At 42.7% G+C, this 60,948-nt stretch overlaps 2 protein-coding genes and 1 long non-coding RNA gene across 7 annotated transcripts; 1 reads left to right on the top strand and 2 right to left on the bottom strand.

Annotated features, from left to right (window-relative positions):
* The first annotated feature begins 1,011 nt into the window (after positions 1–1,011).
* LOC137603865 (androgen-dependent TFPI-regulating protein) lies at positions 1,012–13,441 on the top strand. Its single transcript, XM_068327684.1, has 5 exons — positions 1,012–1,205; positions 2,342–2,467; positions 3,042–3,143; positions 3,233–3,348; positions 13,198–13,441. The coding sequence occupies exons 1-5, from the start codon at positions 1,053–1,055 to the stop codon at positions 13,439–13,441; spliced, it is 741 nt and encodes a 246-aa protein (XP_068183785.1). The 5' UTR covers positions 1,012–1,052.
* A 770-nt stretch (positions 13,442–14,211) lies between these two features.
* LOC137603866 (uncharacterized) lies at positions 14,212–15,109 on the bottom strand. Its single transcript, XR_011037334.1, has 4 exons — positions 14,814–15,109; positions 14,633–14,686; positions 14,428–14,481; positions 14,212–14,350 (listed from the first exon to the last, which is right to left on the bottom strand). It is a non-coding gene; the product is annotated as an uncharacterized lncRNA (long non-coding RNA).
* A 2,335-nt stretch (positions 15,110–17,444) lies between these two features.
* mrpl2 (mitochondrial ribosomal protein L2) lies at positions 17,445–32,286 on the bottom strand. Of its 5 annotated transcripts, none has more exons than XM_068327403.1 (8): positions 31,832–32,286; positions 27,036–27,130; positions 26,716–26,884; positions 26,242–26,383; positions 24,306–24,421; positions 24,099–24,209; positions 17,864–17,937; positions 17,445–17,787 (listed from the first exon to the last, which is right to left on the bottom strand). In XM_068327403.1, exons 2-8 carry the CDS (start codon positions 27,108–27,110, stop codon positions 17,578–17,580), a joined length of 897 nt encoding a protein of 298 aa, XP_068183504.1. In that variant the 5' UTR covers positions 27,111–27,130; positions 31,832–32,286; the 3' UTR covers positions 17,445–17,577. The 5 variants fall into 5 exon arrangements, with proteins under 5 accessions (XP_068183504.1, XP_068183502.1, XP_068183506.1 ...); XM_068327401.1 differs by lacking the exon at positions 31,832–32,286 and adding an exon at positions 31,119–31,727; XM_068327405.1 differs by lacking the exon at positions 31,832–32,286 and adding an exon at positions 31,119–31,218 and having other exon boundaries at positions 27,036–27,082.
* Positions 32,287–60,948: the final 28,662 nt, after the last annotated feature.

Raw genomic sequence — 60,948 nt, 5'->3', positions numbered from 1 at the left:
TTCCAAAGGTACACAGAAATGAGGTGTCAGGAAGGATTGTGCCTAGAATGTTACAGAAACGGAGCCCCGTTTTAAATTAAGTCAACTGGACTTAATTGGAAGATTAGCTGGAAGATTTTTCATCTCCCAACCAAAAGGCTTCTTCAGTTCATGATGTGAAGTCAATAGATGCCTTTATTCAATATAGAAATGCACCATGACCTGGATGACTGAGAACCTTCACAGATAAAGTAACAACTTTGATAAGTCATTATCACATGTTCGTTTTGCTTACTTAACATCAAAAATAGACTGAATATGATTTACAAGATGACGTGCAAATGACTTGTCCCTTTCTTTGTGCTTTTTCTGTGTTTTGTGTACTCACTGTGCTGTATGTAGTGCAACAGAGAAATCAATTTCCCTGATGGAACCTCCCTAAGGGATCAATAAAGTTATACTCTACTCTCTACTCTGTCTACGTAGAAGTGTTTTAAAAAACACCTGGTAACAACATCAATCACTGATATTGACTGATTTCCTGATTAGTCGCTGTTTTGTTAAAAACAAACAAACCCCCAGCTGATTTCCATTTTAAATAGAATTTGAGCAGCCATTTTTTCAAGTTTATTTTGATTTTACTCATTCACCATTTAAAGTCATTTGTTGAATTTCTGGTAAATTTGTCGACTCTGAATTGTACGTAGGTGTGTGCGTCAGTGGCTGTTCGTCTTTCATGTGACTTTGCGATGCGCTGGCAATTACATAGACTTCAGTTGATATAATTAAGTAATGGTTGGAGCTTCTATTGCAAAATACTATGAAAATGTTACCCAGTCACATGTTATAAAATGATTACTCATATCCTTATTTAGAAATAGTAAGCCTTTTGTTTGCAACTTTGTCTCCACTGTTCATAAATGTCCTAATCTTGGGCTGCATTACGATAATCTTTAAAGAACCTTTACTGCTTTAAATATCTCAAGTTTGGAGGGTGAAGTGGGACTCAGAGTAGTTTCAGATGGTGTTTAACTTCTGAAGTTCATTTGGGATCAGTATAAGTTTACATTAAGATGACTTCAACCCTGAAGTCGGTGTACCACCTTACATCCTTCAGCTGGTACGTATTGATAGTTAAGAGTCTTGCTGATAAGGATGGAGAGGAATTACCAACAGGAATCTTTGTTTATGGAGGACCTTGGAAGTACCTTACTTTTTTGAATTTGGTGAGTAACATGGCCATACTCACACATTTGATGTAATGTACTTGGTTCAAAAACTGAGCTTATTAGAGCAAATTTTATTGGCAACAAAAAAAATTTTGAGCACAGAAATCAGTCAGCAGTAGCTTTATAACCATGTCTATCGACAGCATCATAAATTAAATGTCAAGTTTAGCAATGCAATTAAGTTTAGATGTGATAGAGTGATCAGTGCTACAATCTGGAAATACAGAAGAGTTTAAAATGATCACAAAATGTGTGAAAATGAACGCTGAGTGAATATGGGACAAATAAACTGGCTTATCTGAATGTGGGATGAATGTGAATTATAGAAACATGCATAAACAGTACACCAAAAGAAAAATGTAAAAGTAAAACACTGATATATTTCCATCATCATGCCATGATATAACTACTGTTATGCTAGGTTTGTTCTTGTTCTTTTTAGCCTGTAGTTAACAAGGAGTCTGTGGTAAATGAGGCTTATTATGAGGTTAAAAGCTGAGGGACATAAAACTGATCCTAACCTTGACACGATGACCCGTATCCATTCTTTTCTCATCATCTTCATCACTTTCTGTTTGTCTCCTTCAGTTGTAATTGCTGCATTCTCATTGCAGAGAGCAATGCATTGAAAGTACATTAGAGTACATTATTTCAACATGTGTAACAACTGCTAATACAAACCGAATTGAAGGAGAAGTGTTTCATTCAGTCTGACATGAGATAGATGGGTTTGTGTCAGTTTATGTCACTGAACTACCAGCAGTCAACTAGTTAATCCCTGGAGACATGCTTCACCAGAAACAGTTACAGCAGCTGCTGACGTCAAGCGGAAACCACTGCGATGAAAAGAGAGTTATTTAAAGCTCACTCCTCCCGCTAACGAACAATGATGTTATTGATCTCATATAAAAATTGTTGATGTTGGTACTGAAGACAATCAATGACTCAACCAAGTTCAAGCAGAGCCTGACTATTATAATTGTGATTATTTGAAAAAATGACCTCAATGATTAGCAAAACCACAAGTTCATTTGTTATATTTTAAGAAAAGTAGAATGTTTACACATATTAAAATATACAAAAGTTATTAAAATGTATACTGGAAAACATTAATGTTGGTTTTAATGTTTCAGTTATTACAAATGTCATTCTTTGGACTGGCAGCAGTGACTGATCTACAACCCGAGGAGAAGTCACAGAGCACTCTGCACCGATGTAAAGACCTGCTCTTTGCAGTCTTTGCTTTCCCTGTGGGCATGGTGAGCAACATGTTGTAAAATCCCTACTCTTTTTAACCCTTGTGTGGTGTTTAAAGGTTTATTAAAAGAAAAGTTATTATTTGAATTGCCGAAAAAATAATCTATTTTTATTAATTTCACACTCTTCACCCTATTATACTTGACACAAGTAATAACGGTGGACATTATAAGTACCTTCATTAAAAACAACCTAGTGTCTAACAGCAGGGGAAAGAGAAACAGTCCTTCTGCTATCTCCACACACTGTTTTTTTAAGGGCTCCTCTGTCAAATTGGCATGAGGGTGTTCATTTGGTCTTCAGTGATCCACTACAGGCCAGCTTAAGATACCAGAACAACACACTGCACTTGAGCCTTGAGTTTTAAATATGCATTATAAATTATAAATATTATATGCTGTCTACATTGTTGGTAATTGACATGGAGTTAATGTTGGTTAAGCAAATGTTTGCACCTGTATTGATTCAAGGCCCAGAAATAAGACTGAGTTAGGACCCAAACCCGACGTAAGGTTGGATATGCAGTAAGACTTGTCCCACATATTAAATCTGTATCCTGTGAATGTCTTTTGTTAGTTTGTTGTTCTACTTTTCTGGACTATCTTTGCCTACGACAGAGAATTAGTCTACCCAGCTAATATTGACACTTTCTTCCCCCCTTGGATAAACCATTCTATGGTATGTAAATAAAAATCATCTGTAACTTTATGTCATATAGATCCTCTTGACATGAACCAGAATGAGTCACTGTGATGCTGTTTCCTCAGCACACATTCGTCCTTCCAATATTACTTGGAGAGGTGTTGGTGCAGCCCCACATCTACCCCTCGACCAAACATGCACTGGCAGCATTAGGACTTGTGGGCCTGTCTTATTTGTTTTGGTGAGTGTTAATTTAACTTTGTACACAATGTAAGGTTACATAAATGAGTAGTATTTTATATCCATAAAATCCTCCTTTATGCGTCCGTCCTTCAGCTGAAGGTACCTTTCATGCTGCTAACAGCATAGCAGTAAGTGTATTGCGGTTGTACCTTGTTCAGACTAGCCCATCAAGGCAGCAGTCATTGGTTTGAATTCAAACAGCTTGAGGGGTAAATACTTAATCAAAATACTCAGTATGGTGCTGATCATTTACACTGCTGGGTCAAAAAAGTGAGACAAACTCATTCATCGCATTTTTCACAATTACTTACACGTGATATAAGCAACCGATTTGCAGTGTTTGTCTATAAAATATATTTAAGCAGCCTTTGCCTTGTATTCCTCCCACAGCTGTTTTAAAATGATTACATGAAAACATCACCGTCAGAGAATGTCTCTGAAACCATGACTGAAGTTTCTTAAATGTTTTTTCTGACTTATCTTTGTGAAATACGCTTCTAATCTTTAATTTCTTCATTTTCTTCATTCAGGAATGTTTTTGATGTGAATTCTTTTTTGTGTGAATCTCTTTTGGATTTTATGTCAACGTGATTTTCTTGGAATCTGGCTTTTATGAATAAATGTTTTTTTTTTAAATTCAAAACTTTGATTTTTAAAATCACATTCATAAAATTTAAAATACTAGATAGTCACGTTGACACAAAATAGAAAAGAGATTCATGCAAACGGGAACTCACATTTCAAAAACAAGTAATAAAATATGTAGGAACATAAGCAAAATATGTACGTGAATTAAACACTTTAATCACATTCAAACATTTTACAATTTTACATTCGATGAAAGCATTAAAGTGCTTCAGAAGAAGATTTTGTGCAAAAAAACTTCAATCACATTTAGAACAATTTACAATTTTTCATTAGATGAAACTTCAAAAACACTAAACACCAATAAACAAAAGGAAATACCATTTAAAAATTAGTGCATTATATATCAGGAAGTTTGCAAAAAGTGATGTGGTCATCAACTAAAGTGCATAGGACATTTTTGTAACACCAGATGTTCCTAAAGTTATTCAGGTCTTTTGCCATTTTATAGAAACCAAATTCTATTTTTAAGCGACATCTGATGTTACAGCAAAAAACAGTAGCTGCTTCTTGAACAGTATTGTTTTCAATTCTCCTCTTCCAGGTCACATAAATTGCGAGTTTTGCCTCTCCAGAGATAAAATTTAAAAGCTGCCACTTTCTCTGATTCGATCTATTGTACCCAGCACCGTAGATGAATTTCCTGATACTAAAATTTTCACAGAACAAATTAAAAACATTCGTTAGAAGAGTGAAGGGCACTTCAAGTCTCCCACACTCACTAAAAGCATGACTGTCTCACGAAGGGGACAGAAGGGACACTGGCTGGACACAGCAGGGTTAAAAACCGAGATAAAAGCATTAGAACCGATGGCACCATGTAAAATCCTCCACTGGAGGTCGGCTGTTTTTTTCTTGAGGGGAGGTTTGTACAGAAGTCTCCACTGTGGGTCAGGTCCATTTCCCGTCATCCTGTTGGCCCAGGTAGTGAGTGCTGTCACACAGGCTTTTCTTGTTGATTACTTTTACACATTGCACAGTATTTTTTTGTTGGCCGTGTGCAGGCTGAGTTGTCGTTCATCTCCGAGGAGAGGACCCTCCAGTTCTCCAAACAAGGGACTGATGTGTACCTCAGGGAAAGGATCTTTGCTGTCCGGCACAGTCCCTGTACTATAGTCCAGGAGGAGGCTTCTCTCCTTCCCGGAGAGTCTTTGCCTCCACAGTTGTAGCACCCTCTGAGCCACCCTGATGGACTGGATGTTCAGCAGGAAGCTCACAGCCTGGGCATCCGCCAACGCTGGCCCGGCGTTGTCCACAAGCTGCTGGAGGGTCATGGTCCTGGTTCTGCAAAGCGCTGCAGACAGCCCAGGTGTGGCTCCACTGCAGACATCCAGCCTGGCTCCATGCACTAGTGGTTCCTTCAGTAACCAGAACAGAGTCAGAGCTTTTTCCTGGGCTGCTTTTAAATAGAGCCCATGACTTAAAAACACCATGATAAAACGGAGGCAAACCATTTAACTTTAGAAACTTGGAATCCATTAAGAACAGTGCAGCATCCAGGTCCAAGTTACACACACGTTTGAATATGCAGCTGGCCACCTCTCTCCACGTCAGATCCGCTGGTCCGGTCAGAAACCGCTGGATGAACTGTAATCTGAATGTGGCTGTTCTACTAGCCAGGTGGATGAGGCCCTGTCCCCTCTCCTCTCGATAAAAACACTCCGAGGCACCCAATGTAGCCCATCCCAGAAAAAGTTTGGTCTGGATTTGGGCTAGAAACCCTGATTGAGGGTCCATACAGGCCAAGCGGTGCCACAGCTGCGAGGCCACCAGGTTATCACTAAAACTTGACCTCTGTATGACATTCTAATGTAAAATTGTAAAATGTTTGAATGTGATTAAAGTGTTTTTGCAAAAATCAAAATCTTGTTTTTAATTTGTTCAGTGAAAATGTTAGTGTCAGGAAATTCATCTACGGTGCTGGGTACAATAGATCGAATCAGAGAAAGTGGCAGCTTTTAAATTTTATTTCTCGAGAGGCAAAACTTGCAATTTATGTGACCAGGAAGAGAATTGAAAATACTGTTCAAGAAGCAGCTACTATTTTTGCTGTAACATCAGCTGTCGCTTAAAACTAGAATTTGGTTTCTATAAATTGACAAAAGACCTGAATAACTTTAGGAACATCTGGTGTTACAAAAATGTCCTATGCACTTTAGTTGATGACCACATCACTTTTGCAAACTTCCTGTTATGTACTAATTTTTATATTGTATTTCCCTTTGTTTATTGGTGTTTAGTGTTTTTGAAGTTTCATCTAATGAAAAATTGTAAAATGTTCTAAATGTGATTGAAGTTTTTTTGCAAAAAATCTAAAGCACTTTAGTGCTTCATCTAATGTAAAATTGCAAAATGTTTGAATGCGATTAATGTGTGTGGTAACTGGGGAGGCTGGCTACCTCAGTTTGACAACGCCACCTCCTGAGACTGGGCAGGAGGACCCACAAAACTTTTCCAAGTGTGGCGTGGCCGACACTATCTTCCCCGCTTAGGGACAATTGATAAGAGGCAGGTATATACAGCTGTATTCAAAATTTATTGCTGCCCCTCAGACATAGCATAAACACAGTTAAAAACATTTCCCTTAAAACATTGTTATAAAAGGCTGGTGGATTCTCCTCGGTCTAGGAAGGCCGGTCCCGCAGATGCAAGACCCCTGCTACGGAGGCCCCTAGTGAGACAAAGGTAAAAACACAGGCCCAATAACAACACAAGCATGCAATAATAAAACTCCACACTTAAATTCCAATAAAAACTAAAATATCACACCATGTTAAAATTGTTGAAAGTACACACAGAGGTCGTGTCTCACCAGTACAATCCCACTATAAGGTGCAGGCATCAGCTTAGGTCCAGCTTTGTACAACGAGTATCCTACGTCAAAGACACAGAGGAGAACCACCAACACCCCTTAAAAAAAGATAAAATTCAGGAGGGCAACACAGAAAAAAATTAAAAGTACAAATTTTCCTATAAAACAGTGGCTGGCCCAGTTCCTTTAAGAAAAGAACAACCATGTTAGATGTCAGCCTCATTAAAACAATTTAACACAAGCAACTGAACGTAACTAAAAGGTGTGGACCTACTTTTTGGTCTCCTCAGCTGTCCCACCGCATATTTGGACAGGAAAAATTGTGGTTCACGTTCTGTCTACCAAACAAACCAGCAATTTGACCAACATATCCCAATGCCTATACATAAAATATTCAATAAAAATGTGTATTTTTAGTCATTTACCCGTACAGCCTGGCAGCTCAGGACTCAGTGAAGTAAATCATTGAGAGGTCGAATTGCTGAAATCTGTGTCCTCCAAGCAATGACAATTATCCTGATAAAATGAAATGGATAGGCATTTAGAAGATCAAATGGCAGTGAGTAACATTCTACCATGAAGTACCTGCAGACAAGTGAGCGCAGCTCCCACAGCCAGCGAACCGAAAACCTCCTACCGTCAAACCTTTATCACCTCCTAATTGGACCCAAAACATGTGACCTGGCCGTTGAGTGGATGTGATGCAGCTGTGTTGTCTGCCTGCCTGTGTAGGTTCCCACGAGTGTTTTTGCAAAAATCAAAAAATCTTCTTCTTCTTCTTCAGGCTAAGACGCAGAACCTTTAACATTATTAACTATAATGGATATTGTGCCTTGCCATAGTGCAGTGACGTGCGGTCGTGGGAGGCACGGCCTCACCTGCCATCATGAAAGTTTGAATGTTTATATTTATCCAGTGATGTGTATTATAAAGTTATTTTCCGTTTAACGTCACCAATTTTATTTTCACATTTATTGCTGAAATACTGAGAAGAGACCTGAGGTGAGGCAGCAGCCAGCCGAGCCTCACCGTGGATTGTGCAATGGCTCACCTAGCTTTGCTGGTTACTAAACAGTGAGACCGTAATGTTATCTCTCTATATGTCGCTATAATGTTCAAATATGCTACATGAACGCAATTTCCATAGTTTAGCTAATGTATATAATGAAGTGTTCTTTTGTCAACAACTTTTTGTGTGTCAAGTCTTACTTGAGTTGAGCGATCCTAAAACTGTTGGGAAGTGGCACTAGGTGGGGCACACAGTTCTCCTGCCTCATGGTAGCCCCTACCAGCTGGTGATCCCAGGGATTCTTCTTGGGACTCCTCGGCTGCAAAATAAGTGACAGCAAGCTCCAATCTATAGTCATTCATTTGTTAATTCCACTCGCCTTGCCTGAATATAAAAATTGAGGATTCCATATCTCAACTCAAAATGCTTTTGTTCAGAAGGAGCTGCATATGGACTTCATTTCTAAGTATACATAATATATAAACAAACATGTAGGTAACAATGTAATGTTTTTAATTAAATGTGCTCATTTGTGTTTTACAGTTTTTATGTGTAAATAATTCTGCTATGAGACGTTAAACATAACCCACTCACTGTTACTAATTAAATGGGGGCGGCAGTGGCTCAGTGGTAGAGTGGGCAGTAGAGTGGGCAGTAGAGTGGGACGTCCAATGTTCCAAGATTCCACCTCCGCCCTAAAAAAAACCCGAAGTGTGAGTTGAAAGTGGGAGGTGTCAGCTCACCTCCGGGGCACTGCCAAGGCACCCTTGAGCAAGGCGTCGTCCCCCTTACAAGTTGCTCATTTGGGCTCACCACGAGGGAGTTACCTCTCTGTCTCTCTCTCTCTCTCTCTCTCTCTCTCTCTCTCTCTCTCTCTCTCTCTCTCTCTCTCTCTCTCTCTCTCTCTATATATATATATATATATATATATATATATATATAAATGTCCCTCTCACCCTTGTGGGGTGGTATCTGTGTGTCATCCTCAAGCTCGGGTCCTCTACCAGAGGCCTGGGAGTCTGAGGGTTCTGCGCAGTATCTTAGCTGTTCCTAGGACTGCGCTCTTCTGGACTGAGGCTTCAGATGTTGTTCCAGGAATCTGCTGGAGCCACTCTTCCAGTTTGGGGGTCACTGCCCCAAGTGCTCCTACTACCACGGGGACCACATTAACCTTAACCTTCCACATCTGTTCCAGCTGTTCTTTCAACCCTTGATATTTCTCAATCTTTTCGTGTTCCTTCTTCCTGATGTTGGCATCAGCTGGAATCGCCACATCTATCACCACTGCTCTCTTCTGCTCTTTGTCCATCACCACAATGTCCGGTTTGTTAGCCAGTAGCTGTTTGTCGGTCTGGAAGCTGAAGTCCCACAGGATCTTAGCCTTGCTGTTCTCAACCACCTTCGGTGGTATGTCCCATTGGGATTTGGGTACTTCTAGTCCATACCGGGTACAGATGTTCCTGTACACTATCACAGCTACTTGGTTGTGCCTTTCCATGTATGCTGAGCTGGCGAGCATCTTACACCCTGCTACCACATGCTGGACTGACTCTGGGGCTTCTTTACATAGCCTGCACCTTGGGTCAGATCTACTGTGGTAGATATTGGCCTCTATTGCCCTTGTACTTAGGGCCTGTTCTTGTGCTGCCATGATCAGTGCCTCTGTGCTGTCTGTCAGTCCAGCTTTATTCAGCCATTGGTAGGTCTTCTTGATATCAGCCACTTCCTCTATCTGACAGTGGTACATGCCGTGTAGGGGCTTGTCCCTCCATGTTGTCTCCTCCTCCTCCTCCTCTTCCTCCTCAGGTTTCTGCTGTCCAAGGCATTCACTGAGCAGTTCATCTGTTGGGGCCATCTTCCTGATGTACTCTTGGATTTTTGATGTCTCATCCTGGACAGTGGCCCTGATGCTCACTAGTCCTCGGCCTCCCTCTTTTCGCTTAGTGTACAGCCTCAGGATGCTGGACTTGGGGTGAAACCCTCCATGCATGGTGAGGAGCTTTCTAGTCTTGATATCTGTGGCTTCTATCTCCTCCTTTGGCCAGCTTATGATCCCAGCGGGGTATCTGATGACTGGCAGTGCATACATGTTGATGGCTCGGACCTTGTTCTTGCCATTCAGCTGACTTCTCAGGACTTGCCTTACTCTCTGGAGGTATTTGGCTGTGGATGACTTCCTTGCGGCCTCCTCATTGTTGCCATTAGCCTGTGGGATTCCAAGGTATTTGTAGCTGTCCTTGATGTCTTCTATCCTGCCCCCTGGTAGGTTGACCCCTTCAGTTCGGATCATCTTGCCTCTTCTTGATACCATCCGGCCACATTTGTCTAATCCGAATGACATCCCTATGTCGTCGCTGTAGATCCTGGTGGTGTGGATCAGTGAGTCAATTTCTCGCTCATTCCTGGCATACAGCTTGATGTCATCCATGTAGAGGAGATGGCTGATTGTTGTCCCGCTTCGGAATCGGTATCCGTAGCCACTCTTTGTGATGATGTGACTGAGGGGGTTCAGGCCTATGCAGAACAGCAGTGGTGATAGTGCATCCCCTTGGTATATGCCGCACTTGATGTTAACTTGGGCAATTGGCTTGGAGTTGGTCTCCAGGGTTGTCTTCCACTTCCCCATTGAGTTCTTGATGAAGGCTCTTAGTGTCCTGTTGATCTTATACAGTTCCAGACATTCCAGTATCCACGTGTGTGGCATTGAGTCGTAGGCTTTCTGGTAGTCAATCCAGGCGGTGCACAAGTTGGTCTGTCTATTCTTACAGTCTCTGTGTACTGCTCTGTCCACCAGTAGCTGGTGCTTGGCTCCCCTGGTGTTACTACCAACTCCTTTCTGTGTCCCACTCATGTATTGATCCATGTGCCTACTCATCTTAGCGGCCATGATGCCTGACAGGAGCTTCCATGTTGTACTGAGACAGGTTATTGGCCGGTAGTTGGATGGGGTAGATTCCTTCTGTGGGTCTTTCATGATCAGGACTGTCCTGCCTTCAGTCAACCATTCTGGGTGCGTCCCATCCCTTAGCAGCTGGTTCATCTGTGCTGCTAGACGCTCGTGGAGTGCTGTCAGCTTCTTTAGCCAGTATGTATGGATCATATCGGGGCCCGGTGCTGACCAACTCTTCATCTTTGACACTCTTTCTTGGATGTCTGCCATTGAGATGGTTACTGGTTCTTGTTCTGGGAGGCAGCTGTGGTCAGTCCTTAGGTCCACTAGCCACTGGGCATCGGTGTTGTGTGATGCTACTCTTTCCCATATGCCCTTCCAGTATTTCTCCACCTCAGCTCTTGGTGGGTCTGGCCGGATGCTATTTCCCTGCCACTGAGAGTACACCTTTGCTGGTTGAGTGGAGAAGGTCTTGTTTATTCTCCTGGCCTCAATCTCCTTGGTGTATCTCTTCAGTCGGGTAGCCAGAGCTGTTAGTCTCTGTTTGGCAGTTTCGAGTGCTTCACGTATGGAGAGCTTGCTGTATTTCCTGGGTGCCCCTTTATTCACCATGTTCCCCTTCTGTAGCTCGGCTAGCTGGCTGACTTCTCTCCGTGTCGCCTTTATCTTGGCCTGTAACCGTCTCTTCCATGGAGGGTATTGTTTGTTATGCCCTGTGTTGATCTTGTATCCCAGCATCTCGAGGATTACTGTTGCTGTACTGTGGATCAGCTTGTTGGTCTCAGTTATGTTCCCTGTGGGGATGGTTCTTATTGCAGCATTCACATCTTCTAGCAGATCTTCTGAAGGTACTTGACAACTTAGCTTCGGTATTTGTCGGAGGCTCCAGGTTTCCATTTGGGTCACGATCTTCCTTCGCAGGTCAGCAGCTCTTGTATTGAGGCTGTCTATGTCTCTTGGGGCTTGGTACCCAATCATGGATTGTGGGGGGGGTGATATCCCCCCGCTGACCTGGCGTCCTGGCTCCCCCTTGCCGTAGCATTGTTGTTGTATTTCATCGATCTCTAGTTGTGACAGCAGTTTTCGGTTACGGATGTTGGAACACTGGGCTAACAGCTGTTTCTTTGTTAGCCTTGATTGTGGGTTTCGAAGCATCCATTGGTCCCACATCCGCCCCATATATCCCCTCTCTCTGGGATTACTTGTGTAGTAGCATTCCAACAACTCCGTATTCTCCGCCCTTGTCCATGTGTGTCTTGTTCCAGTAGCCCATTTCTCATCAGATTGCCCTGGTTCCCTAGCATCTGACGCGGACCTTGTTAACCCGGGCGACGTCCGAGCCGGTATGACTCTGTCATTATTGTGTTCACTCATGTTTGAGGTAGGCTCGTATAGCATTAAGGGTCTTGCCTAAGGACCCTCACTGGATAGTGCCCGCCATGTCAGGGGTTCGAAGCCACGCCCACGCCCTCCTGCATTCCAGACCACGCCCCTTTCTGCATTTCACGTTGACTGGATAGTGTTTGTCCCGACCGGGATTCGAACCCACATGGGTTTGTGTAGTGAAACTGTCTCTTACCCCACAAATATATATATATATATATATATATATATATATATATATATATATATATATATATATATATATATATATATATATATATACACACACATACGCACATACTGTACATATGCTGTACATATGCTTGATTCATTTTACTAAATAGAGTGTGCCATTAATTTCCCTTTGGGCATTTAAACAGTATATGAAATCAAAAATGAGAAAAAAATAAATGGTGAATAAGCTACACTGTAGGTTCATATGTTTGCAAATCTGATTATGATGAAGTCAGTGCCTCACCAGCCATGAACCTCAACGCACGTCACTGCTGTATCTCACCAACACTAAATGCAGATCAGTCGCATGTTATTCAACCTTTCCTGTGTTAGTCAAAGCTGTGAAGCATTCTGGGTAAAACTGTGAACCAGAAATATGATGCATACAATGAATGAATACAATGCATCAACTGGTTCATGAAATATGCATGTATTTGAGAACAGTTTCAGTCTTCAGTGTGAACTTCAGTCAACCCAAAGATGAATAATATTGTGACATGGACATCAGGACTTAGCCAGTTGCCCTAGTGCGTCAATTCACTTCAAAATGAAAAAGAAGAACATCAGAAAGCACTTGTCAATTTTTTCTTTTTAAAAAAATTCAAGCATGCATTACACAAACACAGATCTCAAAGTTTTGGATTTTATTCTGAAATATTTTGCATTAATTCAATACAACAAAAAACTTGCACAAAGCATTCTGAAAAGAAGTTACTTTGGGTTTGTTTGCCCTGGTGTGGACAATGCTGCCTACTAATCCTTTGTCTGACTGTAAAAAAATATCATGCATTTAGATGCAATCTTTTTTATACATTTTACTGTTACAATCTTGGACAACACAAAACAAGATGAACTCTCTAAACATGTTCTGCAGGATTATATGGGTGTACTTGTCAGTCGGGATTTGGGTGTATCCCCTTCTTGGCCACTTCAGCACTATTGGTCTGGTTGGCTTCTTCTTTTTCAACATGTCAGTGGTGACCTTGCTCTACGTTCTAGGGGACAAGCTGAACAGCTATTTGTGGGGTAAGAGACAGTTTCACTACACAAACCCATCATCACATGCTCCTTTTGGCCCTCTGTCTTTTTCTGTCTTTCTCTGTGTCTCGTTTAGGTAAAGAGAATCAAATGACAACTGAAGCAAAGTTCAACTTCGTCTCATAAAAATACTGGAACGATCAATATGACTGCAGCACGTGGAAGAAGCTTCTTTCCTCAAGCTAATGTTTCTGTATTACACTAAATTTAATTATTTCCTCACAAATTATTTGTAGCCACGGTTACCCCTCTTAAGTAATAGTTAGCTGTACTTTAGAGTTGTTAGCTGCTGGCTGTACTGAACCTTAGACCTGTGCTCTAATTTTAACTTTTCAGCTCAATGTCCTTTACTGAAGCAAACCTCTGTCTGTGTGATTAATAAAGATCTGATAATTTATTAGAAAGAATGTTGTTCAAATAATGACTTGACAGCTTACCTTACTTTGAGATTCTACATCACTGTTTCAAACTAATTATATTATTGTCTCATGGTTCTCAAAATTTTGAGAACCATGACACAATAATAATTTAATAATGGTTATTTTGTTATTTTTGTTGTTGTGGATTTGTGTGTCCATAAATATCACATGACATTTGATAAATGCAGTTTAAACATTAAGCAAAATAAAACACTCATTTCCACATATCCCTCTGTCTCTAAAACATTTTTTACATACAAATTGAAAATTCTAACTTTAAACAGTAAGTATAGAGTCAGTCTACCATAAAAACATCCATACGAAGCACCGTTGTTCTTCCCTCTGCCTCTGCTCTACACCCTCATCTGTGACCAGATCGTGGCAGGTGCCACATTGATGTGCTGTATCTCTGTCTTCAGTCCAGTGAACACTGCACATGTGATGGGTTCATCTCCCATGTAAGTCTCTGTAGCCCTTCAGATGGTGTAGATAGTTTGGATCTGCATCCACCAGTCCGACCGAAAGGATCCTGGCCAGTAAATGCAGATCGTCTTCGCTGAGATCCTTCTGCTGAGGAGATGAATGTACAGTGATTAATCTGAGTTATTGGAAAGTATTCCAGTGTTTAACTTTGGATTATTACTCACTTTTTTGTTGTTGGATGATGATTCAGGTAATTGTGATTTTTGAGATTTGTTTTTCTGTCAAAAATAATAGAAAATAATTTTATTTCACCTTTCACTACCCTAGTCACCTACTCTGTCAGCGGAATGACCATTATTTTCTTTTATCTATAGATTCACGTTTTATTTTTTGCTTTAAACAAAACTAACACTGAAGAGGATAACTCACATCTTGGAGTCCATTGGAAAGCCACATTATAGTAAAGAGTAGAACAACAATGATCTGAGGACATTCAAATAAAACAGCAGTCAGTATAATCAACTATAGGTACATTCCTTGTTGACGAAACATTTATTCTTTATATTCACTGTTAAGAATCTACTCCATATATGAAGAGGTTTTCACTTACCGCCAGCAAATGCAACATGGTGTCTCTCGTTTGGGTTTAACCTGTTTGTGCCCAGATTTGTGACTGAGTGAAACAGATTCCTACTTTCAGACATGAGATCACAGTGTTTACGTCACAAGGGAAGAATTCACTCAGAGAACCAGTGGTACTGGTTAGACTGGATTTCAACAGACACACTACCTGAGGGATGTTTTCACCAGTCTGAACCCGCTATTGTTGTAGAAAGAGCTCTATTATTTTCTTTTCAATGTGTCTTTCTGTAACCTGTGCATAACTATAAAATCAGGGTAATGTCGAGCTCCTGAGCTGCAATGTAACATTCTATTTTAGTAGTGGAAAAATATCTCTGAAATCCATTTCTCCTAATAGAAGAACTCACAGAACCAACACCAAGAGCTGTACTACAATTTTCACTTGTATTACTGTATATCTGTATATAATACTGATTTATTGTTAGTGTACCCTGAGACAGCAGGTAATACAAAAATACACATATACAATTATGAAGACTGGGTGTTATTATTATTGTTGTTGTTATCATCATCATCATCAGTAGTAGTAGTATTCACTTTTAATTAAAAAAAATAAAATTGTAATCAACTGTATTAATCCCCACAGGGAAATTATTAGTCCATGGTGTGCCCCCACTGAGCAACTTAAAAATGGGATGGCACCTTGCTCAAGGGCGCCTCGGCAGTACTCAAGAGCTGAACTGGCATCTCCCCCTCTCAGTTCACACTTAAATTTTTTGCCTGACACAGGTCTTGAGCCGGTGGCTTCCAGTTCTCAGTCCAAGACTGAGTGGACTGAGCTACTGCTGCCCCCGTATTAGTAGTTGCAGTTGTAGTAGTAGTAGTAATAGTAGTAGCAGAGTTCATTTTAACTCAGGAAAGTAGTGCATGCCTGGGATGCACTTCAAAAAACATTTGTGCATCCCAAAAGTAATAACAGAATATACACTAGAATGCAAGAATATGCAAGAACGGAGTTTTGCAAATAGTACAATATAAAAACTAATCAATTTGAATAATTTTATTAAGTGTCCATCCATCCATCTTCAACCACTTATCTGGGGCTGGGTCGCGGAGGCAACAGTCTGAGCAGGGATGCCCATCCTTCCCTCTCCCCAGACATCTTCTCCAGCTCTTCCGGGGGGAGCCTGTGGCGTTCCCAGGCCAGCCGAGAGACATAGTCCCTCCAGCGTGTTCTTTGAGGTCTCCTCCCAGTAGGACATGCCCAGATCACCTCCCCGGGGAGGCGTCCAGGAGATATCCAGAACAGATGCCCGAGCCACCTCAGCTGGCTTCGCTCAAGGCAGAGGAGCAGCGGCTCTACTCCGAGCTCCTCGCTGGTGATTGACCTCTTCACCCTATCTCTAGGGGTGTGCCCAGCCACTCTACGGAGGAAACTCATTTCAGCTGCTTGTATCCAGGGTCTTGTTCTTTCAATCATGACCCAAAGCTCATGACCATAGGTGAGAGTAGGAATGTAGATTGACCGGTAAATCGAGAGCTTCCTCTTGCGACTGAACTCCTTCTTCACCATGACAGACCTATAGAGCGACCGCATCACGGCAGAAGCTGCACCGATCCGTCTGTCAATCTCACGTTCCATCCTTCCCTCACTCGTGAACAAGACCCCAAGATACTTGAACTCCTCCACTTGGGGCAGACTCTTCACTGACCTGAAGAGGACACACCACCCTTTTCTAGTCAAGAACCATGGCCTCGGATTTTATAGGTGCCGATCCTCATCCCACTCACATCCCACTCAGCTGCACACTGTCCCAGTGCACGCTGAAGGTCCAGGTTTGATGAGGACAACAGGACAACATTGTCTGCAAAAAGCAGATTAAATCTTTTGGTCCCCAAACTGGACTCCTTCCGGATCCTGGCTGCGCCTAGAAATTCTGTCCATAAAAATTATGAACCGCAGTATTGACCTGATAGGCAGCGCACCGCGCTTTTTCATCCATTTTTACAAATATGTGGCCCGCCGGTGATTTAAATCCCTGCCCGTTGATCCGAACCGCTAAAATGGTTCAGCTGGTGAATGAACCACTCAACTGTTTCATATATGAATAACCTACTTGAGTGATTCAAACGTCATGGTCACATGGTCACAGTTACATGGTTTTTCCATGTTTGAAACAGGCGCCGAAGCAATGGTTCAGAAAAAACACTACCGAGTTTGGGCCGTTGTTCTGTGTGCTGTGCCAAAGCAGACATTGCTACCGTTGCCTGTCCGGCATAATGGAACGGTTTGCCTTAGAGGACGTGTCACAGTCCAGCGGTCTTAGAGCAGATGATGTCTGTTGATGTGCGAAATTCAAGTTTGTTTGACCATCAAACCACCACAGCTTCAGGCGTGGTCAAACATAGCAGTAAATTAAGGTGGAAACTAAAAACTTGCCTTTGCTGTGTTTGTGCTGTGTGTGGAGATCAGTGTTAAGCTTCCTTTTAAGACCCAGCTCATAGGCTGCAACAAGAAATGGTGATGCACTCAAGTTACTGTACATAAAATAAGCTTGAGTGCATGGTTGACTCTAGATGTAAATATGTTTTGTTTTTTATATTGTTTGGTTACTTTCCATGTTTTCTCAAGCAGGTGTGTTCAATAAAATTTTGAATCTTCTGTATAAATGTCTCTTTTTATTCATGTTTCCAATCAAAAAAACAAAAACCCCCAAAACACTTCAGGTACTTAGGGGAGTGAATACAGGTTGATAATGAGAGGCCAGTCCCAAACATGTCCAGACTTGTGTTTACTGAGAGGAGATAGAGGGCATGTTGACATAACTCTTCATCCGAGGCAGCGGTTTAATCTTGCGTCCAAACCGTCCTCCCTTTCTCTGCCAAAGGCCGCTCGAAGGCCGTTTGCCAAGCCAGCGATTACGTCCTGCTTTGCCAATAATCCGTTTGTTGTGGTCGATGTTGGACACACGTCCCACTGTGACCATGCAGGTCTCCAGTACCTGTGGTTGTCAAGATCACAATGTAAACTTTAGCAGAGGAAGTGGTTTTAACTGAGGAAGTAGTCTCAATTCTCACCTCAACCTGCTGCTTTGAGGGAAGCTGCACAACCACTGCTCCGTTAGTTTTACGCAGCAGAACCCCGCTTGTACCTGAGTAGAAAAAGTACCACGTTACAATTTACTGAATAGACTAAATATTTTAAACCACCTATTACCTTGTTCCAAATGCAAATGACATCCAGATAACATGAGAGGCAACCACACATAATCTAAATATTTTCTTTTGTTAGTAGAAAATGGAATGTGGAAGTGAAATCGTTAGAAAACTTTTCTAAACCTTGTGAAGGTGCCTCATAATGGCAGTAAATTCGGACCAATGCAGTTTACAAAAGGAATAAAACTATTAAACGGGTAAAAGAAAAAGAAAGGCTTTCTAATAAGAGGTTTTAGAAGAGACCCCTGACTCATGACCTGATCATTAAAATCTTAATCCCGAAATATACTGGGATCCAGCGGCAGGAGGCTCAGACAGAGTGGATGTGATCACTTTTGTTCTGGTTCAGCGAGGCAATAACACTACTGCAATGGTGTGTGTCTGTTTGTGTGTGTGTGTGTCTCTGTGTGTGTGTGTGTGTGTGAGAGAGAGAAGATATGAAAGCAGGCAAATCTTTAAAATCGTCAGTAAAATCTGAAACGGATCACAAGCTCACAAGAACACATCTTCAACGTACGCTAATCACAAATGAGATTACTGTCAAAAAAAGATGATGACATTCCACAACAGTTTAATGTTAACCATTACTGAACGAGAACACCAGAACATCATAGACAGTAATGGAACTGTGGAGTTCTACAATAACCAATCCAAAAACCAGATCCACCGGATCACAACACAATGTTCCCAATTCCCTGAAGTGCTCACTGGGTAGATGAGTGCACATGACCAGCAGAGGTCATTAGACTCCTGTAGAGGTGCTCCATTACAGCTTTATTTAGAAAAGGAGGGTGTTCCACATGATGGAAGTGCAGGCTCAGCAGTGTGGGTTTTAAAATGCATAATTAATTTCCACAGCAGTGTTCATTTCAACACGGGTGTTGTGTACAAGACACAACGTCACTCATCAGGGAGAGTTCACATCACTGACAGCCTCCTACCATCACACAAGATGAGACAAGTAATCGTAATACCTGAATAACATGCATCACATTCACTACTGCATGTGTTAACCAGGGATGAGCGAGTACACCACTATCTGTATCTGTTCAACCATCTAAATTATCTGTATCCGTATCTGTACTCCGAATGGGCGGGACTTAACCCAGAAGTGGGTGTAATTTGACCGGAAATGGGTGGGGCTTAAACCTGTACGTTATTACGTCCTGCTTCAAAGTAGTGATGTATTGTAATTGCCCGTGTTCATTCGTTTGTTCGTTCATCCTTCCGATCGTATGTCTACCAAATATCTTCGCAACCGTTGCAGATAGCAAGATGAAACAAGAAACACATTACTCAGGCGACAAAGGGAATGAAAATGGATGAACTGGATAAGATAAAAAGACGAGGGAGAAGGCCAGTGTGAGTAAGACCATATATAAAAGCTAGTGCTTTGATCAATGACAGTAGGTCAGACCACTAGCTTTGATTTTTGATCTATGCAAGTAGGTCAGGCTAAAATTTGAATTCAGGGTTGTCCCAGGATGTTGCAGTCTGTGACTGCATTGGTTCTAGTTTTAAGTCTGAAATTGACATGGATTGATCAGAAGTCACTATATTTCTTGGTTTTTGTTAAAACTATTTACTGAACAGCCTCGAAATTGAGATTCAAATCAATGTTTTTGATCACAAAAGGCAACTATTTACAGAACAAGTTTTTATGAACTTAGAACATGAATATTCTTAAGTGTATGAAGGTAAATTTACAGAAGAGCCTCAGAATTGAGATTCAATGCTTCTGATCACAATAGCAAAGGAACTATTTACAGAACAAGTTATTTATGAACTATTTATCAACATGAAGTGCATTAATGAATAAAATGCATGCAATAGGAAATTATGATTATCAAGAGCCCTGCTTCCATTTCCAACCTCCTGTTTTTGTGAAGCATGATTTTCTGCAGTGACCGTAAAGAAAACCAAACTGCGAAGTAGACCAAACGTCCTGAACACACTTCAGGTGTCATTGTCTCCCGTTACCCCTGGATCAGCAGTCCCTATCTACTAATTCTCATTATTGTAATTATTATTATGTGATTGACTTGTTCACCCTTTTATTGGAATTGATCAGTATTTCTCCTATGTTGAATGCACTGATTGTAAGTCGCTATATTTCAAAATAAACCTCATCAGTGCAGTCACTTTAATCAAGTTTTCAATATAATTATTTCTCCCCTCCTTGAGTCGTCACCTTATCGTGGTGGAGGGGTTTGTGTGTCCCAATGATCCTAGGAGCTAAGTTGTCTGGGGCTTTCTGCCCCTGGTAGGGTCACCCATGGCAAACAGGTCCTAGGTGAGGGACCGGACAAAGGACGGCTCATAGACCCCCTAATGATGAACAAAAACAATGGACCACGTTTTCCCTTGCCCGGACGCGGGTCACCGGGGCCCCCCTCTGGAGCCAGGTCTGGAGGTGGGGTTTGAAGGCGAGCGCCTGGTGGCCAGGCCTGCACCCATGGGGCCCAGTCGGGCGCAGCCGAAAGGACAATGTGGGTCCCCCCTTCCCATGGGCTCACCACCTGTGGGAGGGGCCATAGGGGTCGGGTACACTGTGACCTGGGCGGTGGCCGAAGGCAGGGACCTTGGCGATCCGACCACCGGCTACAGAAGCTGGCTCTTGGGACGTGGAATGTCACCTCTCTGAAAGAGAAGGAGCCCGAGCTGGTGTGTGAGGTGGAGAAATTCTGATTAGATATAGTCGGGCCCACCTCCACACACAGCTTGGGCTCTGGTACCAGTCCTCTCGAGAGGGGTTGGACTCTCTTCCACTCTGGAGTTGCCATGGTGAGAGACGCCGAGCAAGTGTGGGTATACTTATGGCCCCCCGGCTTCGCGCCTGTACATTGGGGTTCACCCAGGTGGACGAGAGGGTAGCCTCCCTCCGCCTTCGGGTGGGGGGACGGGTCCTGACTGTTGTTTGTACTTATGCACCAAACAAAATGACAGTGACCAATGACCAAATGACAGTGAGACCTGGAAGGGCTTGATTGGGAGGAACGGCCCCCCCGAACAGAACCCGAGTGGTGTTCTGTTATTAGACTTCTGTGCTCGTCACAAACTGTCCGTAACGACCACCATGTCCAAACATAAGGGTGTCCATACGTACACTTGGCACCAGGACACCCTAGGCCGCAGTTCGATGATCGACTTTGTGGTCGTGTCATCGGACTTGCGGCTGCATGTCTTGGACACTCGGGTGAACAGAGGGGCGGAGCTGTCAACCGATCACCACCTGGTGGTGTGTTGGCTCCGATGGTGGGGGAAGATGCCGGTCCGACCTGGTAGACCCAAACGTATTGTCAGGGTCTGCTGGGAACGCCTAGCGGAATCCCCTGTCAGAAGGAGTTACAACTCCCACCTCCGGCAGAGCTTCACCCACGTCCCGGGGGAGGCGGGGAACATTGAGTCTGAGTGGACTATGTTCCGCGCCTCCATTGTCGAGGCGGCCGACCGCAGCTGTGGCCGTAAGGTGGTCGGTGCCTGTCGTGGCGGCAACCCCAGAACCCGTTGGTGGACATCGGCGGTAAGGGATGCCGTCAAGCTGAAGAAGGAGTCCTATCGGGCCTTTTTGGCCTGTGGGACTCCTGAGGCAGCTGATGGGTACTGGCTGGCCAAGCGGAATGCAAACTGCTGACCTCAACTCGGGACGTTGTGACTCGGTGGGAAGAATACTTCGAAAACCTCCTCAATTCCACCGACACGCCTTCCCATGAGGAAGCAGAGTCTGGGTTCTCTGAGGCGGGCTGTCCTATCTCTGGGGTTGAGGTCACTGAGGTAGTTAAAAAGCTCCTCTGTGGCAGGGCCCCGGGGGTGGATGAGATCCGCCCAGAGTTCCTAAAGGCTCTAGATGTTGTAGGGCTGTCCTAGTTGACACGCCTCTGCAACATCGCGTGGACATCGGGGACAGTGCCTCTGGATTGGCAGACTGGGGTGGTGGTCCCCCTTTTTAAGAAGGAGGACCGGAGGGTGTTTTCCATTTACAGGGGGATAACACTCCCCAGCCTCCCTGGCAAGGTCTATTCAGGGGTTGTGGAGAGGAGGATCTGGGAAGTCGAATCTCGGATTCAGGAGGAGCAGTGTGGTTTTCGTCCTGGCCGTGGAACAATGGACCAGCTTTACACCCTCCGCAGGGTCCTTGAGGGGGCATGGGAGTTCGCCCAACCAGTCTACATGTGTTTTGTGGACTTAGAGAAGACGTTCGACCGTGTTCCTCTGGGGGTACTGTCGGGGGTGCTTCGGGAGTATGAGGTACCGAACCCCTTGATAAGGGCTGTTCGGTCCCTTTACGACCGATGTCAGAGTTTGGTCCACATTGCCGGCAGTAAATCGGATCCCTTTCCAGTGAGGGTTGGACTCTCCGCCAAGGCTGCCCTTTGTCACCGATTCTGTTCATTACTTTTATGGACAGAATTTCTAGGCACAGCCAAGGCATTGAGGGTGTCCGGCTTGGTGGCCTCAGTATTGTGTCTCTGCTTTTTGCAGATGACGTGGTGCTGTTGGCTTCATCAAGCCGTGATCTCCAACTCTCACTGGAGCGGTTCGCAGCCGAGTGTGAAACGGCTGGGATGAGAATCAGCACCTCCAAATCTGAGACCATGGTCCTCAGTCTGAAAAGGGTGGAGTGCCCTCTCTGGGTTGGGGATGAGATCCTGCTCCAAGTGGAGGAGTTCAAGTATCTTGGGGTCTCGTTCACGAGTGAGGGTACGATGCATGGAGTGGGAGATAGACAGGCGGATCGGTGCAGCGTCTGCAGTGATGCGGACTCTGTATCGGTTTGTCGTGGTGAAGAAGGAGCTGAGCCGAAAGGCAAATGTCTCGATTTACCGGTTGATCTACATTCCTGCCCACACCTATGGTCATGAGCTGTGGGTCGTGACCGAAAGAACGAGATCCCGGATAAAATCGGCCGAAATGAGTTTCCTCCGCAGGGTGTCCAGGCTCTCCCTTAGAGATAGGGTGAGAAGTTCGGTCATCCGGGAGGGACTCAGAGTCGAGACGCTGCTCCTCCGCATAAAGAGGAGCCAGATGAGGTGGCTCGGGCATCTGGTTAGGATGCCTCCTGGACGCCTCCCTGGTGAGGTGTTCCGGGCATGTCCTACCGGGAGGAGGCCCCGGGGATGACCCAGGAGACGCTGGAGACTATGTCTCCCGGCTGGCCTGGGAACGCCTTGGGATAATTCCAGGAGAATAAGATTCTCCCGGAGGAGCTGGACGAAGTGGCTAGGGAGAGGGAAGTCTGGGCTTCCCTGCTTAAGCTGCTGCCCCCACGACCCGACCCCGGATAAACGGAAGGAAAATGGATGGATGGATGGATGGATGGATGGACAATTATTTCTTTTACAGAAATGTTATCAGTTTATGACAAAAAGGTTGTTTATTGTCTGTTTATGGCTGCATTTGACATCAGACCACTGCAGATGATTTATTATGAGACTACAACTGTCCTGCCTTCATTAACGATTATCAAGCAAATGATGGCCGGTCTGTGAAAATATTGTCTTAGATGAAACCGGTCCTTTGTGAAAAAAAGGTTGGTGACTGCTGGTTATGAGGATTTTCCTTCAGCACGAGCACCAGTTTTGACGAGTTTTACTTGAATCGTGCTCATACTCGTCAAAAATGCTTTATCCGTACCGGATACTTGTCTGAAACGAGTACCCGGCTCAACCTTAGTGTTAACTATCAATCCTGACAGTTTTTACAATAAATAAAAATGGTTAGATAGATAGATAGATACTTTATTAATCCCGGAGGAAATTGCATATATCCACTGCTCAGGCATTAAATAACAAATAATACTGGATAAATACCAGGAGAAAAGGAAACATTGACATCACAGGACATACCAGAAGACATACATTACACTAACAGACAGACACATGCAGCACTAACAGGACTTATATACTAAACTATAACTAAAATATAAACAGTATAAAATTTAAAAATATTACAGTATTAAAATATAAACAGTATAAAATAAAATCTAAACAGTATAAAATTGAATTAAAATAGTAAGTTAGTAGAGTTTTAATACAAAAAGCTTGGAGAGATGAGATGACAGGAGAAAACGGCTGATCAGCACTTCCAAATACATTACCTGCTGCACGAATGTACTCTGATCCCTTCCCTGGTCGTATCTCCAGGTTGTTCAACAGCGTCCCCATAGGCAGTGCTCCCAGTGGGTATGAATCGCCCTCATTGGCTGCGACTGAAAAATAAATCACGTAGAACTTTGTGTTGAACTTCAGCTTTTACCAAAACTGACCAACTGTTAGCTAGCATTGTGTGGAGGGAAGGTTCCCACCTGCCATGCGTCCAATAACTCCAGATGTTTTAATGATGTTTCCAGCCTCCATTTTCTCCGTAGCGATAATCCACCTTTTCCGGTTGCCTCCGGCTATGAGAGCAATGTCAGCTGACCTGTGTGAACAGCACAGATCATCATGACCAGTCATTTGCTCCAGGATTCTCAATGACTCAATTTCACAATGTTTGCCTTTCGTCACGTTTCCATTTCTGATGTCATTCTCTGGAAAGAGACAAACTTCACTGATAGATTAGAATTCTTGTGAAGCAAATCCTAAATCCAAAAAATTAGACATGCACTCCTGTTGGCTGATACATTCATTAAATTACAACACAGACATTCAAAATTAAGTGGATGAATCTGCACTCTAAACAATGACATTTATGTATCTATTAATAAGTTGATTTATGATGTGTCATAACAGCTTATTAAATGAGCTGTAGTCAACAATACCAAGACCTTTCTCATCATCTCCAGTAGGTCTGTCCATCCACTGTGGAGCTGGTGAAAACCAGCACTACTGGCTCAGGATTAATACATTTATTACATGGGGACAGTCATGTAGTACTGTGTAGTACCGTGTAGTGCCTTGTAATACTGTTTATACAATTTCCTCCGGGATTAATAAAGTATCTATCTATCTGTCTATCTAGTACAGTAGTTACAGTGTAGTACTGTAACAACTGTAAGAACTATTTACAGAACATGCTACTCTCAATCAAGGTGGTTTAAAATCAGTATAGGGAGGGTTCGTAAATATTTACATTAGCGTAAATAATAAGATAAATAGATCACGATCTCAGACTCCTCAATCGTGTGTGGTTCCTGGAACGCATTAACGGCAAAGAACATATATATACACACACACACACACACACACACACACACACACACACACACACACACACACACACACACACACACACACACACACACACAAGCAGGTATCCGTGGGAATTCCATGAGAAAACAATAATATCAGACTTCATACAAAACATATGAAAAGAATATCTAGCTTGTTCTATGGAGCTAACGCTACACTAACGTGGAGAGCTGCAGCTAAACAATAGTCAACTGATGCTTGCTGAGCTTTTGCTGCAACACAACATGAGACACGCTGATGTCATTTATGCTAGCGCATATTCCTACTAGATTACTTTACTACCTGAACAGTGATTTCTACATTTTACGTGAATGATGAATGAATAAATAAACTGTATGATTCATGAAAAAAGAAACAGACGTGACTAGTTGGGTGTGTGACAGTGTGAGGTTTTCAAGTGAGCTTACTCAAATACAGTATATAGGTGGTGAGATATACAGTATATATATAGGGGGAACCTGTGGAAATTCCACAATAAAACAATAATATCAGACTTTGTTTGCTTTTTTTTCTTCGCTGTCACAAAAAAACAAACCGCTGTGTCCGACGAAGCCATAATGGCTCCGTGTGTGTGGGACGGACAAACGCGAAGATGAAGGCCGCCTCATCGTTATGGTCAGGCCAAGTGGGTAGACGCCGGCTTTGTGAGTTCGGTCCTGCTGAATAAAGCACCGGTGTTCCCTCACGACAACGTGAAGTCTGTCACAATCAAAGGATACGAACCTACGTTTGACGAAGCCAAAACGACTCTGTAATTGAGAGACACGGACAAATGTGCAGTCCGTAGCTAACTCGGCTAGTGCCCGAACATCAGGGTAGACGCCGGAAGCGTGACAGCGTGAGGTTTTCAAGTGAGCTTATTCAAATATATAGGTGGGACATATACTGTGTGTATGTACTGTTTATTATATATACAAACACAAACACACAAACACAGTGTGTGTAGAGTGAACTGCTAATTTCCCTACGGGGATCACTAGAGTTAAAATTAAAATAAAATAAACGTTAAGTGTGCGTGTTTACAGTCCTGTGTTGGAGGGCTGGTCTCACCTGCATGGGTCGTATCGCACTTTGACAACTTTCTCTTCAAAAGGCTGGTTCTCTTTGCCCTCTTCATAGCGAAGTCGATGAAAGTCTATCCATCTGTACTTTTGTTTGTGGCCCCCACCGATGCCATGTGTCCGAATCTTTCCTGCGTAGCAGAAAAAGAACAATGTGCAGGATTGCTAATGGAAAGGCAAATAAGGTCTACGTCATAGAGACCATAGATCTAACATCTACAGTATACGCTTCCTTTGGCGGGGGTTGACCATCCGGGTTGGATAATACCAGGTCTGAACAGGCTCTTAGATCCTGGCCTCGACTGAAGGAACACTATTGACCACAAGTTTAGCTTCTATTTTATTTATTATTTATTATTATTTAATATTTGAAATCCAGACCTACATGACTGTGACCTCATCCTCATGTAGCTTGTAAAAACAGAACCATTTACCCTCTTCTTTCACACACTACACTCTTCACCTGTGTGATCTCTGCCTCCTGTCTTTTTCATTCCCATCGGTTTGACGGTGTACTTCTCCATCTGCTTCCATAATGTCCTGTTTTGTTCCATCAAGGCTGTGGTGAGGAAGCCTCTGCACTGGGTACCTCCTCTGGGCAGAACAGTTCCTGTCTTTATCTGCACAACTGCCTGTTAAAACACACACACACACACACACACACACACACACACACACACACACACACACAAATGTAATATTACCACTCAGAGGTTAATTGTAATGATGATGATGACGATGATGATGATGTCTCCCCTGCAGTGAGGTCTCATGGATCCTTACCTGAGAGAAGAGCAGAGGAGTCTGGGCTCGAGTCAGGGAGCGCAGAGCTGTAGTTAGAAATGACAGTGACATCATACTAAGTTCTCCTGACTGAGCTGAAAAGGAAGGGAACAGCAGCTTAATTTGATTTATTCCATTTATTCTGATCAAGAACTGTGTACAAGTACATTATTCTTCAAGAAGAGTAAAAGATGCTCCTTTAATATTTTGGAGGGAGCAACAGACATTGTGTCATAGTACATTAACATAGAGGGGTAGAGTTATGGGACCGCCACCAATATGTAGCCAAAATAGGGCAGATTCAGCCTCCTCCAAACAAACAGGTATCTGTGAGAAATTATATCCAGATGAAAAATACATCTAGATATGCCAGTCTCGAAAACCACATATCTGTTAATAACACACAAACTACTGATGATACATTCGTAGGAAGAGAAAGAAGAGGAAGCCAAGAGTATAGAACTGAGAATAGGGACGTTGAATGATTGAACTATGACAGGAAAAGGTAGAGTTGGTTGACATGATGCAGAGGACGAAGGTAGACATACTGTGTGTCCAGGAGACCAGGTGGAAAGGTTGCAAGCGGGGCTTTGAATCAGAATTTTTTGCCAATCGGTTCGTTCCGAACAGAAACGGAATAATGTTTCCAGTTTTTGCGTTTCACCCATAAACTGACGTTCCTGAACCAATTAGAACAAAAAATAAACTTCCTGAACCGGTTAATAACGGTCCTTCTAAATATAAATATGTAGGTGCCGTATTTTGCGCACAATAAGACGTGCTTAAAAGCCTTAAAATTTCTCAAAAATCAACGCTGCGCCTTTTAACATTAAGCGTCTTGTGTGTACACTAAGTTCCAAAATCTATAAAAATGTTTTTGTGTGACTTTAGTCAGCGATCCGCCGATCGAACATTGTCCACCAACATAGGACGTCACTACCTACGCCGGCAGCGATGAATTACAGAATATGAGGTGAGGCTACGTCCGGCACACCTCCGGTAGGTACCGGTATAGGGAATATGCAGGTACTGTACCGCAGGTATGCTGTTAACCACATTTCTTTGGCTGCAGACCCCCAACAATGGCGTCAGCGAAGAGACACGTTTACGGCGCAACATGTAAACTCCAGGCTATCAGTTCCGGTTGTTCCGGTTCACGTAAAGAAACCGGGTGGCTTTTTTCACGCTTCGCCAACTCTCTTGATCTGTGACTCCATGCCCCCGCACACCACCGCTTCTGTCAAAAACCACGTCAAGCGGCTGAATTCGGAGCTTGTCATCATCCTGGAGGATTAACGAAAGAACTCCAACCGCTGGACATCGGTGTAAACAGAGCCTTTAAAGTTAGAAGCTGCGTGCGTCTTGGAGCGATGGATGAGAGACGTGAACACACGTTTACCAGGACTGGAGGCAGTGCCGTGCGTGTTACACTGCGAGTTAAACCCCCACAATATGCGCGTGGATTGCGTATGCTTGGACTAACATGTCTGCTTCGACTTTTGTCCGATGTTTCGCTAAAGCCGGCATCATTACCAGACAGCCACCTGGAAACCAGACAGTCAGCGATAGTGAAACTACCGAGATATTCAATGCAGACCGAGGATGAGGACTTCGAAGGATTTAGCACAGATTTATCAAAAAATAATGAAATAAAAACATATTTAAAAAATAATGTCGGTGTATTTTTTAAAATTTAAATACGTAGTACAACACAGTCCAACCACAGTCAGCTTTTGGCTTCCGTTAGTAAGCATGCACCGAACAATAAGGTGCGCCGTGTGTCCGGTTAAAGTACAGAAATAAACGCCGTAATTTAGACTGTGCCTCTTTGTACAATGAGCCGAATGGTAAGCAAAATACGGTAACTTAAGGACTTTTAAATTTAATTGACAACTAAAGCAATTAGTTTATGTACTATAATTATAGATATGTCCCTACCCTACAGTAAACAGTACCACAGCACTACACCACTGCTTTATGAGTTATATCACTGTACTTGAGGCTTATGCCTCCTACTTAGACACTACATGAAATAAGACAAAGATAACTTCCACCATGTCATTTATTGCTGAACAACAGATCTTCATTGCCCTGTTCTTAACTGCTGTTGATAGCCGCTACTTCTCTCCGCTCTCATCCCGCGTCCAGTGAATGACAGGAAATGAAGCATGAGGTCAAATTTTTTTCAAGAACGAAACCCCCCCCCCGGTATTAACCGGTTTACAATTACTTTTTGTTCCGATTCTGTTCCGGAACATTAAAAAATATAAAGTTTTCGGTTTCGTTCCAGCCAAAATACCGAAAGTTTCCAGTTTTCGTTCCATGAACCGTTTCAAAGCTCTGGTTGCAAGGTTAGAAGTTTAGGAGCAGGGTTCAAGTTGCTCTATCATGGTGTAGATAGGCGGAGACATGGAGTAGGAGTTATCTTGAAGGAAGAGATTTTTAGGAATGTCCTGGAGGTTAAAAAAAAGTGTCAGATAGAGTGATGAGTCTGAAGCTAGAAATTGAAGGTGTGATATGTTGTTCAGGTGTGATGTGTGATAGAAAAGTTTCAGCTAAAATAAAAGGAAATGGTTACAAAACTGTGGTGAGACCAGCGATGTTGTTTGGTCTAGAGACCAAACAACATCGCTGAGGAAAAAGACAGGAGACAGAGCTGGCGGTAGCAGAGATGAAGATGCTGAGGTTCCCTTTGGGAGTGCCCAGGATGGATAGGATCAGGAATGAGTACATCAAGGGGAAAACACATGTTAGAGGTTTTGGTCAGAGAGGCCAGACTGAGATGGTGTGGACAGGGGGGAGATAGTGAATATATTGGTAGAAAGATGCTGAGTTTTGAAGTGCCAAGCAGGAGGCCTAGAGGAAGACCAAAGAGGAGGTTTATGGATATAGTGAAAGAGAACATGAAGGTAGTTGGTGTAAGAGAAGAGGATGAAGAAGACAGGATTAGATGGAGGCAACTGATTCGCTGTGGTGACCTCTGATGGGAAAAGCCAAAAGGAAAAGAAGAAATTACAGATGATACATTAGTGATTATAAATACTGGGAGACGTTCAAGCTCAAGCTCTCAAACAGCTGGTTAATAGTACATTTTACAAACGAAGATAAATTACAATAGGCTAAATAATTACCTTCAACTGTACATGAAGGGATTTCCAGAAGTTCTGGGTTGAAGTAGATGTTCAGTCGTTTTTACATATATGCTGTATCACACAGAGTTACCTTTAACTATTGTTCTAATAAATTCAATTTAAATATTGTTCTCATAAATTTAACTGTCGTCTTCAGGTTGATTGGCCGTTCCAAATTGCCCGTAGGAATGAGTGTGTGTGTGCATGGTTGTAAGTCTTTGTGTGTGGCTCCGCGGTGCATTTGCGTCGTGCCCGGAGTGTCCCCCGCCTCACGCCCTGTGCCGGTGAGATGGGCTACGGCTCCCCGTAACCCGCTGCGGCGGATGTAGCTGTGGTATTCTGAAGATGGCTGACATAACAAAATGACAGACTATAGCGTGCTATTGCTAGCTTCACGAGCTATCAAGTAAATCCGGTTCAATAACTGGATTCAACTGGTCTGCTGTGTCAAGTGTTGGAAACAGTAAAACGTATGATATAACTAGGAAACAGGCAGTTAAAGACTGCAAAATCCCGCAACACTCCTGAATTATGACAGTTTTTCTGACCTACTTTCATAGGCCAGGGTCATTTAACAAAAGACCCCTGATCCAACTACTGTATAGACCAGTGCATATGGAGAAGGCCAGTGTGATTAAGACCCTAGATCAAAGCTTTGATCTAAGGTCATACTCACACTGGCGTTCTCCCTCGTCTTTCTATCATAGCCGGTTATTGAGTATACAAAAGTTTAAATTTGACCGTAATCTACTTTTCCTCGAAGATAGGGTCATCATCTCACTTTCATCCACTTTGCCTCCCGAGCAATGAGCTTCTTGTTTCATCTTTCTATCTGCAACGGTTGCGAAGATATTTGGTGGACAAACGAACGAACTAACACACGAATATTGGCAATCGCAATACATCACCGCTTTGAAGAGGGATTTAATAAAAGAAATGACATCAATCCGACCTTTATCATGAATTTATGTCATCCCGTGCTCCCTCCTGATGTCCTTCAGCCTTGAAGGCTTCGTCGCGGCATGATGACGTAAAAAAAGGCTGTGGTCGCACGTTAACTCTCTCACCATCTTGACTGTAGCCTGATTTGGCTTGTTACCGGGATGGCCGAGTAAGTGGTCATGTACTGCCGAGCCGTGCAATATAAAGAAGAAAAACATTCATTCATTCAAACAGTAAAACAAAAACAAACTGTTTGGAACGATCTCTCTGAAACTTTTATTACGTTTAACACAAAAGAGGCTCTGTTAAAAGGAATGAACGGTCAAATGTCGAACCACGACAACACAAGACCATTGAAAACCCCCAAAGTGAAGCTAATGCTATCTGGCGGGGGAACCCGCTCTTCGACAACTGCCGTGATAATGCGACTGCCTCACTGTCGGTAAAGGAGGAACGGAAACACGACCTGCCACCCCTTTCCCCCAGTCAGTCTCCGGCTGCAGAGAAAGTGATGCGTTCCCAGGTAGAAGACGTAGATGTTGGTTCTTTGACAAAGCTACTAAATGAGACAACGGATGCGCTAGCGGTTCAGCTTGCTGGAATAAAAAACAAACACAAAAAAAACCTGTCGACTTTGCTTGCGAGGACATAAAAGATGTTAAAAAAGAATGGAAACTTTAGAAAACAAAGGTGACTGAAAAAGAGGGTCGCATGGATACGAACCAGCAAAGGATCTGACTTGGACAGGTATTCCGGTCGAGGGAATCTCAGACTCCTCGGTGTTAAAAACGGAAAAAGATGTCCTTAAGATTGCTATGGAGATCTGCCAAGTTGTTTTGCCCGTACGTATTCACGACAAAACATCCTAACAACGACATATGCAGGCCGATCGTCATTCAGTTTCCGATTCATCAGAGATAGCCTGCAGAAATCATCCGAGACAACCCCATCAAAGGAAGAATGCCCACTACGTTGGATGTTGCGGATTCGTCAACGGATCGGAAATGTTTCCGTCTTAAAGAACAGAGGAACGAACTATAGTTGGTTACGTGGTATTGGTGTTCACGTTGGTTAATAAATGGCACCATTTTACGACACCTTAACTGTTGTCAATTTAAAACAAGTTGAGGAAAAATAGTTTTTTAGGCTAAGGGTGTTCTCTTTTTGTTCTTCCATACCTTCTTTTTTTATATGTAAGCTAAGCATCTAGATACTTCTTTGAGCCTTAATATTGGTTAGTTTATTTTTTACCAAAACTTGACTTATTTTAAAAATGCTCAGTTCCTTAATGAAGGAGATTACACAAATACCATAAATACGCTTCTTACTCTATTAAAAAAGACCGTATTTGTTCAACTTTTTGTATTTATAGTGTCATGTCATTTTTCATTGTTGCCTTAATGCCAGGGGTGTGAGACAAATTTGTAAATGCAAAGCCCATCCTTACATTGTATGCCAAAAAGCCTGTTTATCCAGTATTATTTGTTATGTAATGCCTGAGCAGTGGATATATACAATTTCCTCCGGGATTAATAAAGTATCTATCTATCTATCTATCTATCTATCTATCTATCTATCTATCTATCTATCTATCTATCTATCTATCTATCTATCTATCTAGGGGTGTTTTCTGTTTTTTTTCTTTGTTTTTGTTTTTTTTTCTCCAAGAAAGGCATTCTGTAGCTGCTGATGTACACTCCTAGAAGTCCCAAAGGGGGAATGATGCCTGATATTCTGATGGTTCAGAAAGGTCGCTGGGGTCCCAACTTTGAAAGGTGCTTTTAATGGTATTCTCTTCTTTGGGACACTCTATTCATTTTGTAGTTGAATATAATCACTCCATTTTATTATTGTTAATATTTATGGTTATAATTCCAAGCCAGAAAATGATCTGCTAAGTGACTCATTAGATGCAAAGCTAACTTTTTGGCTCTCTAAATACCCCAACTGAACTCTTAGCTGGAGGAAATTTTAATGCTACCATTAACTACTCAATAGACCTATGGCCCCAAGTTCCACATTCAAGCAATGTAAAAATGAAACCTTTTATTGAAAAATTTAATATTGTTGACATCTGTTCTTTAAAACACCACTTACTGATCGTTAAGTAATCTATATAGAATTGCAACTATCTGGACCTAATAATAACAGATTTACACATTGGATATGTTCACTCTTAGAACATCTCAAAGTTAAATCTGAAATTAAACGGTTGATGAACTTATTTTGGGAAAATGGAAAAAGAGAAAACACCTGTGGGTTGGGAACTTTTTAAATATTAGGCAAGTACATTTTATGATAATATGGGACTAAAATGGTTAAATGAAAGACAGCAGAACAAGAAAATCTAGTTGTTCAAATCTCTTCAACTTCCACCAGATGAGATACCGGAGGAGAAAAAAATCACAGCTTAGATACCTTCAACTTGATGAGATATAAAAAAAAATAGAGGAGGACAACAGAACTCTTATCTAAAGCAAAAAACCACAGATCTAAAGCAAAAACCATCTATCAGTGATGCAACTCAGTGTGGGAAATGTGCACACTAAATATGTCAACAGTTCTGAAATTGCTGAGGAACATTATTCTTCACAGAAATGTCAGTCAGTCAGTCAGTCATTTTCCAACCCGCTTAATCCGCTAACGCAGGTCGCGGGGTAGCCAGTGCCTATCCTGGCAGTCTCAGGGCGTGAGGCGGGGGACACTCCGGGCACGACGCCAGTGCACCGCGGAGCCACATAGAAACAAACAAATCATTCACTCACACACTCACTCCTATGGTCAATTTGGGACCGGCCAAACAACCTGAGGCGCATGCTTTTGGAGGTGGGAGGAAGCCGGAGAACCCGGAGAGAACCCACGCAGACACGGGGAGAGCATGCGAACTCCGCACAGAGCGGGACTCGAATCCGGGTCCGCCGTGTTGTGAGGCTGCAGCGCTAACCACTGCGCCACCGTGCCGCCCCCACAGAAATGTAATGTTTCATAAAAACGAAACCCCTTACTAAACTTTGTTACTGGAACAGAAATTAATCTAAAGAAATTTCAGAACTGTTGACACGTTTTGTGTGAAAATGTAATATTCCATGAACAGGAAAACTAGGGTTGGAGCAATTGAAACTCCTTAATATACTTTGTTACTTAGAACAGAAATGTAAACCTGAGCAGAACAGAATTGTAAACCTGAGCAGAACAGAAATGTAAACCTGAGCAGAACAGAAATGTAAACCTGAACAGAACAGAAATGTAAACGTGAGCAGAGCAGAAATGTAAACCTGAATGAACAGAAATGTAAACCTGAGCAAAACAGAAATGTAAACTTTAACACATTTCAGAACTGCTGGCACATTTTGTGTGCGAATGATATTGAATGAACAGGAAACTCAAGTCAGAGCAATGTTGTGAATTTCAATTTCTGAATTAAGTTTTGAATAAAGTTTCTCAGTGTTGAAGTTGTTAGTCTGGTTAATTCACTCTGATGTTAAATGAACTGTATATCTTAAGTTTTGCAGCAATGTTTTAGAATATTTTTAGATAGATAGATAGATAGATAGATAGATAGATAGATAGATAGATAGATAGATAGATAGATAGATAGATAGATAGATAGATACTTTATTAATCCCGGAGGAAATTGCATATATCCACTGCTCAGGCATTACATAACAAATAATACTGGATAAACACCAGGAGAAAAGGAAACACTGACATCACAGGACATACCACAAGACATACATTACACTAACAGACAGACACATGCAGCACTAACAGGACTTATATACTAAACTATAACTAAAATATAAACAGTATAAAATTTTAAAATATTACAGTATTAAAATATAAACAGTATAAAAAATAAATAAATTATATATATATATATATAACAGTATAAAATTAAATTTAAATTAAATTAAATCCATTTTCAACCCCGTGCTGACCTCGCCACCTCCCCCCCGCTCCTCCTGACAGAGTCATTGTACCCCCTGATGGCACGGGGCACGAAGGAGGACCTCAGCCTCTCTGTGGAGGCGCTATGTGACAGCAGTCTGCCGCTGAAGGTGCTTCTCTGCTGGGAGAAGGTGGTGTGTAGGGGGTGCCGGGTGTTGTTCATGATAGCCTTAATTTTAGACATGGTCCTGCTCTCTAGAAGCATATCCACAGAGTCCAGGCTCAGCCCGACCACTGAGCCTGCTCTGCGGATGAGTCTGTTCAGACGGTCCATATCTCTTTTCCTGGCCCCCCCACCCCAACACACAATGGCGTATGACAGCACACTGGAGACTACAGACTGATAGAACATGAAAAGGAGCTTAGGACAGATGTTGAAGGAGGCCAGCCTCCTTAGGAAGTACATCCTGCTCTGCCCCTTCTTGTACACACAGTTCGAGTTGAGTGACCAGTCCAGTCTGCTGTCTAGCTGCAGTCTCAGGTACTTATAGTTTTCTACCACCTCCACCTCACTGCCTTTGATGATCACCGGCTGTGGAGAGGGAGGTGCCCGCCGGAAATCCAGAACCATCTCCTTTGTCTTGGAGACGTTGAGCTGGAGCTGGTTCTGTTGGCACCACTCCACGAAGTCAGCCACCAATGCCCTGTACCCCCCCTCATCACCCTCCCGGATACATGCCACTATCGCGGTGTCATCGGAGTACTTCTGTATGTGGCATGTATCTGAGTTGTGCTTGAAGTCTGATGTGTAGAGGGTGAAGAGAATGGGGGATAGAACGGTCCCCTGTGGCGCCCCCGTGCTGCTGGTCACCATAGAAGACAAACAGTCCCCCATACGGATGTACTGGGGTCTGTCTGTTAGGTAGTCCGTAATCCAGCTCACGAGGTAGGGGTCCACAGCCATGGAGGTCAGTTTATCCTGCAGGAGCTGGGGCTGGATGGTGTTGAAGGCACTCGAAAAGTCGAAGAAGAGCACTCTGACGGCACAGCCCCCGGCGTCCAGGTAGGAGAGTATGCGGTGGAGGACGTACAAGACAGCATCGTCAACCCCAACCTTGGCCTGATAGGCAAACTGGAGAGGGTCCATAGCACCCTGCACCTGTGGACGCATGAGCTCCAGGACCAGTCGCTCTAGGGTCTTCATTACGTGGGAGGTAAGAGCGACCGGTCGGTGGTCGTTGAGCTCAGTAGGGCGTCCTTTCTTGGGTACAGGGACAATGCAGGAGGTCTTCCACAGTGGCGGGACCCTCCCCAGCCGCAGACTGAGGTTGAACAATTGTTGCAGGGGGTCCCCTAGTTCCGAAGCACAGGCTCGGAGGAGTCTTGGGGAGACCTTATCTGGTCCAGCCGCCTTGTAGGGACAGAGCCTCCTCAGCGTTGTCGTCACCAGGTCTGCAGTGATGATGGTCTCGGTCGTGGTGGGAGCAGGAGGTTGTGGCGAGGTTGGAAGTCCAGTGGTTGAGGTGGGGCCGTTGAGCTTCGCAGTTCTTGGAATGGGCTCGGGAGAAGTGGCAGGGGTGGAAGGAGAGGAAGCACAGGAGGAGGGAGCACCAGTGGAGCGGTCTGTAGGGCCAGGAGAGGCCTGGGACGAGGAGCCGGGAGTGGTGGGGGAGCTGAACCGATTGAAAAAGCTGTTAAGTTCATTCGCTCATTCAATATTCCCCTCCACAGTGCTGCGCCCTTTCCCATGTCCGGTGATGGTTCTCATCCCATTCAAGACCTCCCGCACTTGGTTGCGCCCAAGCTGCTTCTCCAGCTTCCTCCTGTACGCCCCCTTGGCCTCCCTCAGGCAGAGTCTCACTTCCTTCTGGGCCTTCCTCATCTCCTCCTCGTTCTTGCTCCTGAACGCCCGCTTCTTCCTGTTCAGGACAGCCTTGACTTCCTTGGTTACCCATGGTTTGTTGTTGGGGTAACACCTGATTGTCCTGACAGGGGCCACGGTGTCCACACAGAAGTTCATGTAGTCTGTAAAACACTGAGCTGCCCCCTCAATGTCTTCCCCATGTGAGCCCACAATAACATCCCAGTCGGTGGTCTGGAAGCAGTCCCTCAGCATCTCCTCTGCTTCCGGGGACCACCTCCTGACCTGTCGTGTTGTTGCTGGCAGCTGTTTCACCAGCGGGATGTAGGTGGGCTGTAGGTACACTAGGTTATGGTCTGATTTACCTAGTGGAGGGAGGGGGCGGCGGTGTATGCCTCCTTAGCATTAGTGTAGAACAGATCGATGGTTCTGTTCTTCCGTGTGGGACAGTCTCCACACTGGACCATTGTGGGGAGAGATGAGTCCAAGGTGACGTGGTTAAAGTCACCGGTGATGATGACGAGCGCCTCCGGGTGCCGGGTCCGAAGAGCAGAGGTGGTCCCACAGATGGTCTCTCGTGCCGTCTCAGGGTCCGCCCGTGGAGGGATGTAGACGGCGAGGACGATGACGTGTGAGAATTCACGCGCCAGGTAGTAGGGTCTGATGCTAACAGCTGTTAGCTCCAGATCGCGGTTACACAGTGTTGATTTCACCGTCACATGTCCCGGATGGCACCATCTATCGTTGGTATAGATGATTAATCCACCTCCTTTCTTCTTACCGGCGGTGTTTGTGTCCCGGTACGCTCGTACGGAGGAGAAGCCGGTTAGTCGGACGTTAACGTCCGGCACGTCACCAGTTAGCCACGTCTCAGAGAACACAAACAAGCTGGTCTCCCGGTAGCGCTGTTCAGTCCTGCACAGCGCCGTCAGTTCGTCCAACTTGTTCGGTAGAGAGTTCACATTCCCCATGATGACGGAGGGGACGGAGGGCTTGACTCTCCTCCGGTTAGCGGCTCTAGCCGTTAGTCTAGTCCTTTCAACTCGACCCGCTCGGCATCCGCGATATCTCCGTCGGAGCTCAGCGGGGATGAGATCGCGTGTTGCTGGGTCTCCTTTGACCCTCATGGACATCAACTCCTCCCTGGAGTACACTAGCATATTACTATACATTATATAATTTTACGTTAGAAAAATACACGCAGAAACATAGAAAAAAAACCCGCAAAATTATGCAAACAAACTCGCTCTGAGCAGAGGAAACTGCAGCCTGCTCGCGCATGCGCAGAAGATTTAATTCCTCAAACATACAATACAATGTTCAGAGTTTACTTTTGAACATATTTTACCAGTGACGTGCGGTCAGGGGAGGCAGGTGAGGCAAGGCCTCACCTGCAAGGCCTCACCTGCCATCATGAAAGAAAGAAATGGAAAATGGAAGAAATACATTAAATGGTTATATTTATCCAGTGATGTGTTTGTAAAGTTTTTTTCCGTTTAACGTCACCAATTTTATATTATTTTTACTCAAAATTGCTGAATTTTCACATGTACTGCTGAAATACTGAGAAGAGACCTGCAGTGAGGCACCAGCCAGGATTGCGCAATGACTCGGCTAGCTGTGGTGGTAGCTTAACAGTGAGACCGTAATGCTATCTCTGTATATGTCGCTACTAAAATGTTCAAACACATTTACTATATAAACTAAATTTCCATAATTTAGCTAATGTATATGATGTACAGTGTTTTTTTTTTTGTTAATGAATGTATGTGTGTAACGTCTTTCTTGAGTTGAACAATCCTGAAATGACTGGGAGAAGGTACGAAGTGAGGCACGCACTTCTCCTGCTTCATGGTAGGGGGCACTGGTGATCCCAGGGATTCGGCCGAGGATTTACCTGCAGTCGCAGAAGAGGTGACAGCAAACTACAATCTACTGTATAGTCAGCGGCAGCGGCATGAAGCGGCAGAAAATGGATGGATGGATGAATGGACTTTAAAAATAACCCATTCACTGTTGCTTATTAAATGGTGAATAAGCTACACTGTAGGTTCATATGTTTGTAAATCTGATTATGATAAAATCAGTGCCTCACCAGCCATGAACCTCCCTACACGTCACTGATTCTAACATGTACAGGAAAAAGTTTTTACTTTCACCGAAATGAATGATAAATTCAAGCTCTCATGAAGAAACCTCCTAGGCCACTGGGATTAGCTCCAGCAGACTCATAACCCAAAAGGTGGATACGCAACTGTAGAACAGGTGACAAAGATTAAAGGCCTTATCTTGATTGAGCACCATAACATGCATGATATTCATACAGACACACTAAACAAGTGGTTTCCTCATCAATGAAACTCATTTTGTGAAACTAGAATGGGACCCGGTAGAGTGTATCCCTCCATCAAGACCCGACAGTTCAAAATCAAACAGTCCTGTTTCTGGATTTATATCTTTCAAAAATAGAGGGTACTGATTTTTTTTAATGCACCAAACTGAACAGATTCATAGTTACTATCACCCAAAATATTCTTGACTTTTTTTTCCCATCTAGATCCATGCAATATTTCTTGAGAAATTAAAGACAATGAAAAGAGATGAAATCTGGTCTTCAAATATTAAATAAGTATCTTTTTATCCGAATCTACAGATCTAAATTTAAAATTTTATTTCTATTGTGGAACGAGAGTCGTCCTGTACTCAAACAAGTATCACAGAAATCCATTCAGTAATTTGTGCCTAATGCTGATACCAAACCAACAAAGAGAAAAATGGACATTCAGGTAGTCTATTGTAGCATGCAGTGTATGAAACATCCAACATCGAAATGAGTGTGTTCGTCATTTCTGTCACACTCACCATCATCATCGTCATCATCATCATCATCATCATCATCCTCATCATCATTGTAATCATCACCGTAGCTGCTTTCCTGCTGTGGTGGAGTTTGCAGCGTGCTGTATCAGCACCTGCAGACTGGAGGATGCTGCTGGAGTTTGACGTGTGTCTGAGACAATGTATAAAGATCTGAATTAGCTCAGTCACTGAGGTAATTTTTCTTATCTGTTGAGTTTTTGTTTTGTAATTATCAATAGTGTTGTTATCCATGGTCTTAATCCAATCTGTAATCCTGATTTGTGGATTCACTCTCCAGCTACCCTTATCAAACATAAGGAATAGGAAAGTCTGTATGGAAATATAGATTCATGTGACATTTTGAGAAAGACTTCTTCCTTAAACCCTGTATATATTCTATTTTCATCTCTATCAATGATCAATCCGGTCCACCAACAAAGAAGTCCAGAGTATTTTTCCTGTCCTACATTAGACAAAGAGGTGCAGACATTTGAAATCCAAATCACAGACATCAACAAGACAAATCTCATCTATCTGGAGAGCAATAGTACCTGGTTTCAAAGGGATGAATACTGGCTGTTACATTCCTTTAAATAGCCTATGATAAATGTGGGTCTCACAGATGACATCACACCAGCTACCAATAGCTGCTGTGTTGATGCCCCCAATTACAATCTAAATTCATCACTGAAAACAAAATATTCATAAATGATTTTTAATATTTTTGGCCATGCATAATATGCGTAACACACTGCATGTAGAGCAGTTCAAATTCTGTTAAAATTCTGATATTGATGTTTGCATTTTACTCAAAATAATTATAGGAAATGTGGTAGTAGTTGAAGAGTTGGATCAGCGATGTGGGTCCAGAGAGCAGCCACACCAGTTCAAGCTGCCACTAGATGGAGTGATAGCTCCAGCAGCTTCCTGCTAACACACATGTCTGCACTCCACTGGTTTAGAAAGCAGCTTGAGATTAAGAGGAGGAGGTGTGTGGAGATGACACAGAAAGGAAATAATTCAGTCCATCCAGGAACAAACAGTCCAAATACCTATCCTTATCCTTGGAGAGCTAATTAAGAGTGATGTCTGGTGAAGGATACAATGGCAAAGAAAGTTCCCAGAAGTCTCCACATCTGTTGGGCTCCAGTCTTCATGAGTCACTCAACATGAGCAGGAATGCTGGGTGTCAACATACCTGCAGCTATGCCAGATGGAGACGTTCGTCCACACCAAGTAGACAGAATGAACCTTTTCAGATTTTCATTTCACCAACACACAAAGACGCTCCAGAAAATCCCATCGGTCCACAGATTACACAATAGAGCAGTAGAGACAGGTTCCTCCAGCTGCTACATTATCATGAGATTGGTCACAGTGGTGTGTCTGCTGGTTTTAGTAGATCAGTGGCTGTTTGTGTACAGAGTAATGTTAGGTGTACATGTTTGTGTTTAAACAGTAGAAATATGCTCTAGGTTTAAAGGCTAAAATCACTTACAAAAGAAAATAGAACAAACATTATTATTCAGACACAAAGGGCAACATTCACTTTACCTCTAGAAAATGGGTTTATGTGCCATTAGTCACACTAATGGCACATGTAGCCGCAAGAGGACACAAGCCAGTGTCTTATTGTGCCGGTCCCAAGCCCGGATAAATACAGAGGGTTGCGTCAGGAAGGGCATCCGGCGTAAAACTTTTGCCAAATCAAAGATGCGAATCAAACCTATGACTTCCATACCGGATCGGTCGAGGCCCGGGTTAACAACGACCGCCATCGGCGCTGTTGACCTACAGGGCGCCGGTGGAAATTGGATTACTGTTGGTCGAAGAAGGAGAGGAGGAAAGTGCGTTCGCTCGAAGAAAGAGAAGATGAACACCAAGAGTATAGGACTGAGAGTAGGGACGTTGAATGTTGGAACTATGACAGGAAAAGGTAGAGAGTTGGTTGATATGATGCAGAGAAGGAAGGTAGACATACTGTGTGTCCAGGAGACCAGGTGGAAAGGTAGCAAGGCTAGATGTTTAGGAGCAGGGTTCAAGTTGGTCTATCATGGTGTAGATAGGAAGAGAAATGGAGTAGGAGTTATCTTGAAGGAGGAGTTTGTTAGGAATGTCCTGGAGGTAAAAAGAGTGTCGGATAGAGTGATGAGTCTGAAGCTAGAAATAGAAGGTGTGATGTTCAATGTTGTTAGCGGGTATGCTCCACAGGTAGGATGTGAGCTGGAGGAGAAGGAGAAATTCTGGTCGGACTTTGATGAAGTGATGCAGAGCATGCCTAGAAGTGAGAGAGTTGTCATTGGAGCAGACTTCAATGGACATGTTGGTGCAGGAAACAGAGGTGATGAGGATGTGATGGGCAGGTTTGGTATCCAGGAGAGGAATGCGGAAGGACAGATGGTAGTTGACTTTGCAAAAAGGATGGAAATGGCTGTAGTGAATAATTTCTTCCAGAAGAGGCAGGAACATAGAGTGACCTATAAGAGTGGTGGTAGGAGCACACAGGTAGACTACATCTTGTGTAGACGGTGTAACCTGAAAGAGATCAGTGACTGCAAAGTAGTGGTAGGTCAGAGTGTAGCCAAACAGCATAGGATGGTGGTGTGTAGGAGGACTCTGGTGGTGAGGAAGATCAAGAGGGCAAAGGCAGAGCAGAAGACAAAATGGTGGAAGCTGAAAAAGGAAGAGTGTTGCATGACTTTTAGGAAGGAGTTAAGACAGGCTCTGGGTGGTCAGGAGGTGCTTCCAGATGACTGGACAACTACAGCTAATGTGATCAGGGAGACAGGTAAGAGAGTACTTGGTGTGTCATCTGGAAGGAAAGTAGATAAGGAGACTTGGTGGTGGAATGAGGAGGTACAGGAGTGTATACAGAGAAAGAGGTTAGCTAAGAAGAAGTGGGACACTGAGACGACTGAGGAGAGTAGACAGGAGTACAGGGAGATGCAGCGTAAGGTGAAGGTAGAGGTAGCAAAGGCCAAACAAGAAGCTTATGATGACTTGTATGCTAGGTTGGACAGTAAGGAGGGAGAGACTGATCTATACAAGGTTGGCAAGACAGAGAGATAGAGATGGGAAGGACGTGCAGCAGGTTAGGGTGATTAAGGATAGGGATGGAAGTCTATTGACAGGTGGCATTAGTGTGATGGGAAGATGGAAAGAGTACTTTGAAGAGCTGATGAACGTGGAAAACGAGAGTGAACAAAGACTAGAAGAGGTGACTGTTGTGGACCAGGAAGTAGCAAATATTAGTCAGGATGAAGTGAGGAGGGCATTGAAGAGGATGAAGAGTGGAAAGGCAGTCGGCCCTGATGATATACCTGTAGAGGTATGGAAGTGTCTAGGAGAGGTGGCAGTAGAGTTTCTGACTGGGTTGTTCAACAGGATCTTAGATAGTGAGAAGATGCCTGAGGAATGGAGGAGAAGTGTGCTGGTGCCCATTTTTAAGAACAAGGGAGATGTGCAGAGTTGTGGCAACTACAGAGGAATAAAGTTGATGAGCCATACAATGAAGTTATGGGAGAGAGTAGTGGAAGCTAGACTAGGGGGCAGAAGTGAACATTTGTGAGCAGCATTATGGTTTCATGCCAAAAAAGAGTACTACAGATGCAGTATTTGCTTTGAGGATGTTGATAGAGAAGTACAGAGAAGGCCAGAGGGAGCTGCATTGTGTTTTTGTAGATCTGGAGAAAGCTTATGACAGGGTGCCCAGAGAGGAACTGTGGTATTGTATGAGGAAGTCTGGAGTGGCAGAGAAGTATGTTAGAGCGCCGCATGACATGTATGAGGACTGTAAGACAGTGGTGAGATGTGCTGTAGGTGTGACAGAGAAGTTCAAGGTGGAGGTGGGACTGCATCAGCTCTGAGCCCCTTCTTGTTGGCTATGGTGATGGAGGTTAGACAGGAATCTCCACGGATTATGATGTTTGCAGATGACAGATGACATTTTGATCTGCAGTGAGAGCAGGGAATAGGTAGAGGAAAAGCTAGAGAGGTTGAGGTTTGGGAAGGAGAGGAATGAAGGTTAGCCGCAGTAAGACAGAGTACATGTGTGTGAATGAGAGGGACCCAAGTGGAAGAGTGAGGTTACAGGGAGATCAAGAAGGTGGAGGATTTTAAGTAATTAGGGTCAACAATCCAGAGCAATGGAGAGTGTGGAAAAGAGCTGAAGAAGCATGGAACAAGTGGAGAAAAGTGTCAGGTGTGATGTGTGATAGAAGAGTTTCAGCTAAAATGAAAGGAAAGGTGTACAAAACAGTGGTAAGACCAGCAATGTTTTTTGGTCTAGAGCAGTGGTTCTTAACCTTGTTGGAGGTACCAAACCCTGCCGGTTTCATATGCTCAGTCACTGAACCCTTCTTTAGTAAAAAAATAAATATTTTTTTTCAAATTTAAGACATAAGTATGTGTTTTACTGATGTATTTAATGAATTGTGCATTAATGTTACCTTTTTCAAAGAACAAAACCAAGAACTCACATGAAATGACCTACCTGAAAATAAGTGTGACTTCTGCTGTTGTTACTGAGAGACCAGTTAAGATATGAGTGGCTTCACCTTGGCAAGTGCTACTCTTATGTTGTTTTCACAGCAAAGTCTGTTTCTTTTGTTTTCCATGAAGTTAAGGAAGTGTTCCTTTATTTTTGCCAGTACGAGACTAGAGTTGCTCATCTTGACATTGCAAATAATGCGGAACTCCCATTATGTTCTGTTATACAGTACATGTAAATTTGCGTTGCACATATTCGTCCGACCACTTTCTTTTTTTGCTCAACATAGTTACTATGAATTAAAATATTAAGAAAGCAATCAGATGACGTACCATCATGACAGTCATGCAGACTGTAACTACTTTAGCTTTAATATGTCCTAATTCCAGAACTGATGATAAAACAGCTGTTATTGTGGGCACCAATGCAAGCCATGTGAGACGTCTGGTTAGCCGGTGCAAAGACAATGGCATTGATGTCACCAGCACACTAGGCTTTCATGTTTGTTTAAAGGGAAATAAACCTGCACACAAGGGTGTTGCTGTTTACGTCCATGATGAGGCTGGTCATGTCAAGTGGATGGGCCCTGGCCCTTTGATCTTACCCCCAGGTAGTGACACTCAGGTTTTGTGCAAAGTCGAGCTGCTGAAACCCATTTCTCAAGAGATCTTGATGATACATTCATCACCTACAGCTAACGTGCCTGCTGAGGTGATTTTTTATCCTATGGTTGTGCCCAGTGGGGCATTAAATGTCAATAGCTTGAGAGTACTCCTTAAGAATTGAGTCCTCAAGAGAAACTTCTATACCTGTGGGAGTCGTGGTTGGATGTGTGTACCATATCGACTCTGTTGCGACAATCCCCCCAAAGGAGACTGCTTTCTCTGATTTTGATGGGAGCACGTTCAACTTTGGAAATTCGCCTATACAGGTAGTCGTCGACTTACGACCTATGCAACTTACGACAGACCCACTTTACGACCACAATGTCCGGGTAACGCGGGCATTCCCTCCAGCCACAGTACTCACGCTCTGAGACTCCCGCGCTCTCTTCAGTCACCACGCCACACACACGCTGTTCAGTCACACTGTGAGATCAATAGCCCAGCCCACTACTGATGGGCTGGGCTGCTTAGGAGGCTGTGACGGAGAAATGTATGAATGGCGTATGGGAAAACTGTCAAGCGTTACGTGAACTCTTCTGCTGGATTTGAAAGTGACGAAGAACTTGATCAGATTCAGGAGAAAATAGTGAAACTGGCAAAAAACCTCTCCTTGGAGAACTCACGAATGATCGCGCTGTATGAAGAACTAATCGCGCTGGAAGAAGAAAGAGTGGAAGAAGAAGAGAGAAGAGAAGCAGAGAAAGAAGAGGAGGAAACAGAAAAAATGTTCACCACCAAAGGCTTGTCAGAAGGCTTTTCCCAGTTAAATAAACTCCATGCACACTTTGAAGAAATGGACATAGAACATAGAAACATTTGCAAGGATTGAACGGATGGCAAACGACGCTTTCCGTCCATATCGTGAAATTTATGAGGAGAAAAAGAAACGAACAATTCAGACAAAGCTCACAATGTTTATGAAAAGATCGTCTCCCGCTCCCACCAACCCACACGCTGCCCCAGCTGACGATCCGAATGACCCACAGCCAAGCACCAGCGCTGCTGGATTGAATTTTTACTTAAGAGTCGATTTACGACCAAGTCAAATTACGACCGTTCTGTCGGGCCCAATCGCGGTCGTAAGTCGACGACTACCTGTATCTGAGTCATGGAAGAACAGATTATGTAAGAAACTTGCCCAGAAGTCACATGTCTTCTCAAGGCATCCGTGGGACGTGGGTTTAGCAAAAGGGGTAGAGCATAGAATCAGACTTGTTGATTCCCAACCTTTCCGTCAACGATCACGTCGGTTAGCCCCTGCAGATATTGAAGATGTAAGAAAACATTTGCAAGAACTGCTGTAGGCAGGCATTATAACTGAATTGCGAAGCCCCTATGCATCCCCTATTGTTGTAGTCCAAAAGAAAACTGGAGCTGTGAGAATGTGCATAGACTACAGACTTTTGAATAGTAGAACCATACCTGACCACTACACAACAACGTGTATTGAAGACGCATTGAATGCCTTAACAGGAAGTCAGTGGTTCTCTGTCCTAGATTTGCATTCAGGCTATTATCAGATAGCAATGTCTGAAGAAGACAAAGAAAAAACAGCTTTTATCTTCCCTTTAGGATTTTTCAGTTTGAGAGAATGCCTCAAGGCATTACTGGACCACCAGCAACCTTTCAAAGGTTAATGGAAAAGGCTGTTGGTGACATGAATCTCTTACAAGTGATAGTTTATTTAGATGATGTGATAGTGTTTGGTAAAACGCTTGAAGAACATGAAGAAAGATTGCTCAAAGTCCTGGATCGTCTCGGTGAGGTTGGTTTGAGGCTCTCTGTGGACAAGTGTCAGATCTGTCAGCCTAAGGTTAGATATCTAGGACACACTGTGTCAGCAGATGGAGTTGCCCCAGATCCAGACAAAATTGAGGCCGTCACCACCTGGCCAAAGCCAACAAATCTGAAGACGCTACAATCTTTTCTAGGATTTTGTGGGTATTACCAACGTTTCATAAAGAATTACTCAGCAATTGTAAGACCAATGACTGAACTCACTAAGGGTTATGCTCCAACTCAGAAAAGCAAGAAGTATGCCTCAGATGTAAACAAAGTTTATTTGAAAGAATCTGAGCCTTTTGGAGAAAGATGGAACAAATCATGCACCGATGCATTCCATCGCATAATAAACTGTTTGACTGATGCGCCTGTCCTGGCATTTGCCAATTCACAAAAGCCATACATTCTTCATATAGACGCAAGCTTGAAGGGTCTCGGTGCTGTCCTTTATCAAGAACACCCTGATGGCCTAAGACCTGTCGCCTTTGAAAGTAGAAAAGTTAGCTCTGCAGAGAAAAACTACCCCATACATCTGTTAGAGTTCCTGTCACTCAAGTGGGTAGTAGTGGACAAATTCCACGACTACCTGTATGGGGCTAGATTCATTGTACGTACCGATAATAACCCGCTGACATACAGTACGTGCTGTCTACAGCCAAGCTCAATGCAGTAGGGCACCGCTGGCTAGCTGCTCTATCCACTTATGATTTTGATGTCCAGTATCGATCAGGTCGACAGAATATTGATGCCGACTTATTGTCCAGGAACATGCCAGAAGAAGTTGACAACAGCTGGGTGAGTATACCTCATTCAAGTGTAGACCATTTGCCAGAGCATCCACGTCACAGGGTTTGTCCGTAGTACACCCATGTGTTTCTTATCTCGGAGCTTCTTCTCACTGTGTCCCTGACACTTTCCCAACCCACATGGAGTTAAAGTCGTTGGAACTCCTGTCTAAGTCGAGTCTTAGAAAGGCCCAGGAAGAAGATGAAGCCATTGGACCAGCCATCCAGGCTGTCATGCATGGACACTGGCCAGAAGATGGGAACAAGTGTCCTGAGATGTCCAGGCTCAAAAAAGAAGCTGGAAAACTGTCCCTGAAAGATGTATAGTTGTACCGCTATAGCAAAAGACCTTCTGGAGATGTGGTCAGTCAACTCGTCCTGCCCAGAGAGTTTCGAGAAATGGTTATGCAGGCTATGCATGATGACCTGGGACACCTTGGACAAGAGAGAACAGGTGACCTGCTCCGAAGTAGATTGTTTTGGCCAAAGATGTCTGAACATGTGGAAGAATACATTAAGAACTGTGGAGAGTGTGTCACTCACAAAACCCCTGTGCAGAGATCTTCCCCATTGCATCAGATCGTAACCCATGGGCCTATGGATTTAGTGTGCATGGACTTTCTTTCCATGGAGCCTGACTCCAAGAGCATCAGTAATGTTTTAGTGGTCACTGATCATTTCACTAGATATGCTCAAGCTTTCCCGCCAAAAAGCCAAAAAGCCACTGTTGTGGCAAAGGTCTTGATGGAAGAATATTTTATACATTATGGACTGCCCTCGAGGATCCATTCAGATCAAGGAAGAGATTTCGAGAGTCGTTTGATCCGAGAGCTGTTGACCCTAATGGGGATAAGCAAGTCAAGGACAACCCAACCAAGGAGACCCACAGCCAGACAGGTTCAACAGAACTCTGCTCTCCATGCTTGGTACGTTAGGCCGAGAGAAGAAACATACGTGGAGTCGTCATGTGCCTTACTTGGTCCATGTGTACAATAGCACTAAGTGTGACGCCACAGGTTACTCGCCTTACCACTTGATGTTCAGCAGGGAGGCGAGACCTGTGTTTTGGAACCTCACCTGATGGCATTGAAGAGGCATGTCACACCAAATACGTCACAAAGCTGAAAGAAGACTTGAAACAAGCCTATTAGTTAGCCTCTGCTGCTGCAGATAAATGTCATCAGATAAATAAAAGACTGACTGCTGAGTTACCTTTCAATCCCTACAGATTGTCGACAGAGTACTGCTTCGTAATCTAGGCGTGAGAGGAAAGCACAAGCTAGAAAGTAAGTGGAGTCTTGACCCTTATGTTGTGGTGGGAAAGATGCCAAACCTACTTGTGTTCAAGATCAAAAGAGGATGGAAGACAAGTGACAAAAACTGTACACCGGGATCACCTTCTTCCAATTGGGGAGTTTGTAAGAATGCCACCCACCAACCAGGTGAAAGATCCACCTTCCAAACTAAAGACCACAGCGGACAGCCGTAAGAAAAGTGAGAGACGCCAGTCCAGAGTCCCAGGAGCTTTCTGATTCATCCTCTGATATGGAGTATTATGTTCCTCACCATGCCACCCGGAGAGAGCCTTTAACGAGGTTGCAAAATACTGCCAGTTCAGTAATTGAAACAGAACATGACGCTGAACCTGAAAATGATGACATTGAAATAGAACATGACACTGAACCGGAAAAGGATAATGACATTGAAACAGAACATGACTCTGATGTTGAACCTGTTAGTGAAGGTGATGCAGACTCAGCTGATGTTGAACACAATTGTGAAACAGAACCCGAGGATGAGGAGTGTCATCAAGAGGTAACCTCAGAAGCGACCAGTGAAGCTGAATAGGAGTCTAATGAAGCATCTGAGGTCCAGGAGGATCGAGTGCAGGTCAGATCTGAACCTAGACCTAAGAGAGCTGTCAAACCGATTATTCGCCTCACCTATGACGAGCCAGGTAAATCCATGGATCAAGCCCTGACTATTGTACATAGAGGGATAGTCATTAAAATAGGCAAGAACTAACTTATTAATTATACCCTTATGACTCCTTAGATCTGTTTTGTAGTGCCTGATGAGGACACGCAGACACTTAAAGGGGGTAGGGTGTAAATTTATTCATTTCAATTAATAATTTCCTGAATTAAATAATTAGATAATCAATATCAGTTAATAACTATAAATATAATAATATTTAAGGATAAAAATGTTAAAACATTAATTCTTTTTGTGAAGAGAAATGTTACGTTCATGTGTTAACTACTCTGCTTATGTTAAAATATGTGTTGATGTTTTGAATATGTATTTATGTTTATATTTCTTTGAGTTTTGGGGAACGACCACAAAACATCCTGGGTCAAAGGACACAGGGGCGAGCGAGTGAGAGAGTGCCGATTTAATGAGGGGAGAAACGCGCGACCAGGTGTGTGTGATCAGTGTGTGATCAGTGTGTGATTGGTATGTGATTAGTGTGTCGTTAGTGGTTAGTTGGTGTGTGGTGAGTGACTAGTGGGAGTGAGGAGGTTTTGTTTGTGAAAGATATTTGATGCAAGAGTTCAACCCAAACTCTCGAAAAAAGACAAACGTGGACAATAATTTTATAAGCGTGAGTGGATTATATATTGCCTATTGAGCTGTGCTTTTTGTTGTTTGATATTGAAGTATATGATGGTCTATCTTAAGTAAATATTCTTATTTTTATAAAACAGTTGTGTTGATTGATCAAGCTATCAATTTAAGTTTAAATTAAATAAGTTAAAGTTAAAATTAAGAGTTAAAATTAAGCGAAGCCTAACAAATATACTATAGAAACCCATATTAAATAAAGAACACGGGTTAGCCACCTCTCGCTAATAGAGAAACCACTCCAGAGAGGCGCTGCAAGAGGAAAACAAAACAAAATTCTAGGTTTCACAGCTTTTTAATATGCTTGGCCGAGTGGAAAGAGGAAAGAGCTGCTGACTAGTGGTGAATGACAGACTCTTAAGTGCTCTTGTAAATGTCCAAAGATAAAAGATTTTGTAGGATGAGGTATTTCATCTCCATATTGCAGTCTTAATTTAAGTGCAAAGAATACTGAAATATTACCAGGGAAACATTACAGCTCTCAAGCCTACATAACTTATGATCATAAGTTAAGAATCAGGGGGTTAAGAATCGTAACATCCTGGATAATACTGGGATGCACTAAATTACTTGTGACATAATTAACACAATATATCATTATTCAGTAATAATACCTGACACTTCATATAAAAGTCATAGAGGCACAGCACACAACACAATGCATACTACCTTGCCATGAATAAAGGAAAAAATTAAAGATCTCAATTGCTCTTGAATCTTCAGATTCAAGGTTATCTACTTTTCATTAGCACGGAGCTGATATAAACTGGTGTGGCAGGTTTCTAATGAAGTAAAAAAGAAAGATGACAAATCATTATTCTAATACCTTCTCTTCTTGGCTTTCCAGGTTAATTATTATATGTATTGCCACCACAGGATGCTCTCTTATAGTCCAAGGTTTATAGTTAAACAGTTCTGTTGTTTGATGGAGTTCTGATGATGAATACTGAGGCACAATGAGGATCTATGCTAGAGATGGTTACTTTCCATCATACCTCATTTGCATTCATACCATTGCTATGTTGGCAATGATTGCTTGACCACTAAGACACAGGGCTTTGAACCGGAACTTTTTGCCAATCAGTTCATTCCGAACAGAAACGGAATTATAACGTTTCCGGTTTTGCGTTCCACCCATAAACTGACGTTCCTGAACCAGTTAGAACAAAAAATAAAGTTCCTGAACCGGTTAATAACGTTCCTTTTAATATAAATACAGTAATACCTCTGTACTCGACCGCCTGTATACTCGACCAAATCGGTGCTCGACCAAAAAATCAGAGTAGAAAATGCATCGGACCCCGAACAGATTTTCGGTACCCGACTAGCCGAGTCGACCCGAACGCGCTCCTCGGCCGCGCTCCTCGACCAGCAGGTAAGCGTCAGTTCGACTCAGACCGCCAGCGGAGTAAGACGTACGTAAATTACGTACGCAAAGACGTACGGAAATTGTAGCAAAATATGAAAGTGGTGTACGAGTGTCCGACCTTGTGTCGCAGTACGAAATGGCAAAGTCAACAATTTTGTCTAAAGACCCCGACAATGACGTCAGCGAAGAGACACACTTACGACGCAACGTAAACTCCAGGCTATCAGTTCAGGTTGTTCCAGTTCACGTAAAGAGACCGGGTGGCTTTTTTCACGCTTCGCCATCTCTCTTGATCTGTGACTCCATGCACGCCCACACCACCACTTCTGTCAAAAACCACGTCAAGTGGCTGAATTCGGAGCTTGTCATCCTCCAACCGCTGGATATCGGTGTAAACAGAGCCCTCAAAGTTAAGCTGCGTGCGTCTGGAGTGATGGATTTGAGACGTGAACACACGTTTACCAGGACTGGAGGCAGTGCCGAGTGAGTTACACCCCCACAATATGTGCGTGGATTGCGGATCCTGGACTAACGTGTCTGCTTCGACTTTTGTTCGATATGTTTCGCTTGTGGTGGAAAGTTAGTGTTGTGTGTGTCATATTATTCAGCGCTTGTAAAGGTGGCCCCAAGATGTCTCGAGGTCATGAAGACGCTGCATGAAAATAATTCCGTTAGACCATATTTGGAAATGCTTGCATGACTGTGGGTATCCTTGAAGAAGTTAGACACTGACAGAAGCAGCTAGCCAGATCATTTCATATGCTATACCTGAAATTAGAATGTATGTTTCTGCACAGGGTCATCCAAAGAATGTCTGCAGCAGATCCTCATATACAGACAGATAAAGTCTAGGTTTATGTCATCAAATAGTTCTGTGAAACTGTCGACTTGATGTTTTTGGTAACGTCTGGAGGTCATGACGTACCAACTGAAAGCCTGTAAAGAACTGGTTGAAAGCAGATGGGCCGAGGTTAATACCTCCCCCTAGTCACACCTTTAGGGTATAAAAAGATATGTGATCCATTTTCTAGTTGGTTTTTTCCTGTAACCAGAATATTCTGCAACAACACACCGGAGAACTTTTTCATCGTCTCCAGAGCTCTCATCATGCTTAGATAAGTATTTGTTGAACTCGTCTGTTTGTTGAACCTGTCTGTCTGTCTGTCAATATCATTGATGATATTATTGGACTCATACTCAACCTGTGGATGATATTATTGTACTGCTACTCAACCTATACATGATTTGAATTGACAAAATAAATATCTTGTATTTTACACTGTCTCCTGTCCTTAAGAAAAACGAAAACCCCACCACATCGTAAAGCTGGCATCATTACTGGATAGCCACCCGGAAACCAGACAGTCAGCAATAGTGAGTATTTTTTTTAATTTAAATACGTAGTACAACACAGTCAAATCGCCGTCACCTTTTTGCTTTCGTTAGCTAGCATGTACCGGACAATAAGGTGTACCGTGTGTAAAAGTACAGAAATAAACTCCCGTTATTTAGACTGCGCCTGTTTATACAATGAGCCGAATGGTGCGCAAAATACGGTTACTTAAGGACATTTAAACAAGCAACTAAAGCAATTAGTTTATACACTATAGACTATAATTATAGATATGTCTCTACCCTACTGTAAACAGTACCACAGCACTACACCACTGCTTTATGACAGTTATATCACTGTACTTGAGGCTTATGCCTCCATACTTAGAAACTACATGAAATAAGACAAGGATAACTTCCACCATGTTATTTATTGCTGAACAACAGATCTTCATTGTGCTTCTCCCATAGCTCAGTATTGCTACATAGCGCTGGCTTTGAAAATGACTGCAGCCAATGAGTTAATGTCTAAATCATACATTTTTAAGATTGACATACTGCAGTGTTTGCCTGTTATGAATAAATAGTGACTAGGAGACTGACCTTTTCCTTACTGCTGCTGATAGCTGCTACTTCTCTCGGCTCTCATCCCGCGTCCAGTGAATGACAGGAAGTGAAACATGAGGTCAAATATTTTTTTCAAGAATGAAAAAACCCCGGTATTAACCGGTTTACAATTATTTTCTGTTCTGATTCTGTTCTGGAACATTAAAAAATATAATGTTTTTGGTTTCGTTTTCGTTCCAGCCAAAATACCAAAAGTTTCTGGTTTTCATTTTTGTTCCATGAACCGGTTCAAAGCCCTGGTAAGACAGTTACAAGACTTCCAGTTCCATCAGGGCTTTGCAACCTGTGCTTGGCTTTCAATCACACTTTGTCATCTGGTTACAATTCTAAACAGCAATAATAATTCAACCCAATAGCTTGACTGAGACTCTTTGATTTAATCTATGACAGAGTTTTCATTTGCAATGACATAGTTGCCCCAAATGTCATAATTTTCTATTTCCTATCAAGTGCCAACATTTATTTTTACTCATTAACAAGCTGGTGAATTGGTTGGAGTCCAAATTGTCCGACGTGAGTGGAGTTGTATATAGAATTGAGGGATTTCTTTGTCCTCGGCACATGCTATGCTTATTTACCGTGCTGCCAAACATTTGGCACATCTCTGTTACGTTTTTTCTTCTTCTTTTTTTAACTTTGCAAGGATGGCATTACTAATGAATGCAAAGGAGAATAAGAACTCTGTGCTGTCTGAGGTAAATTCCATAGAGGTAGTTTGCTGTGAGATAAAGACATGAAAAGAAATTATTCCCACATCAGTAGTGAAGAAATCTTTGTTTCCAGGGTATAGAATTTACAGTCAGAAACTACTGATGCAAAAATAAAATTAAACTATTAAATTATTACTGAATATCTTCAGATAGGTTCATTTTTTTAATATAATGCATTAATATGTGACATATATTTGAAGTCCCTTGTTTTTACGCACTTGTCATAAAACAAACTGATATTCGTTGGAAATTTGGTGATTTATATTACCCTTTATTTTCCATAAATGATTTACCACATGTAATCAGCCATCATATTCTTCCCCATATCATATGCTCTGTAAGCTATATATCAAGTCTTTGTTTGAAAACACAAATGCAATTTGTTCTTACTTTTTATTTTAATCATCTTAAAATCTACAATTTTTTTTCATCACACAAACATTTGTTGATACTAAGAGCTACTAAGAGACACAGATGCACCAAGGTTCAGTAATTCATATCTCTGCTGTGAACCTTTCTTCCCTTCCTTTCATCCTGACTAATAAATCCTGACCTAAGAATAAAGCTGCACCGCTATGAAAAACCTCCGTCAAGTCAAAATGAGTGTGTAAATTGAAATTTATGAGTACAATAACAGTTTACGGTGCCATTTGAATAATTTATTTCTCATATCGTCCTTAATCTGTCTCCACTGGGAAAGCAATTGTTCTGTGGGTTCCTTTACGAACATCAAATACCAAAGCCAAGAACCTTTCTGCAGAAATGATATATTGATCTTAACCAAATGACACATATTTGCCAAAAGAGAATAAGTGCTTATGGGTGTTCAACCTTGGAAATTCATGTTCCAATATACAAGAGTGTCCTCAAGGCTTCTGTGTTAAATGAGAAACAGTACTACTAGTATTACAGCTACCAAGGAGCCAATGTTTACACCTGTGCTGACTGGTTTCTTGGCTTGTCAGCATGATCACTTTTAAGACTGCAAACTACATTTCAAAATATTTTGTGGAGGGGTTAGGGTAAAATTCAAACGTTTTTGTTAATATGCATTGGTATTTACATTTTCCAGATTTGGCATATTTTGTTAGGTTTCCTAATCATTCCAAAACCCATCAGTTGGATTAATTCTTATGGGTAGCGAGTGATCTTCCTTTTCTGGGTGCTCTTGTGGCGCGTGGCCTTTCAGTGGCCGGCAGGCTTTGACTGACACATTTAGTGGGTGGTAAAGATGTACCCGTTCACTGGAGCGAGAAGTGCAGCAGGCCTCACTGCTCTGTCTTTCCATATCTTACTGATCAGAATCAGTGAGACCATGTTGGTCCGTATGAAAGGATTCAGGTTTTTTGTCTGTCTCCAGTGCCACTGTGGAAACTAGTAGCAGCTTAAAGCCTGTGGGGAGTCGCATGCCTTGACAAGAAGGGAGAAAGAATTTTTTATCTGTTTGTACTGAAGTTGATAAAATTACTTAGTACCTGTCACTTGGCAACAATTATTAGGTATTAAACTCTTGCTGATTATATAGAAATATGGAAATCGTCAGACATTGGATGTGTGTGGACTCTGAGTGATTGCTGGCTTCATTTGATATATGTTGGCCTGTTTAAATTCATAACCGGATTCTTGCTGAACTTTTAAGTATTAGCAAGTTATTCACTTCCCCTAATGGGAAAATCCAGCTCTTAGAATGCAAACAAGGCAAATGAGCAGTTAGGTGACAATGAGAGCACAGGTTAGACTGCGATCCGATATTAATGATCTGCTGATTCTTGCATGGGGTGTAACAGCCTCTGCATCCCACTCCAACATTCACATATCAGAAGTCCAGCCTGACTTGTCTTTTGGTGTATTGTAGTCAAATTGAATGCCATGGGTCATAAAGTCTTGTTATCTGGTGATTCTATTGGAGAATCACCAGGGAATTCCTATTCACGGTACCAATGTGACGCGGTCTTGATGAGAATTGCCATTTGATGATCATTACTGGCTCATCAGGCTTGGGTCATCTTTATTCATGTTTTATTGATTTTGCAGGGATGATTTGTATTTGTCAAAGCATGCAGCATCAGACACATACATCATTTTCCTCTACATTAAAGATGTCAACTTGGTCATTATAGTGCTATTAGTGCTTGTAGAAACTGTTGTTTTTATGATGTAAAAACAGCACCCACACTGTGAACCTCACCATGCTTCTAGTTGATAATTACATCCTGCTTCAAAGCGTTGATGTATTGTAATTGTCAGTGTTTGTGTGTTCGTCCGTTCGTCTGTTAGTTCGTCCATTGTTATGTCCACCAAATATCTTCGCAACCACTGCTGATAGAAAGATGAAACAAAAAGTACATTACTCTGGCGGCAAAGGGGATGAAAATGAGATGATGAAGAACCAGATAAGATAGAGAGATGAGGGAGAAGGCCAGAATAAGTAAGACTGTAGATCAAAGCTAGTGCTTTGATCTATGAAAGTAGGTCTGAGCACTAGCTTTGACCCTTGACCTATGCAAGTAGGTCAGGGTAAAATTTTGAATTCAGGGGTATTGCGGGGTGTTGCAGTCTGTGACTGCCCTGTTTTTGTTGTTATTATTAATTTACGTATTTATTTTTAAATAAAACTAAAAAACAATGTAGTGTTCTCCATTTTGACCTTATTTTTTGCCAAATCCATTGCAGCCAAATCCACGGCAACAGCCTCTCCGACCACCACCACATTCACACGCATTCACACACCAGCAATTCTCTTGCTGGAGGCAAGGAGGGTAAGGTGTCTTGGCCAAGGACACAACGACAAATGACTAGGCGGGAATCGAACTACCAATCCTGCGATCATTGGATGACCCGCTCCTAACATGCTGATATGATAAACATATTAAATATAATGCTCAACGTTCTTGTAGCAGAATGAAAGCACACTGATACGGTCATCCAAAGCAGAAACCTCCGTAAAATTGAGCGTAGTGTGTGTGTGAGTGAGAGCATGCGTGTTTGTCTGCATCTCTTTGTGGCTCCACAGTGCACTGGAGTTTTCCCCACCTCATGCCCAAGCCAGCTGGAATAGACTTCAGCTCCCCGTGACCCACAACAGCGGACAAAGATGAATGAATGAATGAATGAATGTTTCAAGTTTCAAGTTTATTTATTTTTATATAGCCCAGATTCACAGAAAATGTCTCAAAGGGCTTTACAATCAGCACATGGACGATATCCCTCTGACCATTGTGTACTGCGAGCAGTATGACCCTCAAATTGGATAAGGAACAACTCCCCCCAAAACTCTTTTAACAGGGAAAAAAAATGGATGGGAGAAACCTCAGGAAGACTTCAGAGAAGGGACCCCTCTTCCAGGAGTGGACAGACGAAGCAATAGATATCGTATGTACAGATAAACAACACAATAATAATAATAATAACTAACAAAAACAATAACAATAATAAATATATGACAAAAGCACGCTGATCCATCCAGTAGGGTGAGTCACCACCAGCCGATGAAGCAGACAGTGGTCACCAGTTGCAGAGGATCCAACACTCTGAGGATAGACCAAATAATGCCTAAGTCATACACTGACTGTAAGTTAGTGTATGATTACCCCTGCCAAAACCCAAAAACCGTAGCTGAACCAAATGAGATGGAACTAGACTCCCCTAGTGAATGAATGAACTTTATACCTTAAAGATGGGGCGGCACGGTGGCGCAGTGGTTAGCACTGCTGCCTCACAACACAACGGACCCGGGTTTGAGTCCCGCTCAGTGCGGAGTTTGCATGCTCTCCCCATGTCTGCGTGGGTTCTCCGACTTTCTCCCACCTCCAAAAGCATGCGCTTCAGGTTGATTGGCAGGACCCAAATTGACCGTAGGAGTGAGTGAGTGTGTGAATTATTGTTTGATTCTATGTGGCTCCGCGGTACACTGGCGTCGTGCCCAGAGTGTCCCCCACCTCACGCCCCGAGACTGCCGGGATAGGCACCGGCTCCCCCGCGACCTGCATTAGCGGATTAAGCAGGTTAGAAGATGACTGACTGACCTTAAAAATGAAAGAACAAACATGGTGTTAAACACCATGTTTTTAAGGTGCCAGCTTATGGGATGACGATGATGATGATGTTGACCTTGACCTTCTATGTAGTCAGGATACAAATAGCAATCATTTGTTCTTCAACATTTGGTTATGTCCAAAGAATATATACACCGACAGATAAAGTCTAGGTTTAAAAGTGAGGAATACATACTGTATATCAATTCACAGCCAGAGGTTTGCGTGTGAGAACAGGGACACTCTCTGATTTATCACGTCCTTATGAATTATTTCTCATTCCAGGACTCATGTGGAAAACATGACTTCCTTATTAGCACTACTGGATGTCAGTGTTTCAATTTCTGTTTTTTTATTGTTTTATTGGGACATTGAACCTTTACATAAGCTTATTGTATGCCCTAAAATGGCATACAATAAATAAATAAAAAATCATAGATGAACAAAAGAACAGTAAAGAAATTTAAGAAACGCATCCACCCTCTCCCCGTCAGTACAAGTGTTTACCATATAGACAACATACACTCTATAGATGCAGATGAGTTTGAGCGAAGCACAATAGGTATTAAATAAGTAGAGAGTATGTTTCTTTTTAAGTTGTTGAGATGCTATTAAAATATGAGTGGGCAGGTTTCCATCTACTGCAAACTTTGACCATTAACCCTTGAAGAAATAATTGAGTATTTTCTGCAGAGGTATTCTGCATGAGGCTCGGCAAGTTCCACAGTAAGAAAATGTTGCTACAGGCAGTTGGGAGAGGATAGGATACTTACTTTCCATTTGGTGAAGTTTGGAGGGATTCCAAAACTAGTAATGAATGGATAAGTTGCAATATTAATCCCTCAGATGTTGAATATGATCTTTAAAAGGTTTTTCCAAAATCCTGCTAGTTTTGAAGATGACCAGAAAGTATATGCTGGATGAGTAGGGGTAGAATAACACATATCACCAACCTCACAAATGACAAGAAGGTATTTAGATGCTTTGCTAAATTATATCAATTCTAATTTTCTCTGATTGACTGTCTCCATGGGCTCAGACAGCAATAATGTGTCTCTAACTGATTTCTATGGCATCTTCTAAAATAATAGCTTGAAAAGTATTCTCCCTGTGTTACAAATTCACGTGTTCAAATCCAATCCAACATACAAGAACTGTAATTGAGTTGTCATATATTTTCCAGTCAGAAAAAAATATTAACTGATCATGGCATTCATGGTGCAATCCTTCTTCATCAGCTTTGGTACAAGAGTTTGAAGATTAAGCCTTGTGGATTTTGATCTGAATGATGAGGGAGAATATAACCTTGCAATTTGCATCTCTTCAGGTTTTAAAGCAACATTGAGGCACGATGGTTGCACTTAGCAGCTGAATTACCCCCCCTATCAGTTTCAACAATAACTGATATAAAATGACTCATAATGATTTAAGGAAAGATTGTTTAAAGACAGTGTGTGTCCTCCATAAACTCTCAGGATGAAAATTTGTAGCATTTTTCATCTTTCTGTAACAGGCTACTTAATCACATAACTACAAGCAGTAACCTTCTGTATCCGTATCTGTATCTGAACTCCCAAGGGTCAAGGACAAACCATATATTTCCATCTCCTAGATGGGACATTAAAGAGCAAGAAAAAGCAACATGAGCAGAAAGTAGAAAGGCCCACATGGTGAGCAAGTCACATCCATTAGACGCATACACCCAGGATCCCCACAGTGTACCATAGCCCTTCTCCACCTCCCTGTTCATCCACTGGTCGCTGCCCTTGTTGACCTTGATGCTTGATTGGATTGGGATCTGGGGAATTTGGAGGCCAAATCTTGAACTAACAATGAAATTAAGTTCCTCCATCTGTTTCATCCCTTTGCCCCGTTGTCCAATTGTGAAGCCTATAGGCCCATTACAAGTGCCTTTGGTGGTGAGCAGGGTTCGATATGGACACTATGACCAGTCTGACCCTGTACCTGGCAAACCAGGATGCTGTGTGATCAGATACCTTTCTATCAGATACAGTATTAACCTTTCCAACAACTTGTGCCACAGCCAGTCATCTGTAGGATCAGACGATACAGACTATCCCGCTCCCCAAATGAGCAGTGGGCACCAGTGAAACCTGCTGCCAGTTTACCAGTTTTGTTAAACAACCTTTATTGGGAACTAACCCACTGCAGACCCGACAAGAGTTTCAGATCTGGTTCTGGCTCAGTCATCTATCAAGCAAAAGCTGGCTCTTGTTGCTCAGGTCCTTCAAGGAATAAAATGTTCACTAGCTGCCCAACGTGTCCCACCTACTAAGAGACGCCACTGTATTGAGACCTTCACTGTCATTTTTCTCTATAGTGACACACATACAGTATAGATTATATAATAATATCTGCCTTTGACACATCAGTAAACACAAATTTGTTGTTGGAAATCAATGATCACAAGCAGTTAGACCTTTTGGCAACAGTTAGAATATCAACAGCACCACACGGAGTCTTGCTGCAAATTAAACCTCTGAACTCTTCACCCTGCAGTCAGCATCAACCCAACATTTATCAAACATTCATAGCTGCACAGCTATTTACATCAGCACAATCAATTCTGGGCTGTTATAGACGTTTACCAACTGGAGGGTTGTCAATAACTACTTAAGATTCAAGGTGGATTTCCCTTGCATGAATCAACCTCCTGCACCCAGATTGGACTGCAGGATAAGGTGAAAGCGATAGGTGATGATCTATTTCTCTGCTGTCGGCTCTGTCTGACTCCAGTGCCTTTTGGTTGAAGGCTTGTCTTCATTTTAGCCATGGCACGGTTATTTATTTACC

This window comes from Antennarius striatus, chromosome 11 (assembly GCF_040054535.1).
Source record: "Antennarius striatus isolate MH-2024 chromosome 11, ASM4005453v1, whole genome shotgun sequence".
Classification (NCBI taxonomy): domain Eukaryota; kingdom Metazoa; phylum Chordata; class Actinopteri; order Lophiiformes; family Antennariidae; genus Antennarius; species Antennarius striatus.
Note: the sequence above shows the minus strand (reverse complement) of the source record. Positions and strands in the feature narration are given on the sequence as shown.

Coding starts and splice junctions, on each gene's coding strand:
- LOC137603865 (XM_068327684.1), top strand. CDS start 1,053: ATGACTTCAACCCTGAAGTCGGTGTACCACCTTACATCCTTCAGCTGG. Junction 2,468..3,041: donor TTGCTTTCCCTGTGGGCATG/GTGAGCAACATG, acceptor GTCTTTTGTTAG/TTTGTTGTTCTACTTTTCTG. Junction 3,349..13,197: donor GGCCTGTCTTATTTGTTTTG/GTGAGTGTTAAT, acceptor CATGTTCTGCAG/GATTATATGGGTGTACTTGT.
- mrpl2 (XM_068327403.1), bottom strand. CDS start 27,110: ATGATGTCACTGTCATTTCTAACTACAGCTCTGCGCTCCCTGACTCGA. Junction 26,384..26,715: donor AGGAGGCAGAGATCACACAG/GTGAAGAGTGTA, acceptor TCTGCTACGCAG/GAAAGATTCGGACACATGGC. Junction 24,210..24,305: donor AGTTATTGGACGCATGGCAG/GTGGGAACCTTC, acceptor TTTATTTTTCAG/TCGCAGCCAATGAGGGCGAT.